General features: G+C 39.8%; 3 protein-coding genes across 8 annotated transcripts; all 3 read left to right on the forward strand.

The window, feature by feature from the left end:
• The first annotated feature begins 29,526 nt into the window (after nt 1-29,526).
• On the forward strand, nt 29,527-42,599 carry LOC121979880 (probable xyloglucan endotransglucosylase/hydrolase protein 26). The gene is made up of 5 exons (XM_042531861.1): nt 29,527-29,719; nt 41,111-41,293; nt 41,366-41,466; nt 41,540-41,733; nt 42,162-42,599. Exons 1-5 carry the CDS (start codon nt 29,527-29,529, stop codon nt 42,568-42,570), a joined length of 1,080 nt encoding a protein of 359 aa, XP_042387795.1. The 3' UTR covers nt 42,571-42,599.
• A 2,149-nt stretch (nt 42,600-44,748) lies between these two features.
• On the forward strand, nt 44,749-47,790 carry LOC121983105 (probable protein ABIL3). Of its 2 annotated transcripts, none has more exons than XM_042536078.1 (10): nt 44,749-44,907; nt 45,025-45,168; nt 46,207-46,289; nt 46,383-46,533; nt 46,608-46,707; nt 46,841-46,936; nt 47,031-47,058; nt 47,138-47,253; nt 47,340-47,434; nt 47,554-47,790. In XM_042536078.1, the coding sequence occupies exons 2-10, from the start codon at nt 45,058-45,060 to the stop codon at nt 47,722-47,724; spliced, it is 951 nt and encodes a 316-aa protein (XP_042392012.1). In that variant the 5' UTR covers nt 44,749-44,907; nt 45,025-45,057; the 3' UTR covers nt 47,725-47,790. The 2 variants fall into 2 exon arrangements, with proteins under 2 accessions (XP_042392012.1, XP_042392013.1); XM_042536079.1 differs by having other exon boundaries at nt 47,034-47,058.
• A 1,442-nt stretch (nt 47,791-49,232) lies between these two features.
• On the forward strand, nt 49,233-55,959 carry LOC121981337 (ubiquitin-conjugating enzyme E2 10-like). Of its 5 annotated transcripts, none has more exons than XM_042533794.1 (6): nt 49,233-49,361; nt 49,455-49,543; nt 53,384-53,497; nt 53,877-54,004; nt 54,923-55,027; nt 55,663-55,959. In XM_042533794.1, the coding sequence occupies exons 2-6, from the start codon at nt 49,474-49,476 to the stop codon at nt 55,804-55,806; spliced, it is 561 nt and encodes a 186-aa protein (XP_042389728.1). In that variant the 5' UTR covers nt 49,233-49,361; nt 49,455-49,473; the 3' UTR covers nt 55,807-55,959. The 5 variants fall into 5 exon arrangements, with proteins under 5 accessions (XP_042389728.1, XP_042389730.1, XP_042389731.1 ...); XM_042533795.1 differs by having other exon boundaries at nt 49,256-49,361; nt 49,464-49,543; XM_042533796.1 differs by lacking the exon at nt 54,923-55,027.
• Nucleotides 55,960-72,089: the final 16,130 nt, after the last annotated feature.

Here is a 72,089-nt window from a genome sequence, read left to right on the forward strand (position 1 = left end):
CGGCCACATCATTGGAAAACAAAAGAGGACAAGTTTTAATCAACAATTAAAACTTCCTAATTTGTTTCCGGAAATTTTAAAAAATAAAATTTCTCTTTAAAATCTCTTCATAGTTAATAAAAGGAAATATCTATAATTTTAATTTTATTAACATGTGAATAATTTTAAAGAGAAAATAAAACATCTCTCCAATCTACAAATAAGGAAAGAGATCTAATCTCTTTCTTTAATCTTTTGTAAATCTTTTACAAGAGAGATATTTTAATTCTAATTCTCTTTAAATTATATCTTCCACATTATAATAAAAATTAAAATTAAATTTCTTTTTTAATTTATTTTGGCCGGCCCTACTAGCTTGGGTTCAAGCTAGGGCCGGCCACCCAATAATATACCTAGGCCGGCCCTAGCTTGGTTCCCAAGCTAGCTTGGCCGGCCCCTTATTGGTGGGTATAGAAGGTGGGTATAGGTGGGTATAGAACTCTATAAATAAGAGGCTACGATAGGGACCGAGAGGAGGAATTGGTTTTGGTCTCCCGATAAAATTAAGCATCTCGTGTTCGCCCCGAACACACAACTTAATTTTATCAATGATAATTCATTCCACTAGAGAACTATCATTGAACTACCGCACCAATCCCAAATTACATTTTTGGGCTCCTTCTTATTATGAGTGTGTTAGTCTCCCTGTGTTTAAGATATCGAATGTCCACTAATTAAGTGAGTTACTGACAACTCATTTAATTAATATCTAAGTCCAAGAGTAGTACCACTCAACCTTATTGTCATGTCGGACTAAGTCCACCTGCAGGGTTTAACATGACAATCTTTATGAGCTCCTCTTGAGGACATTATCAACCTAGTATCTCTAGGACACAGTTTCCTTCTATAATCAACAACACACACTATAAGTAATACCATTTCCCAACTTATCGGGTTTATTGATTCAACGAACTAAATCTCACCCATTGATAAATTAAAGAAATAAATATCAAATATATGTGCTTGTTATTATATTAGGATTAAAAGCACACACTTCCATAATAACTGAGATCTTTGTTCCTTTATAAAGTCAGTATAAAAGAAACGACCTCAAATGGTCCTACTCAATACACTCTGAGTGTACTAGTGTAATTATATAGTCAAGATAAACTAATACCTAATTACACTACGACCTTCTAATGGTTTGTTCCTTTTCCATTTTGGTCGTGAGCTACTGTTTATAATTTATAAGGTACTGATAACATCATCTTCTGTATGTGACACCACATACTATGTTATCTACAATATAAATTAAATGAACAACTACAAACAAATGTAGACAATTAGACCAAATGTGATTCTTTATTCATAATAAATGTTTACAAAGCTTAGGCTTTCAGTATATATTCCAACAGGAGGTGCCTCGGACACTGTTCATCCGAGGTTAATCTTTGCACTTTGGTCCCTGCAAGATACATTAGTCCCAAATATACCCTGCAGCACAAAGTTAGCACATAAAATATAATAGATATGATAATGACAGTCTACGGACTGTCCGAGTCTGGAAACCCTAGGTCGACCCGACGCCTACTGTTCCCTCTACGGGGAACGCGTCCTCACCTACTCCACTCAGGAGATTTACCTGTTGCCAGTGTGATCCTCTAGATCGACTGGACTTTTGCTCAGCACTCGACGCTTCCAGACTTTCTGCTGGACATCCGCTTCCCGGCTAGTTCAGTCTTTCACCTGGTTCGCGACACCAGGACTTTCCACCTAGGGTTACCACCCCCTAGGACTTTTGCCTGAAGCCATCGTCCTGCCAAGACTTTCCGCATAGGGTTACCTCCCCCTATGACCTAAGGTTACCACCCCCTAGGGTTTTTCCCTTTGCCTAACCGCAGCTAGGACTTTCCTGAAATACTCAAGCAGACTTGTTAGATTACAAGGTACCTTAACTTTGAATCTTTTGCCATTATCAAAACACGAGTTCGATCGTCGGATGCTTCCCACATCAACACAATCAAGGTAGACCTAGTGTATTTGTGAGATGCACAATACCTAGATCTATAGAAACATGCTTTCTACTAAGGCCAAAATTAATTTTGAAATACTAAGGAATGAGAATTTTAGAAACTATAAGTAAAGAATTTTCCTTAGAATTTATAAATCATTTAAAAAGTTATTTTAAAAATGGCAGTCCTAGTCTATCATACACATTCCTAGTCATCTTCATAGATTACTAAATTTAGATTTTGGTAGTGATTTAGTGAAAATGTTAGTTAAATTTGACTTAGACTCAACATAGTTGAGTTTAGTGTTTCCTTTGGCGACGTGATATCTTATAAAGTGATATTTAATTTTAATATGTTTAGTTCTTGAATGATACACTCGATTTTTAATTAGTTAAGTTAATTGAACTGATGTTATCAATATAGATTTTTATATTTTTTATATTCTAAGTTAAAGTCTTTTAATGTGTGCATCATTCATAACAGTTGCACTATACACTCACCTATAGTTATGTACTCGGCTTCAGTAGTAGATAAAGCAACACAATGTTATTTTCTACTAAACCTGCTGACAAGTGATGGTCCAAGTAATTGGCATTCACTACATACTTTTATGATCTAGTTTATAGCCGACATAATCTGAGTCAGAGTATCCTATTAGTTTAAAAATAGGTATTATGGGGGTACCAAATTCTTACATTTGGTGTGCCTTTCAAATATCTAAAAAATCCTTTTACATTAGTAAGTGGGATTCCTTAGCACAAGTTTGGTATCTAGCACACATACTAATTACAAATAAAATATCAGGTCAACTTGCAGTTAAGTATAAAAGGTTGCCTATGACACCCCTATAATATGTTAGATCTACAAGTTTTCCATTTGGATTACTATCTAAGGTTGTGCTAGTTGTCATTAGTATTTTTATTTCTTTGATATTTCCCATTCTAAATTTTTAAAGTAATTCTTTGATGTATTTTTGTTGGTAAACATAATTTTTTTCATTTGTTTGTTTAATTTGTAATCCTAAGAAATAAGTTAGTTTACATACTAGGCTCATTTTAAATTCTTGTTCCATTAAATTATAAAATCTTGTAAAAATTCTAAGTTGGTTGACCCAAAAAGTATATCGTCTACATACACTTGGGCTATAAAGATATCTTGTTTGGCTAATTATACAAATAGAGTTGGATCAATTTGACCTTGGTTCAATCCTTTGGAAATTAGATATGCGGTCAACCTTTCATACCAGACCCTAGGTGCTTGTTTAAGACCATACAATATTTTGTTTAGTTTAAACACATGGTCAGGATGATCTATACTTTCAAAATCAGGTGGTTGACATACATAAACTTCTTCTTTTATTAGTCCATTTAAGAAGGTGGATTTGACATCCATTTGATAAAGTTTAAATCCTTTATGGACTGCATAGCTAAGTAGCATTCTAATAAACTCAAGTCTGGCTACTGGAGCATATGTTTCATCATAGTCAAGTCTCTCTACTTGACTAAACCCTTTAGCTACTAGTCTAGATTTGTTTCTAACATTTTCCCCTTTTTTACTTAATTTATTTCTAAATATCCATTTTGTTGCTATTACCTTTTTATTATTAGATAATGATACTGAATCCCAAACTTCATTTCTTTTAAACTAGGCTATTTCTTCCTTCATGGATATGATCTAGTCTAGGTCAAGTAGGGATTCTTCTACTATTTTGGGTTCAATTTTAGAAATTAAAGATATTTGACTTAGATTTCTAAAAGATGATCTAGTCTGAACTCTTAGGTCTGGGTTACCTATAATTTGTTCAATTGGATGATCTGAGCTGACTCTTATTATTCTAGACTCAATTTGTGTTTGTTCATTTTCTTGTGGTTGATTTTGTTCAACTTCATATTCTTTTATCGGGCTTTCACTCGCTCCCCCTAGATCAATGCTAGCTCTAATGAAATCAATTGGTTGATATTGATATTGAGATTGAGTTGAATTAGGTTCTTTAGTAATTTTATCAAATTTTACATTGGTGATTTATTCAATTCTTAGAATATTTTTATTGTAAACTCTATATCCTCTATTGTTTAAGGAATACCCTATAAAGATTTCATTTTCTACTTTTGAAGAAAATTTTCCTAAGTATTCTCTTGTATTTAATATGTACACAGGAAATCCAAATATCTTAAAGTATTTAATATTTGGTAATTTATTATAGTAAATTTTTTATTTTATTTTTCTATTAATTATTATTTTATTTTGTACATAGCAGACTGTACTAACAGCTTCTGCCCAGAAATATTTTGGTAGTTGGTATTCATTAAGCATTATCTTAATGACTTCTTGAAGAGTTTTATTTTTTCCTTTTGAATATTCTATTTTGTTGAAATGTATTAGGACATGAGAATTCTTGATGGTAACTATTTTCTAAGCATAATTTAGTAAACTATGATTTTTAAATTCCCCGCCATTATTTACTTCTAATTCCTTTAATTTTTGAATCTTTTTCATTTTTAGTTTGTTTACAAAAATTACTAAATATTTCAAATGTTTCATCTTTATTTTTTTAAAAATTTACCTAAGTGAATCTTGAGTAATCATTAATTATTACAAGATAGTATAAGTTTCCATTTATAGACTTAATCTCATGTGAATCAAATAAATCTAATTAGTATAATAATTCAAGTGTTGAATTAGTTTAAGTTTGATTAGTCAGTTTGTGGATTGACTTGGTCTATTTTTCTTGTTGACAAACATTACAAATTGTTGAGTCTAAGTTGGGTAATTTTGGTAGTTCGCTAATTAAACCATTTAGTTTGGTGAGATTTCTAAAGTTAGTGTGAAACATTCTTCTATGCTACAACTAGGTTTCCTCTTTTTATATCAGGTGACACTTAAGTGAGAAGCTGCTAGGTTAACTGTGTAAATATTATTATTTCTAAGTCTTTTTAATTTTATTGTAGGATATTTCATATGTTTAATTACACATTCAATGGAGGTAAACCTAACCTTATACTCTAAATCACACAATTGGCTGATACTGAGTAGGTTAAATTTGAAATTTTTAATAAGTAGTACTTTAAAATTAGATTTTAGTTCAATGTTACCTATTCCAATTACTTTTAGTTTTCCGTTGTTTCCAAAGGTAACTGTTCCTAGTCTTTTGAATGTTAATTTAGTGAACATTGCTTGATCTTCGGTCATGTGTTGGGAGCAATCACTGTCTAATATCTATTTAGATTCCTACAAAGAGTACAAAAGAAAAAGAAATTAGCTTAAGTGTGGACTTAATTGAATTTAATTGAAATTTGAATTAAATTTTAATTTGAATTAGTTTGTATTTTAATTTTAATTTTAATTTTGATACGGTGATAAATGGGGCTCATCAAGTGCAGGTCAAAGGAAGAAGATAGTAGTCGATGTAAAGGTCAAGGTTAAGGAGGTCAACGCCAGAGGACCAACGGACCCACTAAAAGGTAGTCGAGTGAAGCCCTACATTAAGGGTCGGCCGAGCATGTGTCGCCCGACCGATAATGAGATGAGTCAAGTGAAGGCGTGTGTCAATGACCAGAGCACTATTCTAGTTGGGCAAGAACATACTATCGAGACTCGTCGTCGTAGGGAAGAATAGTCGAGTAGAGGAATACTCGGCCAAGTAGAGAAGTACTCGGCCAAGCGGCTATCATGCTAGGCCAATCGGCGGGAATGCTGACATGTATTTGGATATACTTTTGGGAGATGCAATGACCGACACGTGGCATAGTCTACAGGCGGATCGTAAGACGGATAAATCGGGAGACGTGCCCACGACCAATTGGAGAACATGTCCATGACCATGCCCCCAACCAATTGGGGAGCGTATATGCAATCAATGGGAGAATGTGCCCATGCCTCGAAAAGGGCACATGCCATCCAATAGGGCATTATATAAAGGGATTCGTACACCGATGCAGGTACAGATGATTAAGGGCTTACATTTTGCACTACTGTTTTGTCTTCTTCTTCTTATCGGTGACTAACTTGAACGTCGGAGGGCCAACGCCTGGGACCCCTTCCCTGGCCCGACACTGATATTTCTTGTGATTACAGATTAGCGCATAGTCTACTTTCGATCAACGCAGCAACCACATCCCCAACTTTCCATCTCCACGATTTTCGGATAGGGTCATATTGGCACCGTCTGTGGAAATCTAGCCTGAATCTGAAACACGAAGATGGAGGATGTTGGACGACTCACCATGGTTACTTTAACAAAGGAGGAGCTAGATGTGCTGATACAAGCTCGAGCGGTAAAAATAGTGGAGCAACAACAACAATAGGCGCTGGCTGATCACTAGCTATAGGAGCCTGCAACCTCAGTAGTGGGTCATCCAGCCGGATATGGAGACTGAGCGGATCATGTATCCATTTTGGGACAGAGTAAGAAGTTGACCAACACATATGGAGGCATGCCTCATGCGTCGATCCCCTTCCATCGAGCACTGTTCCACGCTCCAACAGAGGAGCAAGGCCGAGCAGATAAGGAACGAGGGTCCTTCTCGGATGATGCACCCAGTTGAGATGCACATAAAGGGAAAGCACCAAGGAGTGATGATTCGCCCGAGCAGATCAATTAAAAATTCTCTCAAGGAATCTTAGACGACCCTCTGCCAAAGCACTATTCCCCGTTGACGATCATTGAGTATAGCAGAACAACTGATCCGGACAACTGATCCGGACAACCACCTAGCCTAGTTTGATAACGCGACTACACTTCATCAGTACACTGACGAGATGAAGTGTTAGGTTTTCCTCACTACACTTTATGGGTCAGCGCAACATTGGTTCAGATGAATACCGATCAGCTCGATTCATAGCTTCAAAGACTTTTGAGTGGCATTCTTACAACACTTCGCCAGTAATCGCCGTTACTAGAAGACGAGCGTCAACCTATTTTCCTTGAAACAAGGGCCCAAGGAGGCACTAAGGACCTAATCAAGCGCTTCAACTAGGTAGCCATGGATATTCCATTGGTCTCCTTGGAAATATTGGTGAATGCCTTCGCCTAGGGTCTCACCGAAAGAGAGTTCTTCCACTCGCTCATCCGAAGGTCGCCGAAGGATTTCGACCACTTGCTCAGGAGGGTCACGGAGTACATAAATGTGGAAGATGCCCAAGAAGCGAGAAGAAAGGAGACGCTGGCCGAGTCCGTAGGAGTGCCTGAGCGGCGACCACCAAGCAGCCATCAACCACCCAAGGGGCCCCAATCGGGAGGAGCGCAGGAACACAAGGAGATTCGCACACAGGCCGTGCAGCACATATTAGCCAGTCGCCCAAAGGCGGCGAAGGGAAAGATATAAACACTAATATTTTGCTCCTTCCATCAGTCGGCAATGTACAACATGCGTGATTGCTATAATCTAACACCAATTATGAGTTGACCAGCTCCTCGAGGATATCAACGCCTATAACCATCACTAGATCAAAATAGGAGGTGCCAATCAGCGGAGCGGCGAGATGACGATCGAGCTATGTCTATGCGGCGTCAGCAGCAGCCCCAAAGAAGAAACAACACAAGTCTCGCCCGAGCCTCTGCTGAACGAAGCCGACCCTCGACTCTAGAAGAAGAGAACCAAAATAACGCCGCTTGGGGAGAAGTCGGAATGATCACAGGTGGGCCGACCGACGGTGATTCCAATAGAGCGAGGAAGTCGCACACTCAACGACTAGAGATACATGTTGTTGGGTGCAGCAAGGAGAAGGCCAAAGGACCCGAGATCAGCTTCGGCCCTTGAGACTTAAAGGGAGTGGAGATCACTCATGATGACACCCTAATAATCCGAGTGGTAAATGCTAACTATACCATTCACTGAACTTTTGTTGACATAGGCAGCTCGTTAAATATAATATTCAAGAAGACATTTGATTAACTGCAAATGGATCAAAACGAGTTGCAGCCAATGACGATAGCGCTCTACGAGTTCATGGGCAATGAAGTATTACCGATCGGCTAGGTTCGACTGGCCATATCGCTCAGAGAGGAGCCGCTCAAGAGGACGAGGACCACAAGCTTCATTGTGGTTGATGCACCATCCCCCTATAATGTTATATTGGGCGGACCGACCCTTAACGAGTTTCGAGCGGTGGTGTCCACTTTTTGCCAGAAGATTAAGTTTTCGATGGACAACAAGGTAGGCGAAGTTAAAGGTGACCAGTTGACCGCTCAGTGATGCTACATCGAGATAGTTAAAGCCGAAACAAGAGCCGCGGGGAAGACCTCGCGTTTGGAAGTGAAGGCTATCAGGGAGGAACCTCCCGTGCTGGTTTATGAGGAAAAGGAGGAAGCCCAGATTTATCCCAACTGATCAAAGGCCATCACTTTCATCGTTGTCGACCTGATAGAAGAGAAAAAGTAGAGATAATCACTTGTCTTAGGCGAAATCATGATGTATTCGCCTGGTCGACCCATGAGCCAGGCATTTCGCCAAGTGTGACTCAGCACGAGCTTCACATCCGACCTAACACTCAGCTAGTGAAATAGTGAAAGAGGGACTTTAGTGTGGAACAGAATCAGATTATTCGGGTAGAGATTGAAAAACTTCTAGAGACTGGCCACATACGCAAGGTCCAGTTTCTAAGTTGGCTTGCAAACGTCGTGCTGGTCTCTAAGTCGGGCAACAAATGGCGAGTCTGCATCGACTTTTTTGATCTGAACAAGGCTTGTCTGAAGGACTTCTATGCCTTGCCCGGGATAGACCAGATGGTGGACTCACGGTGGGTTGCAAGATGATCTGCATACTCGACGCATATCAAGATTACCACCAAGTACCGCTCACCCAAGAGGATCAAGAGAAGGTCAGCTTTGTCATGGCCGATGGAACTTATTGCTACAATGGCATGCCATTCGGACTAAAGAATGCCAGTGTCACTTACCAGAGGCTGATGAATAAGGTTTTTCAACTGCAGATCAACCGTAACATGGAGGTATATGTCGATGACATATTAATAAAATCCCTTCGAGCCGCTGACCTTTGTGTAGGCATCGAAGAAACTTTCCAAACTTTGAGGGCATATGGGATAAAGATGAATCTAAATAAGTGTCTGTTCAGAGCAAAGAGTGGCCTCTTCCTCGGATACATCATCATCGAACATGGGATCGAGGTGAATCTGAGCAAGGTAAAAGAACTACGAGACATGCCCTCGCCACGTAACTTGAAGGAGGCCCAACGTTTGACCGGGCAGATCACCGCGTTATCAAGGTTCATCTTCAAGTCATCTGATCGAAGTCACCCCTTCTTCAAGATACTGCGCCAAGCGACTAAGTTCCAGTGGGACTCAGGCGCTAGAAGAGTTCAAGGAGTACCTTACCTCCTTGCCTGTATTGGTCAAGCCCATCACTAGCTAGCCGCTAATTATTTACTTGTCATCCACCGAGTATGCGGTTGGCTCGGCATTGGTGCGCCAGAATGGTTCTGAGTAACAGCCTATATATTTACTAAGTTATATATTAAAAGATACAGAGTCTCACTACACCTGTCTTGAAAAATTAGCTTACGCGCTAGTACTCGCCGCTCGAAGACTCCATCCGTACTTCCTATCACATCCGATCATCGTGATGACCAACAGTGCCTTGGGAAGAGTCCTTAATTTAGAGGCATCCAGACGGCTGATCAAATGAACAATCAAGCTAAGTGAGTTCGACATACAATATCATCCCAGGACAGCGATCAAGGCCCAGGCCTTAGGAAATTTTGTCACTGAGATCCAAAACATCGAGCAGACGTGACTTAGAAAATATACGTAGATGAATCATTCTCGTCAAGGTAGTGGGATTGATATTCTCTTGATTTCGCCTCAAGAGGTCCGGATGCAACTATCTATGTGGCTAGACTATCGGGCTAGAAACAACGAAGTCGAGTACGAGGCCTTAATAGCCGGCTTGCAGGCAGCTCGGCACGTCGGAGCTACCAAAGTCATTATCCACTTGGATTCTCAGTTGGCCACTCAGTAGCTATTGGGGACATTCAAAATAAGCAGCTCCCAACTCAGGTTATATGCAGAAGCTTTCGAGAAATTGAAGGCAAACTTCCAAGAAGTTGTTATACAGAAGATCGCCCGATCGGACAACCAGATCATGAATGAGTTGGCTAACTTAGCCAGTTCATTATCGTCGATCGTGATAGAGCATCCGATCGAGCAAATCACACTGGTGGCGCACATCAACAAGATGGAGGGAATAACCTTCCCAGGTGACTAGAGGACCCCACTGATAGAGTTCCTCCGAGTGGGTAGCACTTCACCGATTAGGAAGAAACTCACCTATTGAAAAAGAGGGTTGGGCAGTTCACTTTGATCGGAGACCAACTATATAAAAGGGCTTTCTCGAGGTTGTTGCTCAGGTGTGTCGGATAGGAGGACATCGAATACATTCTTCAAGAAGTGCATCAGGGCTCCTGGGGAAGTCATCCGAGCGGTAGATTGCTGGCTCGAAAGATACTATTAGTAGGATATTTTTGGCCCACGCTGTAAGATGATACTGCTTGAACAGTGGCCACCTGCCTATCCTATTAAAAATATTACAGCATCCAACACTGACCGACTGAGGAAATGAAGGCATCCACAGTGTCTTGTCAGTTCGACCAATGAGGCATGGACATCGTTGGACCATTTCTTATAGCTACCGGTCAGCGCAGGTTTCTACTTGTCACAGTAGATTATTTCTTGAAGTGGGTGGAAGTCGAGCCGCTAGCCAAGATAACCGAACATATGGTTATCAAGTTCATATGACAGAATATAATATGTTGGTTCGGTATCCCTCGTCGGCTCGTTTTGGATAACGGAAGGCAATTCGTAAGATGGAGACTCAAAGAATGGTGCAAGAGCTACGACATTACGAAGGCCATCACCTCAGTAGCTTATCTTCATAGCAACGGCCAAGCAGAGGTCACCAACTAGAAGATTCTCAAGGGTTTACAAACTCAACTCGACCATATTGGAGGAAGCTGGATCGATGAGCTCTCGAGTGTCTTGTTGGCTGATCTCACCACACTAAGAGAGGCGACCGACATCACACCTTTCCACCTGGTGTACGACGGTGAGGCAGTGGTTCTTGTGGAAGTTAGAGTAAAGTCCGATTGGGTGCAATTCTACGACGATGGAAATGCCGAGCGAAGGCTCATGAAGCTTGACATGGTGGATGAAGTATGGGATAAGGTCGTTGTTCGGTTGATGGCGTACAAACAACGCATGAAGAAGAATTACAATCGAAGGGTGATCCTAAGGTTATTCCAAGTCGGTGACCTAGTGTGGAAACTAGTGAAGCTGGTCGACGACGTCACCAAATTGGAGGATCCATGGGGAGGACCTTTTAAAGTCATTTAGAAGCTCCGCTCAAGAGCTTATTACCTACAGGACGAGGATGGGAGAAATCTTGAGCGACATTGGAGCGCCACCCATCTCCAGGTGAGAGGTGCATGGTTAATCTGAATATACTTGTGTAAGTATGTGTCTTGTGGATGCAGGAAGACAATGAATAAAAATCCTAAGTGTTCCAGACTCTTGTGCCATTCAGCCAAGTTAAAAGTCGAGCAGTGACTATAAATCCCAGTTTTTATTAACAGGCGAGCGACGACTTTAATCCTTGTCTACGTCAACAGTTGAGCGGTGACTATAAACCCCTATCAATGTCAATAGTCGAGCCACAACTATAAATCCCAGTTTTTATCAATAGTCGAGTGGTGACCTTAAACCCTAGTCTTCACCAACAGTCGAGTGGTGACTTTAAACCCTAGTCTTCACCAACAGTCGAGCGACGACTATAAACCCTAATCTTCACCAATAGTCGAGCAGTGACTATAAACCTCTGTCTACATCAACAATTGAGCTGCGACTTTAAACCCTTGTTTACATCAATAGTCAAGCAGCGACTTTAAACCTCAATCTTCATCAACAACCGAGCGGTGGTTATAAACTTGAGTCTACAATGAATACCGACTGAGCAGTAGCTCTAAAACTGAGTCTATGACAAATGATGCTGACCGACGAATATATAAGCCAAGAATAAGGCTGACCAGGAAACATGCTGCTGCTGGAAGCAACAGTTTTTTGCTAAAATATGGTCGTTCGGATAAGTCGAACTGATTGGCCTAACAATGTGCGGTCAGTTATATCGACGATCAGGAGGGCAAAGAACCATACTTAGAAATTTTTCGAAAAACGATAAGGGGTTCACAGTGCTACTCAAGCCAAGTGGTGATGCATACATTAATAGCTGCAAGAGACAACAAAGGAAAGAGACGTCGAATAGCGAAGAATGAAAGAGTACAAATTCAACCAAAAAGATGTGTCGAACGGGTGATCATGTATTGTTATTTAGAAAATTTTAACAAAGCATCCGAGAGTACAAAAGGAGGCCCGAGGAGCATAGACGAGGGGTCACTCAAGATAGTCCAGTATATTATCGGACAGTGACTCAGTCAACTTGTTATGCCTAATGACTTTGATGGTCATGGAGGTTGGGATATAGTCACCGCCCTTCAGTTGGTCGACCATCCCATCAATGGCGAGGTTGAAGAGGCGAAGCGCTCGGTTGGTGAGCCAGTTGTTAAAGGGGCCCGATCAGAGGAAATCCCGCTTCAGAATCTTGAACCAGCTTGACTCAGCACCTTGATAAACTTCCAATGCCGTTCGGGAGGCCTCCAGTTCAACCTTTATAAAAGCCATCTTGGCATCCTTAGCGGCCAACTCTTCTTGCACCGCTGCTTTCTCTACCGATCTGCTCTCCTGCTCAGCATTCAATGTTGCCTCCGCCTCCTTCAAGCTCTGAGCCAAGACTTGATCCTCTTTGTTCTTGATCTCTAAGTCCTTGACGACTTGGAGCTTCCTGACGTTATCCGAATTGACCTTCGCCTGAAAGGAGCTGACCTACTTATTAAGTCTCGCCAGCTACGAAGCTTGCTCAGCACCCTTGCTCTTTTCTGCCTCCAACAGCTCGGAGATCCCTTGCAGATCGACCCTCAGTTGGGCCCCTCGGCAGTCAGCTACTCCAAACGAGCTTGAGAAGCCTCCGACTGGCCACTCGAGGTGCGCATCTATTGGACTTCATGCTCGAGGAAGACTAGCCTCTAGCACATGGCCAAACTCTTGACCTAGCACTACAGCGACAAGGAGAACATAAGGGTCGAGTGGGAAAAAACATGTAAATATAAATGTAGTATACTTACCCCAGTGGTCATATGGTTATGGTTGTTTGCGAGCTCCCCCGAAGAGATGACCACTGCATGGGCCCTAGCATTGGCCCATATTTGTGCAAGCTGCCCCTGAATCCGAATTTGGTGCTCGGGGGTTCATGACATGACATTGTCTGAGCTGTGCCATTCATCAGTTTCCAAATGGATGATTGACATTATTTGGCACTGGCGGCTCAGACCGGAGGGGTCTGAGGTCGCTCTCCCCATGGACTTGGACGCAGGGGAAGGCTGGATGATGGATACTTGTGCAACTGGCGAGGATGGTGGTGGCATGAAGGCGACCGATGACGCACAGATCGTCCCCAATGGTAGACCGGATAACGATGAACTCCGGTCCTCTGGAAGTATGGAGCGTTGTGGCTCCCTGCTTCGGAAGAACAGGCGTTGATGTTTCACCTCACTTTGAGGAAGGGCGTGAACCGGATCGGGCAGGGCTCTGCAGGGTGGATGAGGCAGAGCAGGAGGACTCTTCCGCATGACGCCTCTTGCGTAGTTGTAGGGGTTTACCGGAAGTGGTCAACTTTGAAGCCACTGAGATCGGCAGCATCAAGGCCGTTCAGGAGGAAGGTCACCTGTAGTGGCCACTACTCCACTAGTTGTTGTCTGACTTGCTCCTCCATCGTTGACCAATGCAGGAGTCTCACTCGCGCCACTGAGAGGATCTTTATGGTCGTCGACTGATTGTAGGCCGCGACTCTCCAATTCAGCAACTCCTGAGGCGTTGATCTCAACGTCCGCAAGCTTGCTCTTGTCGCCTATACACGCCCTCAACATGATGCGGGCTACAAAAAGAAAGAAAAATTAGCTAGAATCAAAGATGAGGAGAAGAAAGAACATACCTAGGCTGGACGGCAGGCGTGTTCGGATCAGGCTCAGGCCGAACACATATAGGACGACCTCCAAAAGTAGCTTGTGTATGTGATACTTCTGATTAGCCAAACTAGATGTTGTTTGGAGATAGTCTAATCAACTTCGATACTTCCTGAGCGATGGAGGATTCATCACTTCCATCTGTCAGCTGGTCGGGAAGTCGGGTTGATCGGGCAAACGAACAAAGAAATAATGTTCTCTCTAATGCTTACTGGAGGACGATATTTTATCAAAAAAGACTGAGCTCACACTGGCTTGAAACAAGAAGGTCCCCGGCTCAGGTAGTTTAGGTTAATAAAAATAATGGAAGACTCGAGGAGTCAAGGGATTGCCATGCAGGTGGAACAAAATTACGATCCCGCACAACAACCTAAAGGAGTTCGGCACTAATTGATTAAGGGAAATGTGGAAATATTTATACATAGCGAAAAATAAGGGATGAACGAGGAATCGAAAGCTGGTGGAAAACTGATCCTTAAATAAACACAGAAAACCTGCTAGTGGTTCATGTGGTTAGTCGAAAGAGGACGGAATGGCAAGTTGATAATCGAATGCAAGGTGGTAGATAGATTTCAACCTCTCTGTGTCATCCCCATTAAACATGGACTCAATGGAAGTATACCAGAGTCCAGGGACGAGCACTGGAGGCTGTGAGGAACTAGCCATCGAGAATAAAGAATTCAAGAAGAATCAACGAACGGATTTAGTGAAGGAAAGAGCGAAGAAGCTTACTGAAAATGGTCACCGGAGAAGAAGAGGAGAAGAAGCATCGTAGAGGATGCTCGAAGGTAAAAACGCGAGTGAAGACGACGGCGATGCGAAGTAAGGTTTATAAACCTCGCGGCCGGTCACCCTAAGACGTCCGATTAAAGGTTGAGAAAAACTAGAAGAAGATTCGGTCGTAGAATTTGAAAAGGTGCTTGTCACATCACCAGCAGATATCCACCTGTCACATCAAGTGTACGACGGCACAAAGTGAGACACGTGTCAGCAGGTCATAGCGGCGCATTAATGATGCTTAATTAAAAGGCATGGGCGGCATGTTTGGCCATAATGATTAGATATTTGCACGGTCTTCTAGAAATTGAGATAACGACAACCCTTATCATTGGGCACTGATAACCATGATTTTGCTATATTATTTAGACTCATAATGCATATTTTTATTGGTCTATTCATAGCTTAAATTCATGTTTACTCTACATTTCATAAATTGCATGTGATCTTGGACCTAATTACAAATTAACCTATGTATTTGATGCTAATATTTGTTTATTATTTTGTAGGCATGAAAAGGGTCATGAACCCGATCAGATCAGGCCACACTTGGGCTCAAATCTAGGGCTAAACAAAGCGATCAAGCCTTGGAGTGTTTTGGACCGTCCATTGAAGATTAAGCAGATCTGAGTCATCCATTGAAGATCCGGCTCATCCAACCTAATGAGGAGTAGATCTCATCCGTTGATGAAGATCCAAAGATTTTGATCCAGATCCGAGACGATCCAACCGTTGATCCAATCCAAATCAATCTGGACCGTCTGATCAGATGTGAGGATGATTTAAATACCGCGAGAAGCTACAGTGTACAGGGAGCTCGGTTCGCTATTTTGTGCTACAGTGCCTTCGTCTTCTCCGTGAGACGCCGACGCTCCCCTTCCACAATTCTAGATCTGTGAGCAGAGATTCTTCGTCGCCGGCGATCTCCTAGCTTCTAGCGTTCATCATCCGAGGTCAGATTGCGGGCGAGGGTGTTTCCCAGTCCGTGAGCTCGACTCTGGTTCACCGTTCGCGATCCAGGCAGAGGGCGGTTCCCATGTTCTGCGATCTTCATCAGCCACCGGAGCTCGAAGGGTGGTTCCCAGAAGCATCCGGATTTCAATCCGACTTCACTTCATCTACTGAATTCGCACCGATCTGATTAATCGGACGAGTGATGCAAATTTCCAGAGTTAAGCTACTGTTCTTCGTGTGATGTGAGTGCTAACCGATCTGTGATCCTGAAGGGTGTTTCCCAGAGGCAGTGATAGGAAGGTTGCATTAGCTGAGAGCTTGGTTTGTCGCCGGTGGTCACCCGAAGGGTGTTTCCCAGAAGTTACTCTGTTTCTGGTAGAATGAAGAAGTGATGATCCGAGTTTGGGTTTGTGGAATGTTAGGGTTCAGTTTTCTATTCATTTCCTTACTCAGATCTAAAGATCTGATAGTTAGTTTTGCCCTTTCATTGTTTATTTCTATCTTTGCAATTCAATTTCTTAGAGTTCATGTAATCCAATTTCCATTTCTGAATTTCCTACTACAATTCTGATATCCTTTAGATTTTTTGCAATCTGAATCTTGTGATTAGTTTGTTAATTCAGTTAATGCAAATTTGTGTTTAGTCTTAAGTCTTTAATTCAGAAAACCTTTATTCTAGTCTTGGATTTGTTGTGACAGTGATTCGTTTAAGTCTTTAAGTCATGTTCTATGCTAGTTAAATGTTGATTGGATTTGAATTTGAATGAATCCCTGGACCTTCACCTTGTTTACCTCTGTTAACATTGTTGTTTATGAATGAGAATTGAGGACTTTGTATTTGAATGTAATTGTTACTATGGTTGTGAATGGTGGAGATAGAAATTAATTCATATAATCAAATGTTGCATTAGATCTCGAATTTAATTGAGGCTCATTTGGTTAGAAGGGAGTGAATCATGTTTAGATGAGAGATTCTTTCTTTGATGCTATTCTTGTCCTAGTTGAAATTAGATTTTGATTGGAACCAATTCTAGAATTCACACACACCTACAAGTTAACCTTGGAAAAATACGACTTGAGACTCGTTACTACAACACTTGTCTTAATTTTAATGAGTTTCAATCTTTATTAATTTAGAGCGCCTCGTGACATGCAAAAAGGCCAACATCAGGCACCCAGTCGAGAAAGTCTGGAGAAATGGAAAAATCACTAAGTGTGTAATGCCCCGCCCCTTCCTGCTTAAGCTGACGGGGGTTACTTACCTTTTCTTCTTAAACAGCGGAAGTCTTATCTATAGCCTATATTTTTTTTTTGTTTTCTTTAACACATCATCATCAACTACCTATCATATGAGTCACATAACATGCTTAACATAAACTTAGACCATGATACTAAAGAGCATGATGAAGTGTCATAGAGTTATAAAGGAAAACAACATGAACATTATTCTTATTAATTAAAAGCAGGTTTTTCCTCTTTAGCCAAGCCACTACTACACACGTCCTTCTTGCCCCTCCTGTTGCTCCCTTAGTAAATCCATTCTTTGCCCTTATCTGTGGTACAAGGAAAGTAAGCTGTGAGCACTCAAGGCTCAGTAAGATCTTTTCCTACTAAAAAAAAAACGTATAGCATAAATAAAGCTTCAATGCATAAAGCATAAAGACAACTCATCATATCAGGTATAGAAGCATCATATCATAACAAAATCATATGGTATCATGGCATATCCTCATAAAGTCATAAAGTGCATTCTAGCATAACATGATCATGATCATAACATATCAAAACATAATCATAAGGTTCATCCTAACATAACATAACATAATCATAGGCATCATGGTATATCGTAACATAATCATAATGTGCTATGCAAGATGCCTTTTAAAAACATGATTCATGCAATAATATATGCAACATGTCCTTTGAAAACTTATTTCATACATACTTAAACATAGTCATAACATGATTAGGGCCTCGGCTTGTACCACATACATAAATGCGCGCGTCCTATGTAGGTCCAAGGTAGCAAGTCTTGAACCCTACAAGGCATGCATACTAGGCCCGTTTCTTAGTCCATCGACCTAGGGGCACTTAGGAGCTCATCCCTAACGAGGCCCGTTTCTTAGTCCATCGACCCCGGGGCGCTTATGGAGCCCACCCTTGGTATAAGCTATACATAAAGTAAAATAACATGTCTTACATATCATGGTTCTTATCATTTCTTGCACATCATATCTCTTATCATATCATACCATATAGAATTTTTGGGCACACAGCTCATCATAATGGTATGTAAAAATTTGGGCACACAGCACATCATATATTTTATGCATAAATTGGGCACACAGCTCATCACATATATCATGCATAAATTGGCACATAACTCATCATGAATAATACACACCATAGCATAAGGGTTTCCATCATGTATAGATCATAAGTGTACATAATTACACATAGAAGCATAGAAATCTCATAATCATGACATATAATATACATGGAAAACATAATTAGGTTTCTAACCCCAATGTCTTATAGTGGCCGAACCATATAGATTGGGTTTTTGGTAAAAAAAAAACTCCATACCAACATGTGAACCCTAAGTAAGCATCATTTCTTATACCATAAGAAACATCATGAGCAAGTTTAGGTAGAGTTCTAGGATTCTTAAGCTTACAACTTATCATGGCCGAAACTTATCAAGCATACATTGGGTTAAAAACTATCATTCAAGCTTGTGAACCCTAAACAACTTCCATAGCAAACATTTCAAGGAATAACATGAGCATAGTTGAGTTAGGTTCTAAGTTTCCTAGACCCTTAAACATGAAGTGGCCGAGAGTTATAGGACTTAAAACTAAGGTTCGAGTGTCCTAAAAGCATGAGAACCTTAAACAACTTTCATAGTAATATTTCAAGGAATAACATGAGCATAGTTGAGTTAGGTTCTAAGTTTCCTAGGCCCTTAATCATGAAGTGGCTGAAACTTGTAGGGCTTAAAACTAGGGTTCAAGTGTCCTAAAAGCATGAGAACCTTAAACAACTTTCATGGAAAATATTTCAAGGAATAACATGAGCATAGTTGAGTTAGGTTCTAAATTTCCTAAGCCCTTGAACATGATGTGGCCGAATGTTATAGGACTTAAAACTAAGGTTCAAGTGTCCTAAAAGCATGAGAACCTTAAACAACTTTCAAAGCAAATATTTCAAGGAATAACATGAGCATAGTTGAGTTAGGTTCTAAGTTTCCTAGGCCCTTAATCATGAAGTGGCCGAAACTTGTAGGGCTTAAAACTAGGGTTCAAGTGTCCTAAAAGCATAAGAACCTTAAACAACTTTCATGGCAAATATTTCAAGGAATAACATGAGCATAGTTGAGTTAGGTTCTAAATTTCCTAAGCCCTTAAACATGATGTGGCCGAATGTTATAGGACTTAAAACTAAGGTTCAAGTGTCCTAAAAGCATGAGAACCTTAAACAACTTTCAAAGCAAATATTTCAAGGAATAACATGAGCATAGTTGAGTTAGGTTCTAAATTTCTTAAGCCCTTGAACATGATGTGGCCGAATGTTATAGAGCATGTAATTAAATTTCCATGCAACAATAAACATAAGAACATTAAGTTAGTTTCATAACATTTCATCAAGGAGGTCATGAGCATCTTAGACTTGTTTTAAATTCTCCTAGGCTTCAAAACTAAACATGGCCGAACCTTCATGGACATGAAATAGAGTTCAACTTAACATACAATCATGGGCATATCATAATAGTTTCATATCTTATCTTAGGGAGATCATGGCATGCTTATTTTTAAATTAAAGCTCTCCTAGGCCCTTAGTTCTACCATGGACGAATACTCATGAATCTAAGTTCTACCAAACATTTTAACATAGAAACATGAAATAAATCCTTATCATAGAATACATGTTACAAGAAAAATATTGAGCATATCAAATTTAGATCTTTTCATTCCCTAGGTCCTTCCTTTGGTTTTATCTTGGTTGGAATTCTTCATGATGTTTTCTTAGATTTTTATGTAACCGAATCTTCATAGAACAACAAGAGCTATTGTACCATAGGTGAGGGGAACTTACATCCTTTCGCTTGTGGTTTTCCTTAGAGAGAAAAGTGTTCTAGGTGTCAAGGAAAAAGGAAGCTTCTTCTTCTTGTACCTCCTTTTGTTTCCTTTGCTTGTAAGGGCTAGAACTTGAAGGTTTCTTCTCGGAAATTGGCTTTCTTGGAGAAGAACTTAACTTAGCTATTGGAATGAGGAGAGGGAAATATTCTTGGTTCGGTGAAGAATGAAGAAGGGAGAAGGAGGAAGAAGAAAATGAATTTAACCCCTTGTTTTTCTTCTCTAAACCTATTTATCCCTTTGCCAAATGAAACATATCCTCATTCATTCCCTCAACTCCTCTTTTCCCCCACTCCTTTAATTCCTACGAAAATAGAGAGAGGGAGGGAAGTAGACAATCTCTCTTTTGCTTGCTTCTTTTCTTAACCAAGAGGGAAAAGAAGGTAAGCAACTTGGTTTTCTCTTGCTCCTTTTTGCTTAGTTTTCTTTTCTTCTTTAACTAAATTTTTCATTCCTTTCTATCCAATTATTTTTCCTTATCCTAATGGTTATCACTCATCAATTTATCTCCATCAATTGTGGGAGGTTCAAGGTTCAATCCTTGACCTCACCTCTTCTTATTCTATATTTTCTTTTGTTTTTATTTTTCCTTTTTCTCTTATTCTTCTCATTTCTTTATGCTCTAAGGAAAATAATATTCATATACCTATCATATAATTTCGTGGGTGTTACAAAGTGTTGGCATCAACCATCCCAATCGACACAGATATCTGATTATGGTATAGCCGAGCGCCCGATCCAACACCAGGCTTATCAGGTATAACCTGAGCAGTAGCCACACACCCAGTCCAACAAAGGAGTGATCAGTCAGCCCTCCGACCAGCCTAAGCCATGGATAGTGTCCGATCAGAGGAGGTCACTCGATACGCTACTTGTTCAGTCGGTCGGACTTGCCGCCTTCTTCTACTAGACTTGAGGGGGAGGCTTGTGATGCAGTGATAAGGGGGCCCACCAAGTGCGGGTCAATGGAAGAAGATAGCAGCCGATGTAGAAGCCAAAGTCAATGAGGTCAATGCCAGAGGATCAATGGGTCCACTAAAAGGTAGCCAAACGGAGCCCTACATTAAGGGTCATCCAAGCATGTGTCGCTAGACTGGCAATGGGATGAGCCAAGCAAATGCATGTGCGGATGACCAGAGCGTTATCTCGATCTGGCAAGAACATACTATCAAGACTCGTCGTCACAGAGAAGAATAGCCAAGCAGAGGAATACTCGGCCGAGCAGAGGAGTACTCGGCCGAGCAACTATCACGCTCAACCGATCAGTGGGAATGCTAACATGTATTTGGATATACTTTTGGGAGATGACACCGCCGACACGTGACATGGTCTACATGTGGATCGTACGGCAAACAAATCAGGGGGCATGCCAACGACCAATTGGAGAACGTGTCCATGACCACATGCCCCTGATCAATTGGGGAGCATGTCCGCAACCAATGAGAGAATGTGCCCATGGTTTGAAAAGAGTGCATGTCACCCAACAGGGCATTATATAAAGGGGGTTCATACACCGACGTAGCTACGCATGATTGAGGGCTTACATTTTGCACTACTGTTTTGTCTTCTTCTTCTTCTTCTTCTTCTTCTTGTCGGTGACTAACTTGAGCGTCGGAGGGCTAATGCCAAGGACCCCTTCCCTGGCTCAGCACTGATATTTTTGTGATTACAAATCGATGCACTGTCTACTTTTGGTCAACGCAGCAGCCACATCCCTAGTTTTCCATCTCCATGATTTTCGGACAGGATCAAATTTAATTTTAATTTGATTTAAAATTTAATTTTAAATTTAATTTGATTTAATTTTAATCTTTAGTCATTTCACCCGATCTATATTTTCAATCAAAGAATCCTATAATTTTATGAGATGAGTTAAGTTGAATTTTAGGGTTTGGTTTAACTTGTGTTAAATTTAAGTTTAGCTTTGGGTTCAACAAATAGACATTTTTTTTATAAACTTCTAAGTTGTGGTGAGTCACCTGTGTTGGAGCAATCTGGGTACCCTAGGTTTTGATGTTTAGACAAATGTTTAAGTTAGGTTTATTGTTGTATTTGATATGCATTGTGAGTGTTAGGATACAAGTACAACAAGGAAAGTTCAAGGGTGATCTTAGCAGAGGAAAGTCCAAGGATGAGTCTTGGCGGTGTAAGTCCAAGTATGTAGTCTTGGCAACGTAAGTCCAAGTGTGACTTGGCAATGGATGAAGTCCCAGAGGCGCAATCTCTTGGCAAAGGAAGACCCGATAACAATGACAAGGCCGATGAAAGCTCCAGAAGGTAAGACGTGAAGGATGGAGAGGCATTCGAGGGACGCAAGGATGATGGAGGAGGCTAGAAGGCTAGGTCTAGGTTGGTCGGGTGAGAAAGAGTGCTGAGTGAATGTACTCGGGGGTTAAATCCTAGGATTAGGGTTTACTGTAGCAGTACTGCAGCGTTGCTGTAGCAGTCGACTGGTATTTTCATCAGTCAACTGGTGTGGTCGACCGGACAGTCGATTGTGTGCGAACAGAATACTTCTGTTCGTTCGGTTAGTGTGGAGCAGTCGATTGATGGAAGTATCAGTCGACTGGTATATAGTCGTTGGGTTGTAACGGTCGAATCTCCACAAAGGGCAATCGACTGGTAGGCGGGGTTTTTCCAAGTCGTGGCTGTTACGATTCCGCAAGTGCACAGATTCGTCATCAGTAATATATAAGATTGTTGAACCACAGGGACTATTGATTAAGCAGTAGAGATGTCACAAAGTAAGTTGTCTAGACGGTCGAAAGTCGACTTTGGCACTTGCAAACTAACGAGAGTGATCGAAAAGAGGAAGAGAAGGATGAGAGAATCGATCTTGGAGGGAATTAAGCTTTGGGAGATGGATTCTACGATTTCGGTTTCATTGTGGTGGAACCTGATGTATCATGTTCTATCTTTTCCTCATTGTCAATCAACATACCTTCGCCGGAAGTTAAAGTTACTATCCTTAAGTACTAATCAGAGAAGATCCCTGTGAAATCCTATTACGGTTAACCCCTGTTACTAGGGCGCCTCGGTAGATCACAGGAATACAAATCTAATCGGTATCATTAGGGATAGAGATAGGGATTTGGTTTGGTCTCTTACTTCCTTGTGGAGAAGTTGCCTCTCCTTTTAAGAGAATATCTTAGACGTCCGTGGATGGGTTATCCCTATCACTAGGGCCCCTCGGGTGTACGATCTAAGATCCTCTCTTTACAAAATTAGCAATTCCTACACAATCAATTAACATGACAAGGCAACAAGTCTCATGCATATCAAATACAAACGAAGCAAGAGAAATCATCCAACGAATAAAGACACAAACATGAGTCTTACATCAAACCCTATCCAAAACTACTCCCTACGTCCATAGAAAAGGTGATCTACTCCATTGCAAGAGAGGAACAACCCCAAAACATAAAGTAAAGCACACTTACAACCCTTGATGTGAGAAGAAGGGGAAGAAGAGATGCTTGCCGAGGTTTCCGATGTCTTAGTGATACCTCCTTGCTCTGGAGATGGATGGAACGTCGAGAGATGATGGTGGATGAAGCTCTAGGGTTTACCCCTAAGGGGAGAACCCTTTCCCAAATGAGAGGGGTGAAATCCCGAACCAAAGATGATCCAAGAATAGGGCTCTTGACCCTTTTATACCTCCTCCAAGCTGTCCAGAAAAATCAGGATTACAGGGGTCTGGTAAACTGAGTTTTTCACCCACTAAAGCAGGTTTTCTTATGATTTACCCTAAACCAAAGTTGTATCTCTTGAAATTATCTTCAATCTGATACTTGGATCGAGCCCTGTCTCCAACCGAGCCGAAAGTTATGCTGGTTCGAAGTTTGGTCCACGGTTTGGGCGGAGGTCCAGTTGAACCCGCGGTTGGGAGGCACGACCGTGCCATTTAGCACAGGTAGACAATGCTTTCTCTCTATTGGATCTGAAGTAAAGTTGTAGATCTTGAAGTCAGCTACGTTTTGGTATAAAGAACATTCTGAAACTCCAATGGAGCGCAAAGTTATGGCCAAATTATGAATGATCTACAATCTGCCCAAATTCAGCACAGCCCTATTTTGGCATGGCACGACCCGTGTTCTTCGTCACACGGCCGTGTGGAATCCACACGGCCTCACGCGGCTTCTTCTCTGGTTGAGTCACATGGCCATGTGGCTCACACGGCCGTGGCCTTTTTCTTCTCTGCCGAGGTCACACGGCCGTGTGGATTCACACGGCCGTGACCTTTCTCTTCACTAGAATGTTGGCACGGCCGTGCCAATTGGCACGGCCGTGTGTTGCTTGGCCACGGGGATAATGGCACGGCCGTGTGGGGGCACACAGCCGTGGCTTTCTTTGCATCGGGTGCTGGCACGGTCGTGCTATTCGGCACGGCCAAGGCATGATAATGACCATACAGTCATGTGGCCTACACGGCCCAAGCTCCTGTGTGCGTTTTTGCTCCATTTTCGCTCCAAATATCATCCTATCAATCAAAACAAGGAAAGAGTAGATCTCCGAACAAAATATAATGAAAGTATGACATTATAATGAAATAGGGTACAATAAACATAGATTATGCTAATGAAATACAAGTAGATGTGCGTCAAAGCATGCATAAAAGTGCATATAATCTACGTACATCAGTGGCCTATATAACCAAGCATTGGAAGCTTGGTTGAAGTTGATGAAATAGAGGTGGTTAACCCCTATTAGTAGTCTACCTGTGCCCTAGTGTCTCAAGTGTTCTTGTGAGAGTTGTGATGAGATTTCTCCACCCACAATGAGCTACGTGAGCTAGCCGAAGTTTGCCAGGGAGTCATCCACCGACGGATCGGGATCGTCCACTTTACGGACAGCCGTGGAGTAGGAGCCCTAATCTCTGAACCACGTTAAATGATCGTGTAGCTTGGTTTGCATTTCTTGTCTTGTATTTAGATTAGCTTTCTACTTGTTTGTTTGTATTTCCGCTGCGTAACTAACAAGTGTAGGAAGAAGCGATCGATTTGGGTGAGACGCTATTCACCTCCTCTAGCGGATGTCAAGGTCCCAACAACCTGGACATCATTAGAGTAACCACACATTCAAAAATTTTCAAATAGTCCTATCCACTAAAATTAATATAAAACTTTGGTCTAACCAATTAGAATTACTAAGGGTTAGCTTCAATTAATTCCACTAAGCTAAATGCACCAGGTTGAAACCATATCTTCCTAGACATGTATAGACAGAGCTTCCCTAACCTACTATCATCCAAAACTTCTCCAGTATCGTTTATTATGTTAAACTTCTGTCCCTATTTATTCTAGTCCTTATTACCTAGTCGGGTAACTTATTATTTTTAGAGGTACCAATTAATTTGGAGTCTCCCCTTGAATTACTGAACTTTTTAGACTTTAGGTTTATGTCGATTTGCTTTATAGTTGTAAGACACTTGGTTATAGTTTGGGTTTAGATTGATTTTATTTTTATTTATTTTAGGTTTTTTTTTATTTATTTGATTTAATTCTATTCTTTAGGTTTAATTTTATTTTTGAAGATTTAGTTTTTTATTTTAAGAGTGAATTATTTGATTTATTTTGATTTATGTAGTGAATTTTATTTTTTGATATATAGTATTGATTGAATCCTACTTGCATGGTTAGACATGCTTTCGGAACCCAAACTTTGGTTGATTTCTTATTTTGAGTTAGAGTTAAAAATGATTTAAATGTTCAATTAGAATTATATCCAAGTCTAGATTAATAACACATAGCTCTTTGGGATCCGAGTATCATATTTAGATACTTGGATCCTGAGGTTAACTTTTCCAACTGTTCTTTTAATTCTTTAACTTGATTTTTTAAAACAGAATTTTCTTCCTCAAGATTTACAGCTTGAGTTGAATTTCTATCTTGAGCTTGGTCAGTTAAAGAGATCAAGCTCAGTTGTTTCTTAAAAATATTATTTTCCTTAAGGAGGAGTTTAGTGTGTTCCTCAATTTTAATTAACTTGTTGTTTAAACATGAAAAAACTTTAAAGAAATTTGTAGTGTAATCAAATGTTACTCCAGTTGGTTTGTTTGAACCAGATGTGAATCCATTGCTCGACTTGTATTTTGATTCGTCTTCTTGATTCATTTCACCTCCGGTTGCCATCAGTGCGAGGTAACTTGCTTGCTTCAGTTCGTCTGGTTTGGATTCAATTTCTTCTTTGGGTTTATCTCCATTCGAAGTACCTACAAAAAAAGCAATTCCTTTCTCGACCTTTGGGTCATTAGTTTGTTCATGCAGCTATAATTCACAAAATAATTCATCTAGCTTTAATTTTGAGAGATTCCTTGAAACCTTATAGGCATCTACCATCGATGCCCATAGTGAGTTTCGAAGGAACAAGTTCAGAGCGTACCTGATAACGTCGCGATTCTCGAGTTGATGTCCGATCATATGTAGGTCGTTGAAGATATCCTTGATCCTCAGACGTAGTTGGCGTGCGGTTTCTCCATCTTGCATTTTGATATTAAATAAAGAATTCAATAATAGATCACGCTTCGTTACCTTTGAGTTAGTAGTCCCTTTGTGTAGTTCGATTTGCTTGTCCCATAGCTCCTTTGCATTCTCGTGCGGGCTAACTCGGTTAAGTTCTTCTTTCATGAGTCCGCACTAGATCGTGTTAGATGCTTTTGAGTCAATTTGGGATTTCTTCTTATCCTCTAGACTTCATCTTTCCGGATCGAGTGGTACTTTTGTTGCTTCGCCTACAGGAGTCTGGTACCCTAGTTGGATAGTGAACCATTGCTCAATGTCCATCTTTAAGTAGATTTCCATCCTCTTTCTAGTAGATTGCCCTAGTTGAAGAGAGGAGGATGAGTGGCGATAAATCACTCAAGTTGGGTCATTGATCACTGAAAATAAAAAGCTAAAAGGAGGTACCAAGACTTGGTCTTGGATTAGTAGTACTTGAGAGAGAGAAAAAATATATCGACGACTCGAGTGGTGTTACACCATTTTTGAGTAAAAACTAAATGAGAAATAATTATTTGTAAAGGTAAATTTTACCAATTCAAATAAGATACGTTAAAAATAGAAATCCGAAAAGAATTAAAATCGTTCCCCCGGCTTGATTGGTGGTTGCACTAATTTAAAGCAGAACCTGTTCTGATACCACTCGTTGGATCGAGACACATATGAGAGGGAGGTGAATCACATGATTTTCAAAGACTTTTCATTAATTCTTTTTAAAAACAAAGTATGCGAAGTGGAAAAGAAAGAAATAAGAAAGCAAATAGAAAACACAAGTACACGATCAGTTTTTACTTGGTTGAGTGCCTTCAGTGACTCCTATTCCAAGACTCAGGTTCCGCGGACCTATCGATAGGTAATCTACTAAAAACCTCTTCCAGAATCGCCAGAAAAGGAGATCAAATATACAAGAATTGAAAGAGTGTAACAAGCCACACTTCCCATTTATAGGAATTAAGTACACTCATTAAATTGTGTTACCAAACACTTTTATAGATGGTCAGCCCGAGCTCAGTGTTTGGATGACTTCTCAGCCTCAGTCGAGTGTAGTAGATTACTAAAATAGAAAACTAGAAAGATGTACCAAGACTTGGTCTTGGATTAGTAGTGCTTGAGAGAGAAAAAATGTCGACGACTCGAGTGGTGTTGCACCAACCTCGAGTAAAAACCGAATGAGAAATAATTATTTAAAGAGATAAATTTTACCAATTCAAATAAAATATCAAAAATTAAAATTAAAAATAAAACAGTTCCTCAGTTTGATTAGTAGTTGCACCAATTCAGAGTAGAAGCTCACTCTAATACCACTTGTTAGATTAAGATACACGTAAAAGGAGGGTGAATCATGTGGTTTTGAAAAAATTATCTTTTCTTTTAAAATCAAAGTAAGTGCATCAAAAATAAAAACAGAAAAGGATAAGAACGCAAGCGGTGTACTTGGTTTGGAGCTTTTGATGACTCCTACTCTAAGACCTAGGTCCCACGGACCTATCGATGGGTAATTCACTAATGACCACTTTTGGAACCACTAAAAGAGGAAATCGAATATAAGAAGAATATGAACAAGTGTAACACTCTATACTTTTCCTTTTGCAGAAAGTAAATACAGAAATTAATTTTGTTACCCAACACTTTTGAAGATGAACGACTTAGTCTCGATGTCGGTCAGCTCCTTAGTAGTAGTCGAATGCAGCAACGTCGTATCAGAGTAACAGTAGAAAGCCGGAGCAGTTGGATAACTTTAAATGGACGTCTAGAAGCTCGTAAAAGAATTGGTGAAGAAGGCTTGGTCAAGTAGCACCTTTATAGAGTGTCGAAGACACCTTCTATAGATAAAAGTTTATCTTGAAAAGTGTTGATCTTTATCGCCGATGAAGTCAAATTTTATTCGATCGAAGGAGCTTTTCATAGCATCGAAGGCTCCTTCCATAGGACTGAAGGCACCTTCCATAGCACCGAAGGCGCCTTCCATGAATAGTACTGAAGGCGCCTTCCGTCCTATGGAAGACATCTCGGGTATTATTCACCCAAGGACTTTTTTTTGCCCTACAGAACGTGTTAGTCCAACATAGCAAATAATAATCTACAAGACAAAGTTAGCTAATAATATGATTAATTTATCACTTAGACCATATCCTCTAGACTAAGATATAGTTAGGATCTCAATTTAGATTTTCAAAATGGACCTAAATTGGATCGATGTCTACTGTCCCCTCAACTAGGATGCATCCTCACTGAGTTACTCTCCTCCAGTGACTTACCTTCACTTACCAAGTGTCTATTTACCTCCTCAACGTGCAATCTGACTCACTAGGTCTTCCTATCGGAATCGCACATCTGGACTTTCTTCCATCGGGAATTGAACATCTCGACCTCTTGCTAGAATCTCACATCTGGACTTTGTCAATCGGAGACTGGACTTGCTGCCTGGTGTCAAGTCCTCTTGACCCGTTAGGTTAGTCAACCCTGCACACTCGGTAAATGCATTAGATCACGATAGCACTTAACTTAACTCACTTATCATTAATCAAAATCTAAGTTAGACTATTAGTCTAAATTGCGCCAATACTCTCTTCCCACCGTGAGTGAAGGTGTTGTCCCTCCTAGAATAGAAATCTCCCTAGGACAAGAAACCCTAAGAGACTTCTAACTAGAGTTGACTTTTGCTGGCCCTGTGGCCAAGTGATGGGCAAATGGAGAAGCAGCAACAACTGGCCTTTCCTGTAGAAATCTGGCTAACAATCTCTTGAACACTGGTGTTGACCACATGTCCCAGCTGGTTGTTTTTAGTTAGCATCTCCCTGAGTTGTAGGAAGGTCGCCAAGAGATACAAGCACATGTGGAGGAATTGGAGGCTCAACGTGCCACCTCCAAAATAGAAGCTTCTTTGTCTCAAGGGAGGCTCATCCATTTGAAGGAACTAGAGGAGAACCCCCGCCTCAGCATTATCTAAATTCCGTCAACTCAAAGCAGTCGTAGCTAGTGAGAATGCAGATAACATTCAAGCCAAGCATGAGGTGAGCCGGCTGTGAGTGCCAATTGACTCCCTTGAAGCTCAAGCTAAGGAGTTGGAGTCGAGGAAGAAGAGACAATGGAAGGAGATAAAAAGATGAAAGCCACGGTGGCAGAAGAACAAGCCAAACTTAGGGCGTTCGCAATGGAGGTTAAAGACACCAAGAATGAACTAGAGGTCTGCCAAAAGAGGCTTAACCTTCAAGAGGTGGAATTGGCGGCCACTCAGGAGGAGGCTAGATCCAGCAAAGTTCTAGCTGAGGATCGACCATGTTAGTTGGAATCTGCTCACAATGAGACAGAGGCTATTTTCGCAGGAGTTGAGAATGAACTTCGAGCGACCTTGGAATCTGCACACTGAGAAGCTAGTGAGAATGCGGACAACATTCAAGCCAAGCACGAGCTAAGCCGGCTGTGAGTACAAATTGACTCCCTTAAAGCTCAAGCTAAGGAGTTAGAGTCGAGGAAGAAGAGACAATGGAAGGAGTTAAAAAAGTTGAAAGCCACGGTGGTAGAAGAACAGACCAAACTTGGGGCGTTGGCAATGGAGGTTAAAGCCACCAAGAATGAACTAGAGGCCTGCCAAAAGAGGCTTAACCTTCAAGAGGTGGAATTGGTGGCCACTCAGTAGGAGGCTAGATCCAGCAAAGTTCTAGCTAAGGATCGCCCATGTTAGTTGAAATTTGCTCACAATGAGACAAAGGCTACTTTCGTAGGAGTCGAGAACGAACTTCGAGCGGCCTTGGAGTCTGCACACTTAGAAGCAAAATCTACCCAAGTGTTAATTGAGGCCCGACTTCGTGAGCTAAAGATTACCCGTTCCAAAGTCGAGACCAACCAAGCAGAGATCGAAACCCTAAGTCTCCAAGGTTGAACTACAAGCCATCTTTGAGGCCCAAAGGGATCAGCAAGCTTGACGAATGACCTCCAAGAGTACAGTGCTGGAGAAAACGAGCGTTGATCCATTAAGAAGAAGGAATTCCTCAAATTCGAGGAATTTTATGCAATGGTTGGCAATTGTTTGACATGAATGGTGAGGTATGACGTGGATAATGCCTTGAAGTAACTACAAGAGTCTGACCCCCTGCCCTCCGACAAGCCTTTGCCAATTGTCAAGTTATCAAAGATTTTAGACAACATCCCCAAAGAAGACGTGGTGATTTCACTTGAATTTTTCCTTTTGGTATTTAACTTTTCTGTACTTGGCCTCCATGTGTATAATGAAACTTTTGGTGTCTCGATTCCCTCTCTAGATTTGCATTCTTGCTAAGATTTTAATGTTTTTTGTTGTGACTTTGACCTCGACTCCAACTATGCTCGAACTAGGGGGAACTAGGCCCTAAAAAAACCTAGGCGATATGATATGCGCTCAACCCCTTCGTTGGAAGGAGGTTGATATTGCAAATGGAAGGATCTCGACCCTGACTATGTCCTAGTTGGGGGAGTTTGAGCCATGAAAAGGATATGGACGATACTATATGCGCTCAACCCCTTTGCTAGGAGGAGGTTGATATCGCAGCCTGAAAGATCTTGACCCCAACTATGTCCAAGTTGAGGAAGTTTGGGCCATAAAGAGGGCATGGACTATATGATATATGCTCGACACCTTTTGTAGGGGTGAGGTTGATATCGCAGCCAGAAGGATATCAACCCCGACTATATCCGAGTCAGGAAAGTTTAAGCCCTAAAAAGGACACAAACAATATGATATATACTCGACTCCTTTTACAAGGGTGAGGTTGATATCACAACCAAAGGGATCTTGACCCTGACTATGTTCGAGTCGGGGAAGTTTGGGTCTTGAAAAGGATACGGACAATAAGATATATGTTCGACCCCTTTGCAGGGGAGAGGTTGATATCACAGTCGGAAGGATCTTGACTCCGACTATATCTCAGTCGAGGGAGTTTGGGCCTTAAAAAAGACATAAACGATATGATATATGCTAAACCCCCTTTGTAGGGATGAAGTTATTATGCAGCCGAAAGGATCTCGACCTCGACTATGTCTGAGTTGAGGGAGTTTGGGTCTTGAAAAAGACAAGGACGATACAATATATACTCAACTCCTTTTGCAAGGGTGAGGTTGATATCGCAACCAGAAGAATCTTCACCCCGACTATGTCCGAGTCGGATGAGTTTGGGTGTTGAAAAGGACATGAGCAATACGATATATGTTTGACCCCTTTTGCAAGGGTAGTTTGATATTGCAATCGAAAGGATCTTAACTTCGATTATGTCCGAGTCGAGGGAGTTTATGTTGGTGCAATATCCCTCAGGTCAAGGTTGACCTGGGTAACCAAGCTGAGTCTTGGTTTGGGTTTAGATGTTTGACAATAAGATATTGATTGAAGAAGAGTCAAGTAGGTCAAGGTTGACCGGATACTTGACTGGGAAGTCCTAACTGGGATGTTAGGCAAAATGAAAGACCTAGTGAGTGAAGCTAGGCAGTATGAAAGTCCTGGTGAGTGAAGCCAGGCAGAAGGAGAAAAGTCCTGGTGAGTGAAGCCAGGCAGAAGGAAGTCCTAGTGAGTGAAGCTAGGCAGATGGAAAATCCTGGTGAGTGAAGCCAGGTAGAAGGAAGTCCTAGTGAGTGAAGCTAGGCAGATGGAAATCCTAGTGAGTGAAGCCAGGTGAAAGTCCTAGTGAGTGAAGCTTGGCAGAAGGAAAACCCTAGTGAGTGAAGCTAGGTGAAAGTCCTGGTGAGTGAAGCCAGGCAAGGGAAAATCCAGATGGATCAAGGATGATTGGACATCTGGTGTTGGGAAGTCCAAGTAGGTCAAAGGATTGACTGGATACTTGGCATGAAAGAAAAGTCCAAGTAGGTCAAAGGGATTGACCGGATACTTGGCACAGAGAAAAGTCCAAGTGGGTCAAAGGGATTGACCGGACACTTGGTAAGGGAGTCCTAGCAGGTCAAGGGAGTGACTAGATACTAGGCATGACATACCAACAGGTCAAGGTTGACCGGATGTTGGTTTGGGAGGTTTGGGACTTGGTTTTGGACAAAAATCAAGTGCTGGATCGATCAGTGGATCGATCCAGGCTCTGGATCGATCAGTGGATCGATCCAGACCTGTCCCAGCGAACAGAGAGCCTCTGGATCGATCCGTGGATCGATCCAGAGGTCCCAATCGATCAGTGGATCGATTGGGACGCGGCTGCTTCGCGCGATAAGCGCTGGATCGATCCGTGGATCGATCCAGGCGCTTTTCCAGAGCACAGAGGTGCTCTGGATCGATCCGTGGATCGATCCAAAGCCTCCCCGATCGATTGGGAATATTCGAATCGATCGGGATCCGACCGTTGGCGTCGTTTATAGCTGCAGGCGTGTGATGGCTGCGGCATTATCTTCTCCGATTCACTCCAGATCTTCGCCAGCTCCTCCACAGCACTCTCAAAGCTCGTGATCGCCAGTTCTTGAAGGTTCTTGGAAGCTCTCCGAGTCAAGAGGCGGATCAAAGGCAAGAAGAGAAGCTAGGGTTAGGGTTTTCTGCATTCATTGTAAGCTTTGTGCTTGTATTTTGTTTCCCTTTCCTTCTTCTTATACCGAGAGTCTTGTAGGGCTTCTCCGCCCTCGGTAGTTACCGAAAAGGAGTGTTTCATAGTGGAGGGTGCGTGCGTGGTGTGGATCCTTGGATTAGTCACCTCCTTTGGAGATGGATACCAAGTAAAATCCTAGTGTTAGCGTGGGTGTATTTGTTTCTGTATTTTCCGCTGCATATTCTTGAAGAAACAAACAACGCCGAGCAACGCCAAGCACCGAGCGAACGCGACGAGCTATTCACCCCCCCCCCCTCTAGCTACTTTTGGTCCTAACAAGTGGTATCAGAGCGAGGCCGCTCTTCACCGGAATCATCGCCGGAAGGGTCAAGCATAACAAGAAAAGCTAGAGGGTGAAGAAGTTGGAGCAAATTCTTCAAGTTCAAGATTTTATCAAGCTCAATTTCAAGATGCAATTTCAAGATGGACTTGGATTTGATACAAGGGTGGCTCCACCATATTCATCTACAAGCTTCGATTCTTGGAAATCAAGAATTGAAAATTTTCTTATGATGGAGATAGAGCAATGGTTTGCTCTCATGGAAGGTTTTGAAGCTCCCACAAACTCAAAGGGCAAAGTTCTCAAGAGGAGCAAGTGGAGCCAAGAGCAAGTCCAAAGGTGCGAGGCCAATGACAAAGTGACCAAGCTTTTCGTCAATTTATTACCAAGCACCATCCTTTGCAAAATTGGAGAATTTGAAGATGCAAAGGAACTATGGAGCAAATTGGCCAAGCTTCATGAAGAGATCCCCTCCACTGTACAAGATCATGAAGAATCCGGAGAGGGTGACTCTTTGGAGCAAGATCAAGAGGAGGACTCCAAGGTTGAGAGATGCTCAACCTCCGAAGAAGAGGAAATCCAAGAAGCTTCATCCTCAAGGGAATGCACCGAAGGGAACAAGGAGGGAGCATACTCCTTGTTTCATGTTCAAGATGATGAAGCCTCCACCTCTAGGATTGAGGGGGAGCAATCCTTGGTGACACCGGATCAAGAAGAAGGAGAAGCTTCTACATCCGGGTCAAGAGATGAAGAGATTGAAGAAGCTTCTACCTCCACGAGTCAAGAAAAATCAAATGGAGGAGAATCAAGATCGGATCAAGAGGAAGCTTCTACCTCCGGATCCAAAGGGAAAGATGTCACCCCTACGAGCAAAGGTATAAATATTTCAATTAAAAATAAAAATCATATTATATGCTTTGAGTGTAGGGAACATGGGCACTACAAGAGCAAGTGCCCTAAATTGGCCAAGAAGAAGGGCCAAGTGGCACAAAAGGGCAAGGCGAAGCCCAAGGAGACCATCCCCGGAACAAAGAAGAGCAAGGAGCATATTGTGTGCTTCTCTTGCAATCAAAAAGGGCATTACCGAAGTCAATGCTCCAAGGGGAAGAAGATGGTCAAGGCTCAAGGAGGCATTCGTCAAGGGGGAGCCTCCAAGGTAAAGAAGAAGGTAACATTTATTGAGCCTACCCCTTTACATTATGGTAAAAAGCATGATAGTTCTAACTTTTATCATTTTAATGCAATTTACCATAAGAATAGAAAGCATGAGGGCTTTAAGGAAAAACATGTGGCCCTACATGCCAAAACTACCCAACCTAAGGTTAGGAAGGTAGATAGACACTTGGGCAATAACTCTAAAGATTTTAGATACAAGCCCAAAAATAAATATGCTCATGAATCAAATGAAAAATCTAAAACTAAGGACTTAGTGATAGAAAATCAAGTCTTGAGGTCAAGACTTGATAAAATGGAAAAGACCCTAAAAAGGATGGAAAATATCCTATTAGGGCAAAATGAGCATAACCTAGGTTTAGGGGTACAAAAGCCATCCAATGGCCATAGAGGTTTGGGATACAAACCAAAGGCTAAGAAGGATGTGCCCTCTTACCATAGAGTTCCATATAGTTATGGAACATACCCTAGGTCTAGTGGTCAAGCCAAAAATACTAGGGAAGTCATCCCTAAGAGTATTTTTGCAATAAATGTGACTAAGACTTCTAAGAAGTCTAAGAAAGTCACAAAGAAGGTTACAAGGGAAGCTATCCCTAGAGTTGACCTAGAAAATGTGATCAAGGCTTCTAAGAAGCCCAACAAGGTCACTAGGAAGGTATCTAGGGAAGTTATCCCTAGTGAATACCTAGAGCATCCAAGGAGCACCAATAGGCTTTGGGTTCCTAGGAGCATCTTCTCTACCCCATAGATAGGTTAGAGAGTGTCAACTCCGATTAGAAGGGTAGTTAACCCAACTTTGAGGAAATTGACACTCAAGGAGCATTTTCAAGGTTTTAGTTAACCTTTGAAAATAAAATGGAATTATTGTTTACTCCTTGAAAGAGTAAAATGTGCCTGATGGTGGAAGAATTGATTTTAATCTTAAATGGCACATATTGGGAAATTCATAAGAACTATCAAGTTGGGATTTTGGTATGTTCTTAGGTAATTTAAGGCAATCCGGGCCTTAATTTAAAAGTGCTACTCTTGAGGAAAAATGGAATATGCCAACATTTGAGGACATGTTTATTTTCAATTGGCATACATTAAATCAAGGAAATTGGAAATGCCAAATTTAGGCTTTGGCATTCTCTTGTAGCACTTTAGGGCAATCTAGGTTTAAGGTGTAAGTTTAGCTAAGACTTTAAGGATACTTAGATAGTTAATCTAGGTATATTTTATTTATGCTAAATCTTGCCATGATTGTTTGCCCATCATATGTCATGACATCATGTCTAGTTTTACATTCATGTTTTATTATGAAAAATCCAAAAATATCATGTCATGACATTCATACATCATGTAGTAATAGGATATTTTCTTTTGAAAATTATTTTCTTTTGATGTATGTCATAACATAATCATGCATTAAGTTTAATTCCTTGTAATTAAGGACGAATGACATTTAACGACACTTATTGACAAGTGACATCCTAGGTGGATGTCTAATATCTCTAGAATGCCTAGATAGATATGCATGATCCCTAGATTAGGGCAAAAATCAAAATCTACATCTCACAAAGACTATAAGGTGACTTGTATGTGATTAGTGCACATTAGATACAAGTGAGATATTAGGAAGATGAACAAAACTCAAGATGTTGATTTAGTGCATTCTTTTGAGTTTTAGGTTCATCAAAACACATAGTTATGTGTTTTCCCATCATTGGGAAAGCTAATGTACAAGTAATGTGCATTATGCCCAAGGAACATGATGGGATATTGGTTTTGAAAATGTTTTTAAAATGTTTTTGGAAAACCTTGGTGAAGGCTATCTTTTGATAGTAATCACCATTGAATAGTTAGACACAACCTTGAAGAAAAACACTAAAGTTTTTGCAAGTTTTCAAGTTTGTGTCAATCTTTGAAAATATGATGTATTTTCATAGAAAGCTATTTTTTCATGATTAAGTATGCCCTAAATAATGTCTACACGAAATTTCATGATTTTTGGATTTTTGTAGAATTTTCTAGGGGTTTCTGAAGTTGACTGAAATGGAATTTCAGCAACTATCAGAGCTCCGATCGATCCATGGATCGATTGGAGTGCTCGAATCGATCCGTGGATTGATTCAGAAGGCAAGTCTCCCGCGAGCAGAAGCTCGCTGGATCGATCAGTCGATCGATCCAGGTAGTCTGAATCAATCAGTGGATCGATTCAGAAAGGTTCAATCGATTGGAACCCAACTCCAATCGATCCAAGTTGCTGATTTTGGCTGGGAAGGCTTGATTTCAGCATCTTTGAACCTCTTTGAGTCTAGGTAACCATTCCAAACCCCTAAAATACATTTGTATACATACAAAGGGTATTTTTCATGTTGAAAACAAGGATGGATTGGTTAACGAAGACTAAGTAGAAGTTTAGGTTGAGGTTGTTTCAAATATTGAACATTTAAACCTCAAAACTTCTAAAATTTGAGTTTCCTAAAAGTTTAGGAATTCCAAGTCATTGTTGGTGCAATGACAGAAGTTACCACCATGTCTTTAGGGGGAGGGACTCTTTAAAGACATGAAAAAATATTTTTCATGAACCTTGGAAGGTGGTTAACCTTCTGTTGTGAACTTGCTCAAGGTTGAGCATTTAAACTTGAAATGGGGAGAAATGGGGAGTGGATATCCTCATTATTTCAAGTGGACACTCAAGTGGTTGAAAATGCTCAAGGTTGGGTATTTGTCAACATTGAGGGAGAAGTTAAGGTGATAATGACGGGTATGGGATCTCATTATCGGGTGATCACAATGAGTGAAGTTGTGATCACGATGAGCAACTCTTCAGGGGGAGAGTCTTCAACAAATGGATTTGTTGAAGTGTGCCCAGAATTGGAGCATAGGTTGATGTGTGTCCAACGATGGGTTGATGTGTGCCAATAGGGGGAGAATGTATGGTTAAGCTTAGGCCTTCATTACCTATGGGAAGGTCATAGGGGGAGAATGAAAGGACTCATGAAAGGGAGTAAGTTAGGCTTTCATTACCTAGAGGGAGTTTGCCCTCTTAGGGGGAGAATGAAGAGCTTAATTTATGCTTTCATTACCTAGTGGCATGAAGAAGGAGGCTATGGGATTAGCCTAACTTACATATGAGATTGTAAGTGTTATTGTGGTATTGTCAAACATCAAAAAGGGGGAGATTGTTGGTGCAATATCCCTCAGGTCAAGGTTGACCTGGGTAACCAAGCTGAGTCTTGGTTTGGGTTTAGATGTTTGACAATAAGATATTGATTGAAGAAGAGTCAAGTAGGTCAAGGTTGACCGGATACTTGACTGGGAAGTCCTAACTGGGATGTTAGGCAAAATGAAAGACCTAGTGAGTGAAGCTAGGCAGTATGAAAGTCCTGGTGAGTGAAGCCAGGCAGAAGAAAAGTCCTGGTGAGTGAAGCCAGGCAGAAGGAAGTCCTAGTGAGTGAAGCTAGGCAGATGGAAAATCCTGGTGAGTGAAGCCAGGCAGAAGGAAGTCCTAGTGAGTGAAGCTAGGCAGATGGAAATCCTGGTGAGTGAAGCCAGGTGAAAGTCCTAGTGAGTGAAGCTAGGCAGATGGAAAACCCTAGTGAGTGAAGCTAGGTGAAAGTCCTGGTGAGTGAAGCCAGGCAAGGAAAAATCCAGATGGATCAAGGATGATTGGACATCTGGTGTTGGGAAGTCCAAGTAGGTCAAAGGATTGACTGGATACTTGGCATGAAAGAAAAGTCCAAGTAGGTCAAAGGGATTGACCGGATACTTGGCACAGAGAAAAGTCCAAGTGGGTCAAAGGGATTGACCGGACACTTGGTAAGGGAGTCCTAGCAGGTCAAGGGAGTGACTAGATGCTAGGCATGACATACCAACAGGTCAAGGTTGACCGGATGTTGGTTTGGGAGGTTTGGGACTTGGTTTTGGACAAAAATCAAGTGCTGGATCGATCAATGGATCGATCCAGACCTGTCCCAGCGAACAGAGAGCCTCTGGATCGATCCGTGGATCGATCCAGAGGTCCCAATCGATCAGTGGATCGATTGGGACGCGGCTGCTTCGCGCGATAAGCGCTGGATCGATCCGTGGATCGATCCAGCGAGCACAGAGGCGCTCTGGATCGATCCGTGGATCGATCCAAAGCCTCCCCGATCGATTGGGAATATTCGAATCGATCGGGATCCGACCGTTGGCGTCGTTTATAGCTGCAGGCGTGTGATGGCTGCGGCATTATCTTCTCCGATTCACTCCAGATCTTCGCCAGCTCCTCCACAGTACTCTCAAAGCTCGTGATCGCCAGTTCTTGAAGGTTCTTGGAAGCTCTCCGAGTCAAGAGGCGGATCAAATGCAAGAAGAGAAGCTAGGGTTAGGGTTTTCTGCATTCATTATAAGCTTTGTGCTTGTATTTTGTTTCCCTTTCCTTCTTCTTGTACCGAGAGTCTTGTAGGGCTTCTCCGCCCTCGGTAGTTACCGAAAAGGAGTGTTTCATAGTGGAGGGTGCATGCGTGGTGTGGATCCTTGGATTAGTCACCTCCTTTGGAGGTGGATACCAAGTAAAATCCTAGTGTTAGCGTGGGTGTATTTGTTTCTGTATTTTCCGCTGCATATTCTTGAAGAAACAAGCAACGCCGAGCAACGCCAAGCACCGAGCGAACGCGACGAGCTATTCCCCCCCCCCCCCCCCCCCTCTAGCTACTTTTGGTCCTAACAGTTTAAGCCTTGAAAAGAACACAGACGATATGATATACACTCGACTCCTTTGCAGGAACGAGGTTGATATCGCAGTAGGAAGGATCTCGATCCCAACTATGTCCGAGTCATGAGAATTTAGGTCATTAAAGGGCACGGACGATACAATATATTATCGACCCCCCTTTGCTGGGATGAGGTTGATATCGCTGCCAGAAAGATCTTGACCCCAACTATGTTCGAGTAGGGAAAGTCTAGGAGAAATCAATCTGAGAAAGATGCTTTCATTTATGTTAAAAAAGTAGGTACAATAAAAAATTTTATAGAAAAATGCATAAAAGATTACTGTAGGATATATGGACAGCTTATGAGTGATAATACTTTAAATGATTGATACTCAAAGGTTGATCTAGCCTCTTGCCACTTGAATTTGCAAGGAAGTACTCTCCGACTTGGATTGAGCGGGGGATTACCCATTTATTATAGTTGAGGCGCATTCACTGGCGATATGCTACAAGTCGGGTGACAGCTTTCTCCCTGGTCTCCGCTGGCATTTATTGTAGTTCATCGTTGTCTTGCCCGTAAATATTCTTTCTGACAGATTTGTCACTAACTTCGACTAGAACAACTGTCTCTCCACTATAAATTGTGGCAAAAGACGAATATGTTCGCCCCCAGCGCCCCCGTCAATCCGTCCCAGGACATCTCTCCGCAATAAATGAGATGTAATAGAGTTATTCTGGGATAATAATGAAAAGTAATCATCAAAGAAAATTATTTAAAGCTAATTATAATATTTTGAATAGGATATATTTGATTAGCCAACAATGATAAAGAGTTAAATCAGTCTTAAAAGAACACCAAAAAAAGGTTTGGGGCATTGATTCAAGTTGAAAAAAAAAACTACAACGATGATCTCAATTTCTTTATATATTTCATTATTCAATTTATGCCAATGCATGAATAATTAAAAACCTATAATAATACATAAAAAATAACTTTTATAAATTAATTTTCTCATCTTGCCTCAACACAGAAGTCTTTCAATTTTTTTATCTCACATAATGAAATCTTTCAATTTATCTCACTTACCATTATGTGAGATAAAAAATTGATAACACTCAGTCACTCAGATGCCCCTTCACGATCCATTTCAAGATGTAAGGGAGATAAATCATAATACCGAGCCACTTTTTAGATGGAAAAAACTTATTCTTTAAGAGAATGAACCCATTAAAACTTCTATATAACAATTCTATACCACTCGGATATCAACTCAATTTAGGGGCTATCTCTTACCACTGGCTCAATACATTCTTGGTGACATCATTCACATATTTAACACACTATAGTTATACCTATCAAATTTCTATTGGTCCAAAAATTCTTTTTATTTCTCAGAATTGACTACAATTAGTTTGAGTTATTGTGCGACAGCTTTTAATGTAAAAGATGATTTAGAAAATGCCATATTAACAATAAAATTAGAAGTACCTTTCGAGAGAGGAATTTGGTTAAAAAAAAAACAATTTAAGATGCCCAAAATACATAATATAATGGAACTTAGTCACAAGCGCACCACAAACCATGCAAAGTGCATCATTAATCTTCGGGCCATTCATGAACACATGAATCTCTACTCTTTTCTATATAAACTATTTTCCTGCCTTGACACCAAAAAAATATAAAAACTATCTTATTACCTTTGATTCGTGATTTTAATATCATCAGATGGAATATCATGAGATTAATAATTCCAATCTAACCTAAAAACTACATCAGAAGTAGTAGCCAGCCATAATAAGCTAAATATATATACATGTATCAGAGCATTAGTGGACGGCACATCTCTGAGTCTTGGTAGAGCCTGACAAGATGAACTGTTTTACCAGTTTTAAAGTTTTGTTTTTTGGTTGAATAGAATTAGAAAATGTGCAGCAATTCCCTATAAATATTGTTCCATTCATGGCTCTTTGTCATTCCAAGGTTCACAGGCACAGGACTTGCAATGGCGACCTTGCACAATTTGATCTTCGGATTTGTTCTCCTGGTGGCCATGGAGCATGCTTTTGCAGATTTCAACTTCTACAAGGACATGGCCTGCTATTGGGGATATAGAAACTTGGCCGTGTGGAACAATGGCCAAAACTTTGCGCTTGGCCTCAACAACGTCTCAGGTATCCAATACTTCATAGCTACTCGTTTGCGAGTTTCCGGCGACTAAACATTTGCTTCACAATGTTCTCCAGGTTGTGGGATTCAAACAAGGAATCGGTTCCTCTTTGGAAGCGTAGAAATGCAGATTAAGCTGGTCCATGGAAACTCTGCTGGCACTGTGACTACATATTATGTAGGTCCTAGAGTTAATTGCTGCATGGATTGAACTTAAGCTGATTTCAGAATCTTTCTGTTCTTCCACGCAGATATCTTCTACTGGAAGCAAGCACGATGAGATCGATTTCGAGTTCCTCGGCAATGTATCAGGGCAGCCTTACATCATCCACACCAACATCTGGGCTCAAGGGTTGGGGAGAAAAGAGGTGCAGTTCTATCCTTGGTTTGATCCGACTGCTGCTTTCCACAACTACACCATTCACTGGAACCCCAGCCAAATTGTGTAAGCTCTCGTGTCCTTTTTGTTAGAATACATATATCTTCATGAATATGCAAATTGAATTTCTCATTACATAATTTTTAATGCCCAAGATCTTGGACTAAATATTTTTCGCAATTTGCATAAATTAGCTCATGACCTTTGAGTATGAAGAAACTAGAGCCCTGACAATTGTGCTTCTCTCTCTTGGCCTGTCTTCTTGCCTAGTCCTTTTGACGGAGAAAAGGCCTATATAATGGATAGAGGGAGGACCATTCTGTAGCCATTCATTTACCCATTCTATCAATGTGCACATTCAAATTCAATCCGGTTCATTCTCATATTGCATGAATATGAGTCATCTTCCCTTAAATTCATTCAATATAAATATAGCCATTAGCTTGCGAGTTGTGAAAGAAAATGGTTGACAATGCCATTACTATCGCATGCAGATGGTTCATCGATGGGATCCCCATCAGGGTTTTCAGAAACTACCAAAGCTATGGAATTGCATTCCCAAATCAGCAAGCGATGAGAGCCTACTCCAGCATTTGGAACGGCGACTCATGGGCGACCAGAGGTGGGCAGGTAAAGATCAACTGGAAGAGTGCACCGTTCAGGGCATTCTACCAGCAGGTGAAGCTGAGAACTTGTCCGTGGTACTCCCAGGCCAGCACTGCGCAGTGTTCGGCAAAAACCCCTGCCAACTGGTGGACTGCTCCGGTTTACAGCAGGCTGAGCTACGCGCAGCAGGGGCAGCTGATGTGGGTGAGGAAGAACTACATGATCTACAATTACTGCCAGGACTGGAAGAGATTCAAAGGGGTGTTGCCTCCTGAGTGCTCTCTGCCTCTCTACTAGTGCTGCTGTTCCGATTGCTGCTTTCACCTACATGCATGGCCTTTGTGAACTACTGTTATCTCTTTATTGCTTTCAGTTTTCATTTTTGAGTTGTTAATCAATGTTGTATCTTTAATGGTCTCGTTGGATATTGTTCGGTGTATTTCTATGTTGAAAATATGATTTTTTTTTTTTCTGGTTGGAAGATTTGACTTTGGATAATTCTGAAACACAGATCATTGTTTAGTCACTACCACAATTCATTGGTAGACAACCTTTCGCAAATCCACAGCATAACTTATGTACATTCAAAAATTAACCTTCAAGATATTCATCTCATTTAGGATTTGAACCTCGGTTCTCTTTTTACTATAGATCACACCCGTGGAGGTGTTGTAGGTTCCAATCTTACTAAGTTCTTCTATATACAATAAACATAGCAATGTATTGTTTCTCTCCCGTTTGTTATCTATTTTTGTCATTTTTTTTTCCATTCAACCATTTTTCTTTTTCAATTAGATTTTCATATTTATATATTAGTTTTTGAAACTTCCTTCAATATAAGAAACGTATCAAAATTTCCTTGAACGACGGTATAAAATAGTGGATAAGTGAAAGAATGTTTGACCACATAGCTTGTCACTACTCTTAAATCTTAAGCCAAATTCTAACAACAACCGTGGAGGATCAAATAGTCCGACTTACAATTCTTGAAACTGTACTCCGATATAAAATCCACTATTCAATCCATCGCCTAAACAATGCAACACCCCATATAAAATCCACTAAAAGCTTCTTCAAGAAGCAATAGAGTAAGCCTTTAAAACCTTAACTATCCTCTAAATATTCCTTAAAGTAGTCTATCAATGACAACCAGTATCTCTTGTCATAGTGTTAGCTTAAATGCAAAAGTTTCAATCTGATACTTAATAATTACATTGGAAAAAATAATCAATAATGAAAATAAAATAACACTAGTTAGGAACAACAATGATGACCAAAGTTAGGAACAACAACTATACCACTGCAAGTGAAAGACATAAAAAGAAGGATAACTGCCACTCTCAAACTACTAACAACTACTACTTACCTTTAAAGAAGCCAATGACTAACCTCAGTTGCAGTTTTTCTTTTGCGCTAGTAGAAATCCAATTTGAGACTCAAACAAAAGCAGTGAAAGCATACAAGTGAACCCCAAGGTTTTTTAACTTCTAAGTAGCCCCCCAGTACATACGAAAAAACAAAGGAAAGAAGCTACTGTTCCACAATGGGGCCATTTCTCATCATGATTCAGAACTAAACAAACTTGCTTGTTGAAGCTTTCTCAAGAGCACAGCTGTTATATATATATATATATATATATATATATATATATATATATATATATATATATATATATAATTTAAGTATCCGGGTTGTTTTTGTATGTAGATATTCTTTCCTTTAATTTATTTATGAGATAAATTTAAAGTATAACTTATGCACATTTAGAAGTCTACCTCTAGAATAGTCATTTTATTTGAGAGTCAAACTCTTATCCTCTTATTTATTTAGTTTAATACGTACCACTATACTATAAAATTATTTCTTCCTCCACAAGTGGGGGCAGTGGTAAAAACACTCAAAGAAATAAATAAAAAAGATGAGAGTTTGAATAGGAATGAATACTTTAGAGGTCCGTCTCTAATTATAGATAAACGTGCTTCGAATTTACCAAGATTAATAAAAATTAACTTTTTTTTCAATTATTTATATATATATTTGTAAAAATTAGTTGTTTAACTAGTATAATTTATAAAACAATTTCTCACTACTTAGTAAAAAATAAACAATCATATTTATAAAAAAAATTGTAATTTTACAAATATTTAACATAATAAAACATTAGATAGACAAAAATTCACATTTAAAATAACTTTTTAATAATATATATATATATATAAGGACATCCTTTAGTAATTTTAAAAAGTAGAAGTGTCCTTTTGATTTTCTCGTCTGTAATAATTAATAAACTCGGGAACTATTTCTGTCTACTCCTATACTTTTATTAAAATTGTAGAGACATTAAAGAAGATAGGTTAAAAGTAGGAGTGAATCGTAAATAATAAAAAAATAGAGAGGTATTAGAAAAAACAGTTAAAAAAGTAGAGAGTAAAATGAAAACAAATTCTAATAGAGAAGACAAAAAAACAAAAAAAGCAGCGCCCTCCCTCATTTGTCTCTGCGCTCGACCTGCTTCCCTCAGCAGCTCACAAGGAAGAACCGAAGTCTGCTGCTCGTGACGGGCATCCATCGTCTTCTCCTAGTGGAGCGTCATCAGACATGGTCCTCAGTTTTGGTTGATGACAGCACTACAAGGTATTGCCCCGGATTTCTTTGCTTCCTGAGTTTTTCTTCTTGCGTGTGCTTCTAGAGACTGGGAAACCAGATGGCGATGGGAATTTGCCCATGCGTTTTTCTTCCTCTGGTTTTCAGTAGCAGCGCGAGGGCAAATCGAGGTCTTTTGTCATGCATCCTTCGTCACCTTCTGGATCTTCTTTATCCGGCGATTATCAGGAGGCCTCGTGTGTGGATGACCTCCCCCACCAGCAAAGCCTGCTCTTTTCAGATGGCATCAAGGTGCTTGCTCGAATACCCTCGGCTCCGCATCCCCATTTTGTTGTTGTCTATCCCTTCTATTTCTTCTATGGGTATAGAGGCAGGGCAGCATAATGCATAGGTTTTCGCGCTTGCAGGAAGTTCCGTAGTTCTCACCTTCCGGATTTTGGTCTAATTCAAGTAGATCTTTAAAACGAGTGTTATTGTAGATAATTTGGTATTTGGGTTTCTGTTTCCTAATTGTCGCTTCAATTTATGTTATTGATGTTAGGAATATTTTGTTCTCCTTATGCACATGTAGATCGATTATGACATCTTTGTCACCTACAAAAAAATTTTTTGGAATTTTTATCATGTTTCTTTGTATATAGTTCCATTCTTCTAAGAGCACATTCACAGTATATCAATTTTGGAATTTTAATCATGTTTCTTTGTATATAGTTCCATTCTCCTAAGTGCACATTCACAGTATTTCACTATGCGAGCAATAAATCTAATTAAACTCCAGTGAATTTTTACACAAATCTCACTGGAATAGCAAGACAAGGAATGTTTTACAGTCTTGCTTAGATTATATCTTGCCTTTTGAGGTTAAATTATAGTTCATATAAATTTTAATATAATACAAGAAATTTGGTCATAGGCTCAAACGTTCTATCTGATATTTCTTCTGGTCATTCTCCACTCCTCTTTGATTCTTCTCTCTGATTGTCATATTGATTTTGAAGCTTGGCTTAGCTTGTTCGTTAGGGAGTTTGTTAGATTATACATATTATGAATTAGACCCTCTCCAAACAGATCAATTGTTTGTAGATTTTTAGTAGTCTAATGAAATATAAACACTCTCAATGGTTTTCATAATTTGATCATATATTAGGTAAAGGATTTTGTAGATAATTAGGGCAAGCTGATCAAACTAGGAGGTTAATCATACACTTCTGTTTTGGTAATTCTTTTCTTCCTCAATAGTTGGAGTAAGCTTTTCACGGTGTGAGACTTAATATGCTAGGCACCTCTGATATACTGTATAAATATAAATTACCTTTGTTTCTTCATCAGGGCTTGAGGACCATGAGCTTGCAGTTAAACTCAGCAGCTGAGTATTTTGAATTATCTTACATTAATGATGACCGGAAAGAAACGTATGTTTGAATCTACCTAATGCCATTCTTAGTTTAGGTGAATGAGATTCATATGTTAGACATTCTCATAACTTGGAGCTTTGTCTCGTGCAGAGTGATGAGAGCATTGAAAGAATATGCTATTGAGGCCATTGTTAATGCAGTAGATCATTTGGGTTCAGTGTCATACCAGGTCAATAATCTTCTCAATGAAGAGGCTGATGAGATCTTTCTAGCAGAGTCAGAATTATCTTGTATCGAGCAGGTATAGTTTATTCAACTATTTTTGTGCATTGTGCTCATTAGTTATGCAACATCTGACCAGTACCCTAATTTCAGAGACTTCGTACATGGCAAGCATGTATTGACCAAGAAGGACTTTCTCAACAGTCTCTTTTGATTAGACCCCCAAAGCATCACAAACACTACATTCTGCCAGGCAAATTACCAATCTTGATCCTATCTATATAACGCATCATTTTCTGCATCCCACATATCTCTCCTCCAGGTTTCTGGTTGTCGCTTCATTCAATATCTTAATATTACTCAATTTTGCCTTCTTGCGACGTTAGGTGAATCCATGGCTGATTCTGACACACAACCCATCCTGAAATTTGAAGGATTCTATTCAGCTAACGAGAGCAACACAGTACAATATCACCAGACTGGTAAAATCATCCTTACATCCTTATATTGTACTAGTAATATATGGACTAGAAGGTAAAAAATTCTATAATAACATAGTGTGTGGTGCTTGATCAGCAGCTAGGCGTAAGCCATCTCCAATGAGGTATGTCACTCTCCAAATAATAATGCTGAATTCTTGAATCAGAATCCAGATTGGTCATGATAAATATTTATCTTTGCAGGAATTCTCGTTCAACATCTCCTTCACCCCCTCCTCCCGTAAGAGAAAGCATGTTGGCCCCACCTAGAATATGTTCAACTCCACCTTTGCCACACGAAGAGAAGATCATTTCTAAAGGTATTCTCTATGGAGTTGGCAGCTAATTTAATGGCATAGTACAAACAGAAATCTATATGACGGACATTTTGTACTTTGAAATATAGAAAGAAGAGCAAGTTCACCACTTCGAGCTTCTAGTCCACTTATACGTGCAAAATCAGTCTCAAACAGACCAAATATTCCCAACTCATCCATGCAGGTAACACTAACACTTCTCTCCTTAGGATTGCCCATTCAATTCAAAGTGAACTAAATCGAACCAAACTTTATATTTATATTTTTACAGCTGTATGTTTTTTTTTCCCTTTTCCTTTGCAGTCGCAGTATACTCTGGAGTCTCAAAAGTCACTTCCAACAAGCATTTCTGCCGAACAGACCGATCATAAGCTCAGAAATTCAACAAAGAAGAGAGGATTCCTTAAGAGCTTGCTTTCGCGGAATAGATCATGTACTGATGAATCCTTGTACAGCTACTTGGATGAATATTGATCAAGTTCCCAAAAGTATAACTTAGCTACTGCTCTAATAGCCACAAACAGCCATTTTCTTCATCAATTTTTTCCATGTTAAAATGGTATGATTTTTTGTGTTCTCTGTTATAGGCAGATGAATCATTTTCCAAGGCAACAAATATAATGCCCAAAGTTTGAGCCATCTTGTACTTCCTGATCAACCATAAATCTTTATCATTAAATTCTCCATCGTCTACATTGTGCGCCTTAGATCATGCCTTTCAGTTTGTAAAGCTTCATTGTTTTCACAAGTAGAGGAGTAGATCCTTGACACGAGAATATAAGACAAAAAGAACAAGTAGAGTAGATCCTTGACACGAGATTATGAGACAAAAAGGACAAAAGGCTATTACCCTATCTCTATTTCTTCCTTTCTATTATTTTTGCCCCTGGTTTTTCTCCTTAAATACTCTCAACCCACAGTCCTTTCATCCAGAACTCTCGTCCTTTATGGTGCTGCAGTAGATTATTTAGGTTGTCTCTTAGATATCTATAATTCGATTCATAGTTATGATTTATTTACATATTTTTTTTTTAAAATAGAGGGCATAATTAAAAGAGGTTGATTTCTCAATTAATCATCATTTATGTTTTCTGATTTATCTTATGACCGAAATTTTTTTTTTATAAAATTAAAATAATCATCTCAGAAATAATTAATAAAATTAACTGAGTTTATTATTATTTTTTTATTCCCCTACTCTCTCAGCCCACACTTAAAAATAATTATGCATTTTATAATAATTTAGGACTTATAGTGCGATTTTTAAAAATCGTTAGTATATTTTAATAACTATAATTTAGTTAAAATTTAATAAATTGTTGAGAATTTATATATTATTTTTTATTTTGACAATCAATTAAATCTTAGTCAAAAGTAAATAAAATATGCTATATGATCTTTATAAATTTTATTTTGTTGCACTTGACATAAAATTGGTTCGATTAGTGGAGTTAAGGACCTAGAAGTGAACAATTAGTTTAAAACTAAAACTAAATCGACCGAATTAAATAAATAAAATCGATTGCATTAATTTTTTTTTTACAAATTGAACTGATTAAATTTTATCATTAAAATTAAATAAATCAAACTGAAATAAAATTGATGAATTCAATCAGTTACCAAATTAATTTAAATATTTTTCTAATTATTAATGATGACGGTTATTATATTACTTGATGGATAACATTTTAATTTAATCGTTTTAACTGATTTTAAAATAAAATAAATAAATAAATAGATATTTAAAAGAAACTAAACTTTTAAATGGACTAAATCCGAATTTTGCATTGATTAATTCAATTTATTAATCTTTTGTTCACCCATCACGTTTGTTGATGAAGTATATAGGTTAAAAATATACTTTAAAAAGTATTTATAAAAAGGACTTCCTTAAAGTGTGCTTCTAAAATGTAAGTTAATATTTTAAACCAATGAAATTGCCTTAAAAATACTTTCGTGGATGCCGTCATTAATATAACACTGTTACTTGCAGAAGAACTTGCTGTGCGCCATAAATGCGTGTCGCTACTCAAAGAAATGGTTCCCCTTCCTCTTTCGCCGTTCCGTGGACGAACCGCGTGAGAAAGAGGCGACCAGCAATCCCTATAAAGGTACGCGGCCTCCGCTCTCGGGTCCTCGTTGGGATTTCGGTCCTTCTCCTTCGATTATCGTTCGTTTCCTTTCGATTCTGGCTGAATTTGTAGGAGAATTAGGTCTTGCTTCATGGCCTCGAAACGGATTTTGAAGGAGCTCAAGGATATCCAGAAGGATGCTTCCACTTCCTACAGCGCAGGTAACTTCGCCTGGGTCGGAAAAATTCTGCCTTCTTTTATGTTTCCCAGCAATTGGTTCCTTCAAGTTTTTGGGACATGGATCTGAACTTTTAGGGAGGGATGGAGCGGTTTCCGTGATTCGGATGAGTAGATCTCATGTTGTCGATATTAACTATGTGTTTGTTGTTTGCTGGTAATTGTAGTTAGAACACTTTCGTAATGATTTTAGGATCTATTTGATGGAAAATCAGAATCATTATCATCATTCTTCACGTTTTCTAGTAGAGGGGATAGAAGTTTTCACAGATTTGCATCTGCTCTGTCTAGAGGAGTTTTTGATTTTTTTTTTTTTTTTTAATGTCGTGTGTCAATATGCGAGTTGAATGTTACACGCCACAGACGAAGTATCGAAGGAACTAATCCACATTTAAAATTGAACACGATGAAGAAATTTAGAAAATTGTTACTGATTCAAGATATAATCAATATCTATAAAATATCATTGGTGATATCTCCTTCGGGTGACTGTCACCATAAACAAGGATCCACCTATGCTTTCTGCAACACACCAGGGCCCTCTTGTGTTTACCATTCCTTGTCCCTACCGCCCATGCCAATCCATGGCTGATGCTTGCTGCTGTCCTCCTAGTCATGGCTGCTGCTCTGCCAGCCTGTCCATGTCACTGTTCTGCTCATGCCTCATGGAGATGCCACAAACGTTGCACCTCCTATTGCAAGTGGTGACCTCCATCTCAGGGTCCAAGCACTCATAGGCTTCTGGTTTGTGGTCCCAGTGGAAGCCCGCCCTCGTTCTTTGATGTGTAAGCCTCACACGAGCTGCTTACACTTAAGGCTTAACAATTGCCCCCATCCATGCCCATGATAGCTTCTCAACTCTTGAACCAGGCATAAACATCCCTCAGTCTCAGATTGAAGGGAACCACAAGGATAAGACAATGAGTTCTCACAAAGGAAATCCTTTGGGCATCTATCCTCAATGCTCTTGAACCTGATGTTGCACCCAAGCCTGTAACAATATCTCTTGGTTAATATTTTCTAGAGCGAGGGAGTTGAGACCAACATTTTCATAAATGATTATCATATAGACAAGATATGATATAATAGGGTTGGTTCATCAATTTAGACAATTTATAATACATAGTTTTCTTTTATAATCTTGGTATGCAAGATCTGTGCTGGCTGATCTTTTATTTTGGTTGATACCCAAATTTCAGAACATGATACTTTGAATTTTCTATTTTCTCTTCTTGATAGTATTTTGATAATTTTCAACCTTTTTGGTCAAAGTTTTCATGTTAAAATTTTCACTGACAGTGTATTCTATCTTAATAAGCAATTATTTATTTGATAATAGAATTAGTGATGTCTATGGAAGAAGCCATAATATTTCATAAGGTTGAAAATTGGGACTCTGAGGTACCCAACTGATATAAGAGTTGGTAAAAAAAAGAGGAAAGAAGGAAAGAACAGAGTTGAAAGAAGTGTGGATAATAAGGGCAAAAGAGGAGGAAGATAAATGGAAACAAGGCCATACCAAAGGAGAGTAATTCAATTTACTAACCCATGAAACATATTGTCTAATAGAATAGTAAAACCTCCTATGTATGATTTGCATCCAAATTACCTACTTACAAACTAATATACCACTTTTAGTCAAACAACCCACTAAGCTTATTCAGCGAGAGAAGTACTTATATAAAAAGTTAAAATATAAACATAATAAAAAAAAATTAATGTGGCAGAGATGAGAATGTTAAGATAAATCGATCAAATTTCTAAAATAAAAAAGTGTTAATGCTCATGAACAATTAGGTGTAGCTCTAATAGGCTCTAATAGATATAAAATGAGAGGAAGAAAATAGCTTCAGAGAATACGAACATGTTTGAAAACAATTAGTAGTATATTCTATAGTTTAAAAAGTTGAATCTAATGATTTAATTAATTTGAATATTAAGCGTGATATCTTTTGACTTGATTTGGAAGTTTGAACATACAAATGAGGTATACATTTTGCAGAAAATTAGGAATGATTTTCTAGGACACCCGTGACATTCAGGTGCCTAGACCCCCTTGCCAATAGCATATGGTTCTATATTTCTAGTACCTATTAGATTAGGAGATTAATTGAAAGAAGGGAGTGGAAGAGCTAAACGTGACTTTCCCCCCTTATTTGGTTATGAGCAAATAAGGAAGGACAAATGCAACTTGATATTGTTGATGATGACATAATTAATTCTATTTCATTTTTTGACTCAATTTGGAACTTTGAACATACAAATGGGATATATTCTGCTAGGAGATTAGGAAATGATGTTTTAAGTCACTCATCACAATTCATGTGCTTGAACTCCCTAGGCCAAAAGCATATGTTTCTACAATTTTAGCGTTTGTTTGAATTGGAGAATAATTGATAGAATGGAGGGAAAGAGTGGAAAAAAACTTTATCCCTTGGTTTTTTTAGTAGAAAAAGGAATGTGTAGTTTCTCTTTATTATAACTTTGGATAGGTAAATAACAAAATCGAGATAAAGTGGATTGAAAGAAGGAGAATTAATTTCTTCCAAACTCACAGTTGGCAATTCCATTCCTTGACAGAAAACCAAAAGGACATGGAGGAACAACAATCAAGCCTTTATCCCTATAAGTGGGGTCGGCTAAGTAGGGTATATACTGCATTCTAAAAATGTTCTTGACAACATTCTAAGCTAAATTTAACTTTTCCTCACTTGTACTTGGATTTAATGAATGGGTCACTTGATTGGGTAGAGAACTTGAGTATTCATTATCACCTATTGAGTTGCAAAAAATTTGGGTTACCCCTATTGATTGATTGGGTTGGTTAATTTGACTCGATCATTTTTTATAGGTTTTTAATTTTCTTATAAATTATTATTGTCATCTAGACATGGGTTTGAAGAATAACTTGTCAACGTATCATGTTTGGATCATCTTGAAGGAGGTATTCTTATAATTGTTACTAAAAATTTCAAATCTACGCTATGGAGCATCTCTTGTTTAGTTGGATTCACCACATGGTAGGTTTGCAAAATTGAGCAAGGGTCGATTCCCGGCAAAGCCAGCGGAAATATCCTCTCATGTAGTGGCTTGCTTCGGTTTTTGATTTACTCCCTCCTAATTGTGTGGGACAGTCGTAGTGGGGCCGTTAGGGTCACAGATTTCACCTTTTTTTTGTAGAATTGTTTAGTTGGATTCCCATTGCTCATTGGACTTTGGGGCAGGGATGGACCAGGTCAATTAAACCTACATAGGATTATGTGAGAGCATTAATTGTTTAAGATGTTATACTTATTAAAAAGATATTCTAAAAACAATGAACATTCTGATCTTCTCTTCTATTAATTCGTTCATTCTAGCAAGAAGTAATTTCTTCTCTACTCCTTGTTTGTTCCTTTAACAACTTTATGCTCACCTACATTCTTTCACTTTGCCTATCCAGACAAAGCTGTAAATCCTGAAAGAACTATTAAATAAAATATAAATCAATTTGGAGCCTGATAATATAAATATCTTAGATCAATAGAGAGACCCTTACTAGAATCTAGGTTCAATAGGTTATGAAGTCAACAAAGCTGATGGATATAGATGAGAGTATGCATCTTGACTGATGAAAATTTTAGATATGCACCCTTTTTGTCTTTTCACAATTTTGGCGTAAGTATACAGTGTGGTATCAAGAGTCCAAATGAGGCTTGAATTTTATTTACAGTGATATTGAAAGATCAAAAATTTTTATTTGAAAGGTGCCAGTATCCTGTTTCCAATGGTTTCCAACATTTATAGCTGCATCAACACTAAGGGAAGAAACTTATTATGTGCAGGTGGCTGTTTGGTTTATGTAGTTATCCAAAATGTGACATTGTTGTTTTCGACACTTTTTTCTGCTGATGCATACAAGTGCTGTTTAGATTTAGAGTGGCAATTTGAGCAAGCAGGTAATAAATGACTTGCATCAATTGTGACTTGTAAGATGAAACTGGACAATAAAGTAATTTCAAAAAGTAAAACATGAATGGATCATTTCATATTTGATAACTTTCCTCAAGCTTTTATATTCCATGTAAGCTTAACAATACTTCAGAAACTAACAATAATTGGTTAAATTCATTATTGGTAACATGTGAATTATACCCATAGATGTATTGTGTAAACTGCAAGCTTAACATATTTTCAGTTACAACTTTGGGCTAAATTGATTATTTTTAACAAAAATATTATGTGACTAAATTTGGATCTGTACGAAAAAATCTGTGTTATTTGTTAGCATGCTGCTGTTTATTCGTTATACTACCTTTGATTACTGGAATTTGATAGGTCCTGTTGCGGAAGAAATGTTTTACTGGAAAGCAACAATAATGGGTCCTCCAGATAGTCCTTATGCTGGGGGTGTTTTCCTTGTGGCCATCCACTTTCCTCCTGACTATCCTTTTAAACCACCTAAGGTACCCTAAGAAAATTGCTAACTGCTTTAATTCATTATTTTACCTCATTTACATGTCTTATTCTTCTATGTCTGTAGGATACAATTTGTAATAAAAACTCCAATTGGAGGTTTGAACTACCCTGCTTTATTTGCCAATATTTCACTAAGTATTATAGTATGACATAGCAAGCATGTTTCATGATGAGGTATACATGAAGGTCACTATGTTAACATATCAAAAGGGATTTATTTGACATGTACATGGCACTGGCAAATTTATACTTTAAAAGGGGTATCTAGCTGACCTTTCTAAGATTGTTTGGGGTGAGTGGCTGATGTTATAGTTTCTAGTTGACAGCTAGCGATTAATGAGTATTCAATAATTGTCTAACAAAGGAAAAAGGACTCCCCTTGAGATACAAGGGTTTGCTTCATTTTGTGCTGGGAGTTTACCAACTTCTTCATTTAGCCCCAAGTAGCAAAGGATTTCCATTTTACCTCATTTAGCACCATTGTGTCAGAGCCAATTATCATCAAAATTACACTATTTAAAGAAGTAAGACCACCACATGGGTGGAGTTTGAGGAGGCCTAGGTTTCTAGTGCTTGTAACATTGCATCCATCATACATGGACTTGGATGCCTCACTCTCATTCTCATGTGAGAATGCGCACAGTATGTCACTCTGCTCAAAGCAAACAAAGATCAACCTGCTGTTCGATCCATTCTCAATGGAACTCATGAACTTAACAGTGACTGAACCATATTAGTTTTCTTGTCCTTCCTCTTTGTAGTCTTCTTTATCTTCTTTTTGATGTTCTTTTACTTTTCCTCTTCCTTCCATTCCATCACTCATCTTGTTGGCACAGTTAACTGTACTGATCTGCACCATGTTAAAAAAGTAAACTTGCATCATGCCTTATTTATTGTTTATGCAGGTTGCGTTCAGGACAAAGGTCTTCCATCCAAACATTAACAGCAACGGTACCATTTGCCTTGACATTTTGAAGGAGCAATGGATTCCTGGACTGACCATTTCCAAGGTTATTTTGACAATTTTCATAGTCACATGTTGCTTTAGATAAAAATAAATATTGTTTAGCCCTTGACCTCAAACTCAAACTTGTCCCATAAAAACATTTTACTTGTACTTTATCAAGCTTTAAGCAGGATTTGAGGTTGAATTGTTAAAATATTTACACTGCAACGATTTGGAAGTTGTGTCGATATCATGTAGGAATTCAGCTGAAGCTGAAGCTTCATTCTTGAACCTAATTTTAAATTAAAAATCTATCAATAAAATCCTACATAATCATATTCGATGAGCCTGTGGCTGTGAAAGCTTCATCAATTATCACAATCACCAAGATTATAAATGAACATGTTAGTTAATCATTCTGTTTACGAGCTTATAAATTAGCACATCTAACAACATTATATTAGCTTGTTCATGAGTCTGTCATTAAGATCCAATGAGCTCGTTCATGAGCTTAATAAAGTCTTATATATCTTTTTAGCTTCATTTGTGTAGCTAAGCTGTTGTGGCAGAGTTTGGACGAGCCTTACTTGAGTTAACCGCAGAGCCACTGGCTAGCTGCATAGCTCATTTTCAGCTCCAGCTATATACGTAATCTTTAGACTGTCTGACTTTATATCAATTGCTTATTGATTGTTCCAGGTGCTGCTATCCATCTGTTCTCTCCTGACAGATCCAAACCTAGATGATCCGTTGATCCCAGAGATTGCCCACATGTACAAGACTGATCGGAACATGTACGAGGCTACTGCAATAAGCTGGACCCAAAAGTATGCTATGGGCTAGTGAATTTGTTAAGACTGACTGGACATGGAAGTCACTCTTATTGACTAGAATGAAATTGTTGTGTATCTAATCGTATGTGTTATTTCCTCAAGGAGGATCTCAAATCTGCTATCTATGAACAGGGGGTTTTATTAAAAGGAACTTGTTGCTCCATACGTTTGATTTGAATTTCTTGTTATAACATGTCTCCTTTGAAATGGTAATGATGCCAAAATTCCCACAAGGAGTACTACTAGAATGTCTGTGCCACATTTTACTATGTCTTGCTGCCCTTCCGAAGATTCGGATGTCCGAAGGAAGCAATTGAGACAGGCTTTTGGAGTTACTTCGGGTGGTAAAGGGTGAGACGGCCTTTTTATACATCATAGTCACATATTTTAATTGCTTAGGTTTGAGTTTGAGATAAATAAATATTGATTGATGGCCTGCCAAACTCACTTTGAATATTTTGTAAGAAAATTATCCTATCCTAATGGTCAATTTTTAGTTAGAGAATATATTTAGATGAAGGAATGGCAGGATAGAAGTACTTTTAAGGAAATTTAAAATTTTATTATAGTTATGTTGAGGATATTTTTATCAACAAATTCATAACTAAATGGCTATGATATATAGAGAGAATAAAAAACTAAATTAAATGAATTAACAAATTTATGGAAGATTTATCGATTAGTTAGAGATTTATAGTTATATTTACTTAGTAATTTATCAATTAATTTTTTTATTCTAATTTATTCAATTTAACTAAATAAAAACTTTTAAAATTAAAATTAAATTGATTAACTAATATAACCAATTTTGTTAGAAATAAAAATCAAAATTCTAAAATAATCAAATCGGATTTTTAAATTCAATCTGTTTAGTCATTTGTTCGATTTAATTGAATTTTTACTTATCCTACTTGACGAGCTCGTTCGTTGGACTACGAGTATTTGATGGGTGGAATGTGGCACTAGACCATCTACTTTAAAATTAATTAGCTTGTAAGATCAAGATATTTGGTATAAAAAAAATATGTAGTTTGGTGGAGTAGCTTCAAACACTATTAAATTTCTCTCTCCATTTCCATATCTAATTATAATAATGACTTAAACCCCCCAAGGCATAGTCCGATGGTAAGTAATAGGTGCTCTCATTGTATAACTGAGTTGATTATCATATGACATGTTTATAAAATTGAGCAAGAGTTGAATCCAGACAAAGATCGAAGAATTACTTTTTCATATGATGACTAACTTCGATTTCTTAATTTACTCTCAGCTACTAATATTAGGGGAAATAACTACGACGGTAGGTGCATCCTTTGGATCTAAGATGTGTCTACTTTGGATGTTACAAGAGATATAGTTATTAGTATTCAAGGTACGAGAGTCTAGTCGGTGCAAGAGTTGGAACGAGAGTCTGTTGGTGCACCCCTGGATCTAAGATGTGTCTACTTTGGATGCTACAGTGGAGGTAGTTATTAGTGTTCAAGGAACGAGAGTTTAATTATTGCAAGTAGGGACAGACCCAAGAAAAAGAGATGGATTGAACTTTAGGTGCGAAAGAAATGGACTAAGTAAAAAACGTTTTTACAACAGACATCAATATGTAATAAATTTAATAGTGATTTTTTTATAATAGATAATTATAATAAAAAAACATCTTTTAGCTGGATTAGAGCTCAGGACCGCGAAGATATGTCCCTCGTTGCAAGAGTTAGAACAACCATGACAGTAACGATGTGTTTAATTCCAGTTATCACATAAAATCATGATGTTATGTGATTATGTAATCGCATACTAACGATTACAAAAAAATATAATATAATATAATATTATTTAGTTTATAATCTAATTTAATATTTATTATATTACCATTCATTCAATTATTTTAATAAAATAATATAATTTACAGGTGAAATAGAAGTTGAATGAATTAATTAACTAAATTTTAAATTAAGAAAAATAAAGTTCAATTATCATTGTACTGTACTGTATGTTGGAATATTGTTACTACAATTATCCTAAGTCAAAATTGAACAGTTTCACTAAACTCGAGTGAATTCGAGTTTGAATTTCAATGTTTGGATAATATGTGAAGAAGAGGTCAAGTAGATTAAGGTTGACTGAATACTTGACAATATGTGAAAGAGAAGTCAAGTAGGTCATAAAAGATCAGATACTTGATTAGAAATTCCTAACTGGTAGTTAGACATGGTAAAGTCCTAACTCAAAGGTTAAGTAAGGGCAAAGTCCTAATTCCAAGGTTAGTCAAAGGTAAAGTTTTAACTGCGGTTAGGTAAAGGAAAGTTCAAGTGAATTAAGGAAGACCACACGTCGGCAAAGAAAAATCCTAACAGTGTTAGGTAAAGGAAAATTCAAGTGGATCAAGAAGGATCACACGTTGACAAAAGAAAGTTCTAATTACGTTTAGGCAAAGGAAAGTCCAAATGGGTCAACGAGCACCACACATTGGTAAAAGAAAGTCCTAATTGTAGTTTGTCAAAGGAAAGTCTTGTAAGACCCGTGCGACCGGCAAGAGAGGATGAATTACCCTGAAAATAAAATCAAACATTTCTCGATCTTTTGAAACTAAGTTAGAGAAACACATTATGTAAAAAATTAATAAACTAATTGATGAAAGAAAAAGACACAGAATTTACTTGGTTTGCAATCAAAGGATTGCTAATCCAAGAATATGAAAAACTCATTAGCATTGTCTTTCAGGCGGAGTAGTTTCTTACAATGTTGACAGTGTTGGTGCAACCTTAGGTCAAGGTTGACCTGGTTGACCTGACTCGAGTTGACCTGACTCGAGTTGTATTTTGATGTTTGACTTAGGAAGATTGATGGTGCAACCTTAGGTCAAGGTTGACCTAGTTGAGTTGTATTTTGATGTTTGACACTCGTGGAAGAGTTGTATTCTTGATATGGGACAAATGTTAGGGAGACTTGGCACGGGAAAAGTCCAAGTATGGAGACTTGGCACTGGAAAAGTCCAAGTATGGAGACTTGGCACGGAGAAGTCCAAGCAGGGAGCTTGGCACGAGGGAAAGTCCTAACTGGGATGTTAGGCAGTTGGAAAGTCCTGGTGAGTGAAGCCAGGCAGTGGGAAAGTCCTAACTGGGATGTTAGGCAGTGTGGAAAGTCCTGGTGAGTGAAGCCAGGCAGTGAGAAAGTCCTAACTGGGATGTTAGGCAGTGTGGAAATCCTGGTGAGTGAAGCTAGGTGAAAGTCCTGGTGAGTGAAGCCAGGCAAGGGAAAATCCAGATGGATCAAGGGTGATCGGACATCTGGTGTTGGGAAGTCCAAGTAGATCAAGGGAGTGATCGGATACTTGGCACGAAGAGGAAAGTCCAAGTGGGTCAAAGGGATTGACCGGACACTTGGTGGGAAGTTTTAGCAGGTCAAGGGAGTGACCGGATGCTAAGCATGATGTACCAATAGGTCAAGACTGACCGGATATTGGTTTGGATTTGGTTTGGGCAAAAGCCAAGACCTGGATCGGTCTGGTGACCGATCCAGTGATACTGTGGTTTCCTGACCGGTCTGGAGACCGATCAGAAAGCGATCAGTATGCCTCTGTGAGCTTACTGATCGGTCTGGGGACCAATCAGAAGGAATCCTGATCGGTCTCCGGGACCGATCAGGGTACGCACAGAGAGTTGGCAACTCTCTGTGAAAGCGCTCTGATCGGTCTGGGGACCGATCAGCATAGAGCCTGATCGGTCCCCATGACCGATCAGATCAGCCCCAGACCGATCAGGGTGATGCCTGATCGGTCTGGCACTAGCCGTTGGCTCACAACGGCTAGTCTTCTCTTCTTCGCAGGTGAATGCAGGTATAAGGGCTGAGTGCTTCTACAGTGGAGACACTCTTACTTCTTCTTCTTTCTTTCTGTTGCGAAGTGCTGTTGTGCTTGAGCTTTGTTGAGCTCCTCCTTGTCGAAGCTTCGCGTGAGCTTCATTCCGCGACTGGATCAGCTGCTGCTGAGTTGCTTGTTGCATCTGTCCTTGAAGTTGCTACTTCATCCGGGACCCCAGTCGACGAGAAGGCAAGCTACTGTGTTTACATTCCTGTTGTATTTTGTTCTTGCTATTCTCTTGTACTCTTAGCTTGCTGTTGCAAGTGATTGTGGCGAGGTTTCTCCACCCACAAGGAGTTTGATTTAGCCGGTTTTCCGGGGACTCATCCACCGACGGATTGATAGGCTTCGTCCACCTTACGGACACGCAGAGGAGTAGGAGTTTCATCTCCAAACCTCGTTACATCCTTGCGTAGAGGGTTGATTTCTTCTCCTGTTTTCTTTCTGCATTTAGTTTTCGCTGCGCTAACCCTAGTTTGTAGAAAGAAATTCGAGCAATTGGGGTCGGCTATTCACACCCCCCCTCTCTAGCTGTACGAAGAGATCCTAACAAGTGGTATCAGAGCAAGGCCGCTCTTCGACGGATTCACACCCGTGGGAGCACAAGCTAGAGATGGATCAATTTGAAGAAGATGTCACCATTCCACCCTTCTACGAATGCGGTGACTTCGCGTATTGGAAGGTAAGGATGAAGTACTTTCTTATGACTAACATAATGAATTGGTTTTGTGTACAAGAAGGTTTTACTCCTCCGGTGGATAAGGAAGGAAAACCTCTTGAGAAGAAGGAGTGGACCAGAGAACAAATTCACAAATCCGAAATCAACGAAGAGGTAACGAGAATAATTGAATTTTCATTGCCTACTAACATCTTGTATAAGATAGGTTACAACAATGCCAAGGAATTATGGGATAACTTGGCCAAGTACCATGAGGAGAGCTCCACTTCAAATCATGAAGAGGAGACAAGTGAGTCATCAAGTAGCTCACATCATGGAGGAGAGGAATTAGAAGTTGAGGGTTACTCAACATCTAAGGACGAAGAGGAGGAGAGTTCTTCTTCAAGTTCGGAGCAAGAAGAAGAAGCTTCTACCTCCGAAAGGGATGAAGAAGAGAGCTCGCATCCACCCTCAACCCTAGGTAACTCAAGCAATTTAAGTTCAATTAAATTACACATTATGTGCTTTGAGTGTAGGGAACATGGACATTACAAGAGTAAGTGTCCAAAGAGGGTAAGAAAGACTCCACCGGCGCCAAAGGTCAAGGAAGCCGGAGTCCCGAAACGCAAGGGCAAGGAGCACATCGTGTGCTTCCAATGCAAGCAAAGGGGACACTATAGGAGCCATTGTCCGAGGGGGAGGCAACCTCACAAGGGCAAGAGACCGGGCACATCGATAGGGGGAGCTAAGGCAAACCCTAAGGTAACCTCTAAGGTTTATTTTTGCAATTCTAATAAAATACATGCTATTAATTTTATTGCATTAGTCAATAATGATAAGCATGTTAACACTAGAAATCAATACATATGCTTAGGTGCTAAACATGTCAACCTAGATAGGGATACTACTAGGAATGCTAACCCTAGGATTAACACTTCTAAGGTTAAGGAAAACCTAGGTAGAAACCCCAAATCAACTAGACACATGCCTAGGAATGCCTCAAAGAACAATGACAAATTAAAACTTGAGGTATTAGAGAAGGAGAATCAAGTCTTGAGGTCAAGACTTGATACTTTGGAAAAGGCTCTTAAGAACTTGGAGAAGTCATCTCTAGGGTTTAAGGGTCAAAAACCAATGTCCAAGGACAAGAAAGGTTTGGGTCACAAACCTAAGTCCCAAGTGGTCAAGCCCACTTATCATAATGTTCCATTCGATTATGAAACAAAATCTAGGGCTAGGAAGACCATCACCAAGGTCACAAGGGGAGTCACCCCTAGAGTTGATCTTGATGAGTCCCAAATGACCAAGGCTTTAAAGCCTAAGAGGGTCATTAGGAGAGTTGCTAGGGAAGTTATCCCTAGTGAATATTTAGTGAACCCAATGAGTTCTAATAGGTATTGGGTTCCTAGGAGCATCTTCTCTACCCCATAGATGGGTTAGAGAGTGTCAACTCCGATTAGAAGGGTAGTTAACCCAACTTTGAGGAAATTGACACTCAAGGAGCATTTTCAAGGTTTTGAGAACTTTTGAAAATGAAATGGAATTATCATTTACTCCTTTGAAGAGTTAAATGTGCCTAAAGATTGGAAATTTCATTTTTAATCTTAATTGACACAATTTGGGAAAATCTAGAGTTCAAGAAGTGTCAAAATTAGGATTTTGGCATTTTGGGGCAATCTAGGATTAAATTTGAAGTTAGCCAAGTGGTTAAGGATACTTAGATAGGTAATCTAGGTGTATTTATTTATGTTAAATCTTGCCATGATTGTTTGCCCTCACATGTCATGACATCATGTTTAGTTTTATTATCATTTGAAATGTCATGATAATGCTTAGGCTAGTTTATATGTCATGCTTTATTTAAGTTTTCAAACTTTATGCCATGACATCATGACATTGGCACATGTTTTTACTTATGATACCATTATATGCCATGTCATCATCTCTTGCATTATAATCAATGAAATTGATTTAAGGACAAACATATAATTTGATATTGAGATCAAATTGGTGTTTAGAAAATGCATGAGAACTTAGCCTAAGTTGACCTTAATCCATATCTCACATCAAATTGACTTGAATGTGATTTGATACACCTTATATGTGTGTGAGATATTAGGATCATGAGTTAGGATCAAGGTGCATAGTCCTTGTACCTAGATGACCCTAATTCAAGAAATTGAGGATCATAGGGAAAGCTTGTGTACAAGTCATGTACATTTAGCCCTAAGATTATGGTCCAAAATTAAAAGGTTTAAAATCATTTTGAAATTGATTTGGAAAACCTTGATGAAGCCATCTTAGTGATTGCATTCATCATTGAACATTGTGATACAAAGTTGAGTTAAACTTGAACTATTTCAAAGTTTTTGAACTTTGTATCAAGATTTGAAAATGGAAGTTATTTTCATCGAAAATTATTTTTCCATGATAGTGTATGTTATGAGGAATGTATCCTCAAAATTTTACAATTTTTAGAATTTTCTGTGATTTTCCAGCGGTTTCTGAATTTCGGGAGAAGAAATCAGAAATCAGAAATCAGAGTTGTGGACCGATCAGAGGGGATTCTGATCGGTCCAGATCGGTCACCGTGACCGATCCAGGGAATCCCTGATCGGTCTGGTGACCGATCAGGGCGTGCCAACCTGCTGAATTTCGACTGTTTGTCTGAAATTGCAGCTGTGGAAGTGGTGTTTTAGAGTTCTAAAGGTTTGAAACTCTCCAAGACACTGTTGGTGCAATGGTCAAGGGGGAGTTGACCTTTAGGGAGAGTTTTACCTATTAGTCAAGGGGAAGTTGACTTTTAGGGGGAGTTTTTACTCCTAAAGACTTGAGTGATATGGGATTATCACTAAGTTGAGTGTTGACCTTAGTATCAAGGGAGAAATTAAGAGTTTCAATGAAAGGTATGGGACTTTCATTAGGAAGAAACTCTTGACCTTGATTCACTCTTTTTGATGTGTGTCAAAAAGGGGGAGAATGTAGGTTTGGGGAGAATGTTCAAGGAAGAACATTGAAGAACATTGGGAAACCTAAGTTAGGTTATCGGATTAACCTAACTTGATTATGGTTTTGTCAAACATCAAAAAGGGGGAGATTGTTGGTGCAACCTTAGGTCAAGGTTGACCTGGTTGACCTGACTCGAGTTGACCTGACTCGAGTTGTATTTTGATGTTTGACTTAGGAAGATTGATGGTGCAACCTTAGGTCAAGGTTGACCTAGTTGAGTTGTATTTTGATGTTTGACACTCGTGGAAGAGTTGTATTCTTGATATGGGACAAATGTTAGGGAGACTTGGCACGGGAAAAGTCCAAGTATGGAGACTTGGCACTGGAAAAGTCCAAGTATGGAGACTTGGCACGGAGAAGTCCAAGCAGGGAGCTTGGCACGAGGGAAAGTCCTAACTGGGATGTTAGGCAGGTGGAAAGTCCTGGTGAGTGAAGCCAGGCAGTGGGAAAGTCCTAACTGGGATGTTAGGCAGTTGGAAAGTCCTGGTGAGTTAAGCCAGGCAGTGAGAAAGTCCTAACTGGGATGTTAGGCAGTGTGGAAATCCTGGTGAGTGAAGCTAGGTGAAAGTCCTGGTGAGTGAAGCCAGGCAAGGGAAAATCCAGATGGATCAAGGGTGATCGGACATCTGGTGTTGGGAAGTCCAAGTAGATCAAGGGAGTGATCGGATACTTGGCACGAAGAGGAAAGTCCAAGTGGGTCAAAGGGATTGACCGGACACTTGGTGGGAAGTTTTAGCAGGTCAAGGGAGTGACCGGATGCTAAGCATGATGTACCAATAGGTCAAGGCTGACCGGATATTGGTTTGGATTTGGTTTGGGCAAAAACCAAGACCTGGATCGGGCTGGTGACCGATCTAGTGATACTGTGGTTTCCTGACCGGTCTGGAGACCGATCAGAAAGCGATCAGTATGCCTCTGTGAGCTTACTGATCGGTCTGGGGACCAATCAGAAGGAATCCTGATCGGTCCCCGGGACCGATCAGGGTACGCACAGAGAGTTGGCAACTCTCTGTGAAAGCGCTCTGATCGGTCTGGGGACCGATCAGCATAGAGCCTGATCGGTCCCCATGACCGATCAGATCAGCCCCAGACCGATCAGGGTGATGCCTGATCGGTCTGGCACTAGCCGTTGGCTCACAACGGCTAGTCTTCTCTTCTTCGCAGGTGAATGCAGGTATAAGAGATGAGTGCTTCTACAGTGGAGACACTCTTACTTCTTCTTCTTTCTTCCTGTTGCGAAGTGCTGTTGTGCTTGAGCTTTGTTGAGCTCCTCCTTGTCGAAGCTTCGCGTGAGCTTCATTCCGCGACTGGATCAGCTGCTGCTGAGTTGCTTGTTGCATCTGTCCTTGAAGTTGCTACTTCATCCGGGACCCCAGTCGACGAGAAGGCAAGCTACTGTGTTTACATTCCTGTTGTATTTTGTTCTTGCTATTCTCTTGTACTCTTAGCTTGCTGTTGCAAGTGATTGTGGCGAGGTTTCTCCACCCACAAGGAGTTTGATTTAGCCGGTTTTCCGGGGACTCATCCACCGACGGATTGATAGGCTTCGTCCACCTTACGGACACGCCGAGGAGTAGGAGTTTCATCTCCGAACCTCGTTACATCTTTGCGTAGAGGGTTGATTTCTTCTCCTGTTTTCTTTCTGCATTTAGTTTCCGCTGCGCTAACCCTAGTTTGTAGAAAGAAACGCGAGCAATTGGGGTCGGCTATTCACACCCCCCCCTCTCTAGCCGTACGAAGAGATCCTAACAGACAACTCACAATCAAAGTAGTAGAATTGAAAAGAAAATAAATTTGTGTACAAATGATGTTCTAAACTACTAAGACCATAGCTCTATTTATAGTTTGCTGGTCAAATTTGACCGTTTGTTTGAGTGATTTCGGCCATTCGGAATAGGGCTCACGCGAACCTATTTTCCGACTTTCTCCTCGAGCAAGCTTTCACTCCGACTTCTCGTCCCTCGGAAACACCGCACGTTTCCTTCTCATTGGCCAGCCTACTCTTCCGCAACACCTCGTCCCTCAGATGCACCGAGCCCGTCGACTCTCTCCTGTACCATACTTCTCGCTAGCTGCGTCTTTCACTCAACTTTTTATGCTCCTAAATTCCTACACACTTAGACACAAGGCATCAAACACACAAAAGACCTAACTTAACTCGGTTGATCATATCAAAACTACTTCGGGTTAACTACAAGTCCAAGTGGATCAAGGAGGACTACACGTTGGTAAAAATTCAATCCTAACTACGGTTAGGCAAAGAAAGTCTAAGTGAGTCAAGGAGGACCGCACGTTGACAAAGTGAAGTCCTAACTGAGGTTAGGCAAGAGAAAAATCCAAGTGGGTTAAGGAGGACCGCACTTGGTGATCAGAAGTAGTCCAACGGAAAGTTGGCAAAGAGAAAGTCCAAGTGGGTCAAAGGTTGACTGGACACTTGGCGGTCGTAAGACCAACAGGGAGTTGGTATGAAACAAGAAAATTCTAATGTAACAAACTTCCGAAGGCCATAACTTTTGACTCGAACATCGGAATAAAGTAATCTCAGATGCAAAACGAAGCTCATTTAGAGCTCTACACATTTTACTACTTAGCAATCAATTAGGTAATTGATTAGAGGGGTCAATTGATCAGGTAATCAATTGGTTCATAAAGCAAAGTATAGAAAGTGTCTTGATCGATTAGGTAATCGATCAAGATCTTCCCCAATCGATTAGGAGAGTTCATGAGCAAACAATGAGCTTTTGAATCGATTAGAAGATCGATCGAAGCTACGTAATCGATTGGGAGCGTTCGTAAGCGAACAATGAGCTTCTGAATCGATCAGGTGATTGATTGAAGCTGTGTAATTGATTAGGTAATCCATTGCAAGGAGTAGAAAAGAGTTGTTGTGAGGCTTGAATGAACAAATCCAACGTGACAATCAATTAAGAGTAAGGTTAATTGATTGGAAATCCTAGATTGTGGATAAAAGGTGTTTTCACAAGGATTCAAATTATTTCTTCTTCCTCACTCTTCACTGTTAATTCTTGGATGATTCAGGGCAAAGTATTGCTACACTTCTGAAGCTACAAGAGACATTTTCAAATAAGAAGAAAGCAAATAAGGTTCTCATTGTATTGTGTATTCATTTCCTTGTTCTTGCTGTATTTTACTTACTGTGAGCTTATATGAGGTTTCTCCACCTCCGAATTATTTCCGAGAATGAGTGATTTTCATAGTGGAGTGTGTGCACTGTGTAGATCTTTGGATTAGTCACCTCAAGAAGGTGGATACTAAATAAATCTGGACGTTAGCATTGCTTTAAGTTTTTCCACTACAACAAATTAACAAGATGAAGCAATTAGAGCTAATCACCCCGCTAGTTCCTGGAGTGTCCTAACACTGCACTATGCCATCGTCTTTGTAGGAAATAGGGAAAGTGGGAACGTGGGCACTACTCTTAATGGAAAAGTCTATTGTACTCTTGGGTCATTTCCCTTTATAAGAGGTACATCCAAGGTTCATTCGTGAAGTGAAAAGTGAAGAGAAAATGAAGATAAGGGAAGGAGAATATCTGAGGCGGTGCGATTTGGTTCGTGAAATTGTGGAGAGCTTTCCGATCCTGTGATCATTCTTCCAACAGCGAGTCTTGCTATCGTCGATTGCAAATCTACGAGAGATCATTGTAAGTCTTTACTATATTAATTTTGTCACGCCCCCAAAGGAGTCCCTGCCAGACAAAAATCCGACAGCATCTCCCCTGTACCGGTGACAATATGAAGCATCACTACAAACAAAATATACATCAGCCACATGCGGCTGGAATATTTATATACACAATCACACAGTTATAATAACAGCCCACACGACTGGAATGAAACAATCACAACCACGCAGTTATATATAAAACAGCCCACACGGCTGTACAAAACAAACCAACACAGCGGAAAAACGAAAACGGAAAGTCCACACAAGACAAATAGATACAATGCATGCCGGCACGGCTTAAATACAACACCAAAAGAATAAGATAGCCACATGGCTACACACAAATACAATGCCACGAATAAGAAAAGAATATACAATAGAAAACGAACAAAGTCTTCGTATGTGACGTAGGACCCGGCAGACAGGATACTCCGAGCGACACTCCAACCATCTACCTGAAAACATAAATGTGTACATGCGGTGGTGAGTATAGGTAACTCAGCGGGTAATAGACAAGATAGTGCATGGTCAATAAACAAACATGGAGATCACAAGTATACAGTCTCAGTAGGGAATAAGAACATGATCATACTATCATGATCAATGCATCTGAACATACCTGACATAATATCCTGACATAAACTGTACAAACCACAACTAACATAATGACAGATACATAGCCAATCTGGAATTGACACATGGTACAATGATCAGTAAACTCACCGGATCTGCAACAAATATACCCGTGACACCTGTGCAATATAAGTACGACTGCATATACATGTAAAATAAATGACATGTATGCAGCATGACAACCAAATGCAACAATCATATCGCAAACAAATGCAACATACCACAAACACATGCAACTAGTATCTAGTAGGCATGTATGCAAATATATCTCCAAAGATGCACCGCGCATCAAATGCAAAAGTGCATGCATGCTCCATGGTCACCCCCGCCACCTCTCCGAACACCACGACCCCTGTATGGCCGAGAGGCTTGGGTCTGTAACGACTGTACTACCCTCCAGCCCACTATGTAGTGGTCGAGGCGGACAGTCCGCTAGTAGCTATCTAACTACATAGCATCAGGGTCCCTGACTGCTCACAACGTCGGATCTCACTAAACCTCGTGACCGGGTGGCACGACAGGACTAGCAGCAACTGCTCCAACTACCACTACCCATGAGTGGCCGAGTGTGCGGTGCTAAACCAAACCAACTGATGACTCTCTCAACCACAAGGGAGACAACGGTCATCAGATGCAATGAATGATGAACATGATATATATATATATATATATATAATCATCATCCATGCAACAACCCCAAAACCTCAAAAAATACCTCCAACAAGAGTATAATCGTCATGATACCTTCACGTATCCCACCAAACATATGTACCCACTACACATGTATAATCAACCAAAACTCCAATAATCCCACCAGACACATGTACACAAAAATATAAGTACAATCAACATGTATCCTCCAATAAAAACACAACGGACATGTGTATATACTCCGAACATGCCATCAACACAACTCCTCCAAAAGTACATGACAAATACGTGTGTATATACAACATGCAAATGCACGGTCAACAAGATAACTCCTATAACACATACCCACCTATGTACAGTCTACTTCATATACCCAATCAGCATGGTAATACCAACAACCCGACAATCCCTACAAGACACACTCTACACGTGTAATCACAACAGAGTAGATATCAAGAGTGAAGACTGTATATGAATTAAATAGATCATCACAAAGGTCAAGCATCGGTATCAAGCAGGACAACAACAAACGAACATGACATAAGGTAAAGCATCCTAAACCATCACATAAAACCATGCACTAAGCTCAATAAAAATCTACATAGAGCCAAGGAAGAAATACCCGCCTTTAATCTGTCGATCGTGATAAGATAAATCCCACGTCGAGACGCTCGCCTCGAAACCAAGTCCTGCAGCAATCAATATGTTTATATTTTATTTAGCTAAATTCATATGAATTAAATAGCTAAATAAAATCTCTAGCCCAATAGCATCACTCCAATCACATCTGATCTTTGACTAATCTCTCAAATCAACACATCATTTAATCCAATAACAAATCTCCGCATAATGATATCCAACCACAATAGCATATCATAAAATCAAATCACCATCATAAATCCACATCAACATAACATCATCATCAACAACTAACCAAATCCATCCACATCTGATAATCCAACCAAAAATCAGCCTAATAATCCTAAGAATGATCACATAACAACCTATATATCAACCAATCACCTCATCCACAAATTCCAATCCAATACCAACCCCAATCAATCCAACACATACCAATAACGATCATGTATCCATTTACATAAATCATACACCAAATAACCATCACAAATCAACTTACCACAACTTACCCAAATTCGGATACACCGTGGTTGATCCAAAGCCGAAGATATGCTAGCTGCCGAAAAGGGTGAGTAGTGCTAGGCGAAGCTATTGCCATCTAAATCAAAATGCTAAATCAGTACCCTAGCCAATTGGATTATATTCTAAATATGTGAACGAAACAACATGGAATGAGTGTTCTTGTTACCTCATAGCTCCTTATAGTGAATGCTCACTATTCTAACAGCAACACATAACAACCGGTGACCGCCAATGATGCTGCCCACACAAACAGAGGAGACCAGAAGGGTTAGCATTTCATCAAACATCTGTCATGCATCACGGAAGTGCTCAGCAACAGTCAGCCCAGTTAAACCAACTTATGTACGATAAAGAGAAGCACATCCTGTCCTTCAACATCACGGAAAAAAAAACACAAAGTAGCTAAACCCTTGAATCCAGTAGAGTCCAAAGAAAGCTTACCTAAGTCGATCACCCAATTCAATCCATCTGATGGGAGGACAAAAAGCATACACCAATGATCGGATCCAGGAGGCGGATTGAAGGAGGTCAATTGGCTAGGGGGGGCGACGCGATCCCAATCTCGCTGTGCCCTAAATCGGATCCCACCGATCGCGCGTAAGAAACCAACAAGGAGTCGATCACTCCACCGGAAATGGCTTGAACAATGTTAGCACCTTCAAGATCCGTTAGCGTTCTTCCGGTGACAAGATGAGGATGAGATCGTCGGGGAAGAAATAGTCTCTGTCGGCATCGGTTGTGTTAGGTCATCCGCGAGAGAGGGAGAAAGAAGAGAGGATCGCAAGAGGAAGAGTGTCAACTACCCTCTCATAACCCATGAAGTGGTTGCCCTAGACCCCACGCGAAAGAAGATGGCCGGCGATCACGAGCTCGGCGTCGGTGAGGCGAGAAATCGCCGGAGAGGGAGAGAGGGGTTCGGGCGCGATGTGAGGAGGAGGAGATCGGGAGTGAATCGAGATTTTAGGGATTATTAAACTTAGGTTAGTTTAATTAACTCTAAGTTATTCCCTAATCAACTCCTATTTAAGGGGTATTTCAAACAGGCTTTCACTGTACCCCGAATTCATCCCCTCAAAACGGGTCATAAAGACTCCGTTTAAATCTCCAAAAATTTCTAAAAATTCACGAAAAATCCAATAAGATTTTTCGTCTAATAATATTTATTATTTAATTTTACGATATCTTACAAATTTATTTTAATTCATACATTTAGAATTATCAACAATGATATCAGAGCTCGCTGTTAATTCTAAATGCTTGAAACGAATCCTGAAACGTTTATGAAATTCGTGTTCGGATATTTTTTGTAAAATTGTTTGCATGAAACTATCTGTGCCTCTTTGCTGCCTTTGATGATTACGAACTTGTTGCAATCTGCTAACGTCTCAAGGTAATAGACGTTGTGAACCATGGCCAGCGGCCATGCGTCGTTCTTTTGCTCCTAAAGTCGGGAATGTATCACGACAGAGGGATGCGTTCTCTCTGTTTATCGCAAGTAAGACTAGCGATTAGCTTTTGTGGCCAGAGAGCGTCGGCGACAGAATCAGGATGCCAACAGAAGCATTCCGTGGCTGGCGATGGCGTCTCGGCTGGCCGGCGATGCGCTGGTGACTGGGGACAGGCAAAGCAGAAGCCTGTGACCTCGTCGTGCCAAAAGCGACTGCATTCCAGTGCCGGAAAGGACTGGAAACCACCTCAGTAGGCCGGAGATTGGCCTCCGTGGCCGGTGACCGTGTCTTTCGTGGTTGCGTGGTTGAACGGTTGAGGCGGCATGGGAGGCATGGCGGCGTGCAGCGAAAAAAACGGACGCAGTGAACACGAAGCACAGTAGTAGTGAGAAAATATTTTTTTTAAAAAAAACGTTTCATTATATTTACTTACTGCATGCATGTGAAAATAAAAATAATATTTTTTTTCTTCTGTAGCATTATTTTTTTATTCAATAATTAATTGAAAAATGAATTTAATTAATGGACTATATCAGTTTTTGGTCCATTTAGACCCGTTCAGATTTAAATCATTAATTGATTCAATCGAATCAATTTGATCTAAACTCGAATCAATTTGAATTGATTAATTGAGCTTGGATCAAATATGATCAAATGACTAGATTTGTTCTATTAGGTCAGATTTGATCAATAGATTAGATTTGTTCTAATTGATCAGACTTAAACCAATGGGTATTGGTTTGATCAAATAGACCTAAGTTTGACCAATAAGTTTGAAATTGGCTGAAACGAACTTAGATCAAATAATAACAGAATATAGGTACAAAGATCTCTATCCAATTAGATCAGTTCTAAATTGTGGATAAAGGAACAAACTTAGGATATGGATTCCTAATTAACCGATCCAATGGGTCAGTCGACTTAGACTCCTAAAAATCAAGAAGATTTATTTTTCTTGATTGATTATGTTGGTACTATGCCTGTATAAATTGAATTAAGCCGATTTTGTACTGACTTATTTAATTTTAATTTTTCAGATGACACGGACGATTACCACATTGACTCGTCGCGAAGTGGGACGAAATCAATTCAGGGAGGAAATTCAGGAGATAGAGTATAACTCTACTTATGTAGTCGACGGACACATTGGACGACTTGATAATCTATTTTGGAAACTTAAGCAAGAAGAG

This window comes from Zingiber officinale, chromosome 5A, assembly GCF_018446385.1.
Source record: "Zingiber officinale cultivar Zhangliang chromosome 5A, Zo_v1.1, whole genome shotgun sequence".
Classification (NCBI taxonomy): domain Eukaryota; kingdom Viridiplantae; phylum Streptophyta; class Magnoliopsida; order Zingiberales; family Zingiberaceae; genus Zingiber; species Zingiber officinale.

Excerpts from the sequence above, each read along its gene's own strand:
- LOC121981337 (XM_042533794.1), top strand. The coding sequence starts at position 49,474 with ATGGCCTCGAAACGGATTTTGAAGGAGCTCAAGGATATCCAGAAGGAT. Across the intron at positions 49,544-53,383 it reads TTCCACTTCCTACAGCGCAG|GTGGCTGTTTGGTTTATGTA; the intron begins GTAACTTCGCCT and ends TATTATGTGCAG. Across the intron at positions 55,028-55,662 it reads CTGGACTGACCATTTCCAAG|GTGCTGCTATCCATCTGTTC; the intron begins GTTATTTTGACA and ends TGATTGTTCCAG.
- LOC121979880 (XM_042531861.1), top strand. The coding sequence starts at position 29,527 with ATGGAAGGAGATAAAAAGATGAAAGCCACGGTGGCAGAAGAACAAGCC. Across the intron at positions 41,467-41,539 it reads GCACTGTGACTACATATTAT|ATATCTTCTACTGGAAGCAA; the intron begins GTAGGTCCTAGA and ends TCTTCCACGCAG. Across the intron at positions 41,734-42,161 it reads TGGAACCCCAGCCAAATTGT|ATGGTTCATCGATGGGATCC; the intron begins GTAAGCTCTCGT and ends TATCGCATGCAG.
- LOC121983105 (XM_042536078.1), top strand. The coding sequence starts at position 45,058 with ATGCATCCTTCGTCACCTTCTGGATCTTCTTTATCCGGCGATTATCAG. Across the intron at positions 45,169-46,206 it reads TCTTTTCAGATGGCATCAAG|GGCTTGAGGACCATGAGCTT; the intron begins GTGCTTGCTCGA and ends TTTCTTCATCAG. Across the intron at positions 46,937-47,030 it reads AGTACAATATCACCAGACTG|CAGCTAGGCGTAAGCCATCT; the intron begins GTAAAATCATCC and ends GTGCTTGATCAG.